At 37.2% G+C, this 72,089-nt stretch overlaps 5 protein-coding genes, 4 non-coding genes and 2 pseudogenes across 9 annotated transcripts in view; 5 read left to right on the forward strand and 6 right to left on the reverse strand.

Moving 5' to 3' along the window:
• Window positions 1–359, forward strand: part of LOC104417146 (probable LRR receptor-like serine/threonine-protein kinase At3g47570) — a 3,222-nt gene extending 2,863 nt beyond the window's left edge. The window contains exon 3 of the mRNA XM_010028464.3: window positions 1–359. This exon is cut by the window's left edge and continues 9 nt beyond it. The gene's annotated coding sequence lies outside the window, so the exon portion shown is untranslated.
• Window positions 360–1,472: 1,113 nt separating this feature from the next.
• Window positions 1,473–8,762, reverse strand: LOC104417147 (annotated as a pseudogene).
• On the reverse strand, window positions 3,992–4,062 carry LOC120287954. Its single transcript, XR_005546207.1, has one exon. It is a non-coding gene; the product is annotated as a small nucleolar RNA snoR60 (small nucleolar RNA).
• LOC120287953 lies at window positions 4,258–4,330 on the reverse strand. The gene has a single exon (XR_005546206.1). It is a non-coding gene; the product is annotated as a small nucleolar RNA snoR60 (small nucleolar RNA).
• Window positions 8,763–27,022: 18,260 nt separating the features above from the next.
• On the forward strand, window positions 27,023–30,128 carry LOC104417149 (probable LRR receptor-like serine/threonine-protein kinase At3g47570). Its single transcript, XM_039299937.1, has 3 exons — window positions 27,023–28,932; window positions 29,053–29,613; window positions 29,753–30,128. Exons 1-3 carry the CDS (start codon window positions 27,023–27,025, stop codon window positions 30,126–30,128), a joined length of 2,847 nt encoding a protein of 948 aa, XP_039155871.1.
• A 1,789-nt stretch (window positions 30,129–31,917) lies between these two features.
• On the reverse strand, window positions 31,918–36,082 carry LOC104414372 (annotated as a pseudogene).
• Window positions 33,414–33,482, reverse strand: LOC120287956. The gene has a single exon (XR_005546209.1). It is a non-coding gene; the product is annotated as a small nucleolar RNA snoR60 (small nucleolar RNA).
• Window positions 33,647–33,719, reverse strand: LOC120287952. The gene has a single exon (XR_005546205.1). It is a non-coding gene; the product is annotated as a small nucleolar RNA snoR60 (small nucleolar RNA).
• Window positions 36,083–38,132: 2,050 nt separating the features above from the next.
• LOC104414373 lies at window positions 38,133–41,023 on the forward strand. Its single transcript, XM_010025449.3, has 5 exons — window positions 38,133–38,316; window positions 38,444–38,564; window positions 39,158–39,461; window positions 40,473–40,592; window positions 40,771–41,023. The coding sequence occupies exons 1-5, from the start codon at window positions 38,237–38,239 to the stop codon at window positions 40,890–40,892; spliced, it is 747 nt and encodes a 248-aa protein (XP_010023751.1). The 5' UTR covers window positions 38,133–38,236; the 3' UTR covers window positions 40,893–41,023.
• Window positions 41,024–43,263: 2,240 nt separating this feature from the next.
• On the forward strand, window positions 43,264–51,284 carry LOC104414374 (protoheme IX farnesyltransferase, mitochondrial). The gene is made up of 7 exons (XM_010025450.3): window positions 43,264–43,806; window positions 44,821–44,950; window positions 46,938–47,075; window positions 47,215–47,348; window positions 49,282–49,407; window positions 49,769–49,872; window positions 50,564–51,284. The coding sequence occupies exons 1-7, from the start codon at window positions 43,409–43,411 to the stop codon at window positions 50,935–50,937; spliced, it is 1,404 nt and encodes a 467-aa protein (XP_010023752.2). The 5' UTR covers window positions 43,264–43,408; the 3' UTR covers window positions 50,938–51,284.
• A 19,990-nt stretch (window positions 51,285–71,274) lies between these two features.
• LOC104417152 overlaps window positions 71,275–72,089 on the forward strand; it is a 2,380-nt gene continuing 1,565 nt past the window's right edge. Inside the window, exon 1 of the mRNA XM_039299938.1 lies at window positions 71,275–71,544. Within this exon, the coding sequence (XP_039155872.1) occupies window positions 71,275–71,544 (270 nt within the window). The remainder of the gene's footprint in view (window positions 71,545–72,089) is intronic.

The raw sequence follows: 72,089 nt of genomic DNA on the forward strand, positions 1-72,089 counted from the left end.
ACTCAGGAGTGCTTGGCGTCGGTTTCTGCAATTTCAGTAGGTTTTTTTTTCCTCCTTCCATGCTTAGCCCTAGAAAAGGGCGGTGCACGCTATGTTAGTATAGTAGATCTAGGGAACGGCAACGGTTCTCCGATCCCTGCCACGGCTCAAAATGAGGACTCCATTTTGTTTTTTATTCAATGAAACTCTAGTTTCAGTCCCATCGCTGCAAGAGCTGCAAGCAGCTTTTTAAATTTGACGACGACTCGATGCATTCCTTCTTCCGGGAACCTTTTCATGTACAATGCATCCAGGGGCGGAGCAGGAATTAGAGAAGCAAATCACATAATCCTATCCGGCTCCCGAAATTGTATTTGTAACTGCGGTCACTATGAACAATTTATCCATGCAGACCAACTACTCTGTTACACGTGATATAAGTTCCAATTATTCTTGTGAACACGAAATCAGAGTGAGCTCTTACGTGAGCTGTGAAGTGCCTCAACTGAGAGTGTCATTAACTCTCTAGGCCGATGGTGTGGCAATATTTTGCAGCAATTTATTTGGCCCACTTACCAACTGAAAATCGTCGACATATGTTTTCAATCACATATGCATTCACAGCATCTTAAGGATACAATTGGTGATTGCTTATACAAGTAGGGATAGGAGGAGCTATCTCCTGGTTACTTGGCGCTCATTGCAATTTTTAGTAATTATTCCATTATATCATGAAATATCTAGTTGAATTTCAAGCTCATCCAGTTCGATTTTGCATATCTTTTAATCATGAACATGCGTAAAAATATGAGTATTTCATTAAAAAAAAGTTGGTAAAGAGCTTCTACAGTGCTTGGCATTTTATTTTCATTAGAAATTTTCCAATAAGAATTACCTTTAGCCATCTATAAGCAATTCATCTGGATGCAAGAGATAAAAATCTGCAAAAATTTAGTGGGTTGTGTATTGTGTTCCACTTTGTACAACCTGTAAGAATCTTTGAGCCTACTATGATCTATCAATCACACCATTTGCACAGAATAAGTCTTGACATGTTTAGCCTCATCTACACACCTTGTGAAACACTAATAATATTCCCATACCTGGTCATCCAATTTATTCTCGATTTGTTTTACACTGATCAATAAGTTCTTTATATATAGAAAATTATGAGTATCATTAGCCCTTTTGGAAAATTTTGATAAACATCCATTAATTTGAACTGTAAGTGTGGAGTTCATTCAATTAGATGTTGTCAAAGCAAAAAGATTAGAAGTTGATTATTCAAACGATGCAGTAAATTGTCGTTTCAGATCATTGGACATGAAAATTATCAACTGAATTACCGGCCTTAAGGTGAAAAAATCTGAACTCATATCATAATATCGGTCCATTACTAGAGCCCACCAGAACCTTGAATATATTGAAGTTCCAACTTACAATCTAATAAAGACATACATCGAGATTGAACAGATAAGGTGGCCTGGGACTTTTTATGATGCAGGAACAGCTTTCTGTTTCTTTGGCATGCGACAGCCACCGACAACACAAGCATGGTCTCGCTCAAAGGGCTCAAGAGTAACTTGCTCAAAAGGCTTGAACTACTCTGCCTGCAGCTTCTTCACTTCCCGGGAAAAAACTATGTCAGCTGGAACAGTAGAATCGATACAGTTTGCCTGCAAAAACAAGCACAACCAGAAGGTATTGATTTCCCGTCTCTTCTCATTGAACTAACATTTCCGGTGTTTCTTTTTCCCAATTGGATTGGTCTTGACCCTCCCTCATATATGATGAGATCATTTCTGATCTCACAGCTTATCCCCTATGTAACTTGCGCCAGCTACTTGTCTTCTAAGGACTTATAAAGTGAAAAAGAAAAGTGAATGGGACCAGCAGTCCTCTAATCCAACAAGCTACGTCTCAAGAAAAAGAACAAAGAAAAACCAAGTGCGCATCTGTCCACAGAGAGAGAGAGAGAGAGAGAGAGAGAGAGATACCTTAATTGAGATGACAAAGTGACCTCCAGCCTTGAGAAAATATGATGCATTTAGAGCCAATATTCTTGCCTGAAATGTAACCACATATCATTGAACATCACGGATTAACAAGAGACATCTTCTAGTAAAGCAATCTAAAGGTTATCCAAATAACAGAACAAAGACCTTGCATTTCTCCCCCTATGACGTATAACGAACACTTCCATACCCAAAGCTTAAGTCTAGTGTAATAAGTGCTTCAACAAGTCATGCAAGTGTTTTCATAGAAGGCGTTCAATTGATAAACAGTCAAACGCAGAGAGACTTCCATGAGTATTATCACAGCAACTTGAATAATATGTACAAACAGAAAGATCTTTCAGGTGATCAGAGAGACAGATCGCATGCATCCAACACCATTTCATAATAAGTCATGTCATTGCACGCGCTAGATCAAACCTAATAATAAGAGCACGAGCTATATGACAAGACATGTGAATTTATAATTTAGCATATGCTTGAGTAATTATTAAATTAAGATTCCCCAGCTCAAAGCCGTAAAGGCAACATAGGGTACGTTTGGGAATCACTTTTGGGGAAAGTCTTTAGGAAAATGCAAATACCTTTGAGTTAAAGGTGTTTTAATGCAACTGTGTTTGGTAAATTGTACTTTGAAAGCTCTTTGTGAAGTACTTTGAGCAAAATGGCGTTTGAGAAATTACATTTATAAAGGATCATTGTGGTAAAAAAAAAATTATCAAAAGAAAAATTAAAAAAAATTGACCAGCAAGGGCAGCGGTCGTCGGTGACCTCCGGCGACCTCCAGCAACCCCGGATCTGGGGCGGCGACGTCGCGCCACCCCCCGACGGTCGCCGGCGTCCCTCTAGCAGTCGCCGGCCCCTCGCAGTCAGATAGAACCAAACCTCCCCGAAGAAGATGAACAGTGTCGCATACAAGGGCAAGAACCAAAAAAACAAAAAACTCGTGAGGACAATTTTGCAATATATATATATATGAACAGTGCCCACGTGGGCATGCCAAAAAAGCCGAAAGCCCAAGGCAGGTCCTCACCTGCCTTGAGCTTTCGGCTTCACAAGGCTGGCATTTGGAGAAAACGGATTCAAAATTTTTTGCCAAACGGGCTGGCATTTGCCCAAGGATCTTTAGGCCTCCAAAGGGCTTTGGGAAGTGGTTCCCAAACGGAGCCATAATGTACACGACCATGCTATAATTTGGAGGGAAGGTTAGCCTTATCAACAAAGTTTGAAAGGGTAACCTAAATCATGAATTGGTCAAAAGGACAATTACATGAACAAGGACCTAACCAGACGCAAAAATTTGGGAAGCTGCACATTGCAGTCACTCATAGTGTAACGACCCGAGCCCCACTGTATAATATTGTCCGCTTTGGACACTGGGTCCTCACAGCTTTAAAACGCGTTATACAGATTAAAGAGACCCAAACCTTTATAAACTAGCCCGGGAGTGACCCAAGCCTTTATAAACTAGCCTAGGACTCCCCCCCTAAGCGATGTGGGACGGGAGACATGTCCTTGGCCTCACCCGCGTACTGCCAAGGCGATCTCAATCCATCCCTCCGTACTGCCCCGGGTCTGGGTCATCACATTCTCTCCCCCTTATGGCACAACATCCTCGTTGTGGCCCCCACATGCGGTCGGGAGTCGACTCTGATACCATTTGTAATGACCTGGGCCCCACTGTATAATATTGTCCGCTTTGGACACTAAGTCCTCACGGCTTTAAAACGCGTTATACAGATTAAAGTGACCAAAGCCTTTATAAACTAGCCCAGAACTCCCCTCATAATCGATGTGGGACGGAAGACATGTCCTTGGCCTCACCCGCGTACTGCTAAGACGATCTCAGTCCATCCCTCCGTACTGCCCCGGGTCTGGGTCATCACACATAGTGATGGTAAAACCTGATTTTCATGTACACTAGTTGAATGACAAACCTGATTTTCATAAATCCTCAAGCTTCATACAACAGAAACAATTTGACAGCCTATAAACCCTGCATCAAAAACTCGAGAATGCATCACCCAAACTATCTTGAAGGGGAATCCGAGTATTTGATCAAATGCACTGTAATTATCGAGCACAGGGAATAGGCATGGAATTTACTAGCTAGAAAGGCATGTGATAAACTTGTCTTTAAGGGAAAGAAAAGGAAAAAAAAATATTTAACTATATTCTCCAATCTCACAAAAGCAAACAAAATTAGATTAGAGAAAACAAATAAAAAATTAAAAAAATATATATAGAGTGAGCCAAGTAGATATGCATCAGAAAACTCGAGCTTGCATCACCCATGTTGCCTTGAAGGGAAATCCAAGTTAATTATTCATGTGCATAAGTTTCCCCCTTGGTGAAAACAAAAAACACAATCCAATTTTGGGGCAAAACGTTACGCTTAACATAGCAATAAAGAAAACTGTGTGGCACCCCTCAACATGGCCCCCGATATGCTAGGGTCGCCACATATTACTTACCTTTCACTTGACCTATTGAAAAGTCACTCTGATACCATTGAATTGTAGTGGGTCCATGCAGCCTAGGGGTTTACATCCTTTAGATCGGTCCCAACGCAGTTCAAATTAATGGAAACATACTCAACATCTCCTTAACCCGTACACAATCTAAATAATACGATGCAATACGCACCAACTACAACTTTTCACATATATATAAAAGCTAAAGCCGAACCACTTTTATTTACATACTAAGATGGATTTCACAAGTCGATGCTACAAAAGGCCAAGACTTTAAGGAAGCTCAGCTAAACCCAAAAAGAACCCGACTATACATCAGACATGTACATCTATCCATCAGCTAGTGTCGGCCATTCCAAAAAGTGTCAACCTCCACCAGTCACACGCTTCTATCACACCCATCCCGATGCATCGGCCGGTGGCGGCGGCAGCATCCCCATGATCCTCCCATCTCGACGAACATGGACAAATAAGAACTCCTGGACTATGGGGCCATCAGGTAGGCCCACATCGTACATAACCAAAACACGGACGTGGATAAACACCAGACCATGAACACCAACGCAAGGGTGCTCCGAGCACTCGACCTCAATATCAAACGATAATCCATAAAACGTACCACACGTGACAGGTGCTAGAGGCATCTCTCAATCTGAAATGTTAGTCCCTAAAGGGGTGAGTACAACCACTCAGCAGTAAATATCCACCAAACTATACAATGCAACAAGCAAGACAATCAATTCTTACATTTAAAAAAAAAAAAAAAAAAAAAAACAAGCAAGATAATCAAGATATCACAAGTATAGCACATATCATCCATACTATCAAGCATACATCACCATGCGGTCGTGCATATATCACCATACAGTTATGAATATCTCAAAATGCCATCATGCATATACCACCATGCAGTCATGCTTGTATTTCTATGAGGTTCATCCCATGTCATATGCACATACATACGCATGATTTATATCATTCATACAACCATGTATACATCCCTATGAGATCTATTCAAGCATTGATGATCGCATTTTCAATGTCAAATAGCATCAATTTACTTTCATAAGCAGATCATGCATCATGCCATATGCACACACCCATGCACATGATTCAATTTCCCGTTTTATCTTTCAAAAGGATCTCATCATTTTTCATCCAGGGACTAATGTTTGCATCCCTCATTTATCGCTTGCACCCAACCTAGCATCGCGAGGAGCCTCTGGGACAAACCTTCGAGCATCTAGCACAAACCTCCAGGCATCTCGCATCCCAACTAGTATCATGAGTAATCCCCTCCGGCACAAACCTCCAAGGCTTCCGGAATTATGTACCGACATACCACCAGGCATTCCCCTTGAAATTACATATCGTATACCACCGGGCATCTTGAAACTCCCGAGGACCTCCGGCATAAACCTCCGGGCATCTGGCACAAACCTCCGGGCATCCCGACACTCCCGGGGCATTGTCGGCTCACACCTCCGACGGTATCATTATTATCACAATTTATAATCACATATATGTCTCATTTTCAAAATGGCATTTGATGCAACAATATCAAAGGTCTAAACCAGCTTTTTGATGTCATATAATATGCCAAATGTCACCATATATGCAGTGCACATAACACCCACGATATCACATTTCATAAAGTAGTTCATCAGTTTTTGAACATAGAACCAATTTTCGGGTAAAACAGAATGCACCTCTTTAGTAAAAATTCATGGAAAATTAGTAAAAAATCTCAATAAATTCTGAAAATTTAACATGATTTAAAAAAGATCTAGAGGAAGATATTTTGTGAAGAACACCATATTAAAAAAGTTTCACATCAATCACATAGATCCACACATCACAGCAAAAGAAATTCCAGCACCACTATTGCACAGTTTTGGAAATAATTTCGATTAAGCCCTTAAATGAACTCATAGAATTCTGAGATTTTAATATGTTATATATGAGATTTATAGATAAAAGTCTCATGAAGAAATATAAGTCTAATTCCTTTTGGATTAAAATTTATAATTTTTATAAATCTCCCTAACTCTCGGTTCACTGTCCAGATTCATCCTCTTCAAAGAAAATAATTTTCCCCGATCAATACTTGTCCGTTTATTCTCAAATTTTAGTATGTTACTATTCAAGATGTCTTCTACAACTCTTATCAAGAACACGAGATCAAAATCGGACTGGATAATTTCACAAAATTCACAGAATCACAATAGACCAACATAACAGTTTCCAGATCTAGTTTCTTCAAAGGAAAATCATTTCACCAACCAATACTTATCTGTTTCATCTCAATTTTTATCATGTTAATCTTCAAGAAGTTCTCTACAACTTTCATCAAGAAGTCGAAGTGAGATTCCAATTAGAAGATTGCATGCAGCTCACAAAATCACAAAATGTCGAACTGTTTCTACATGCAGCAACTCACTTGGAACACTACCACCATTCATTCGAGTTTTCCAGCATTCAACATCACAGCTCAAGCATTTCCAACATTCAACATCACAACCACAGCAAGCAAAGGGTAGATCAATGGACTCTACTTGCCTCTAATACAAAGAGAATCACAGCAAACAAGAATGATGGGGCAAGGCGACTCGATGGCGGGACTAGGCGGCACGCACGGCAGCCGGTCTTCTTCTTCTTCTTCCTCTTTCTCTCTTTCTCTCCTTCTCTCGCATGACGTCTCTCTCTCTCTCTCTCTCTCTCTCTCTCTCGATAACCCCCTTCATCAATCCGCCCCTCCTCTTTTCTTTCCCCTTCATCATTAGCAATCATTTGATTTTGCATGACATCTTACACTTGGCTACAATGGACTAACATTTGGCAAGCTTCTCTTGCCACTTGGGGATTTGCATGCAAGTTGATGGGCCTCCCTTGGGCCGGGCCTCTCCCCCCTTCGGTCGATGGCAGCCCCCTCCCTTTGGGCTTCGCGGGCCAGGCCTTAGTGGCCGAACAGTGGGGCTGGTCTTTGGGCTTAAAATTTCGGCCCACTCTTTCTTTTAATAATCTATTCTAAATCCCCACTTCTATAAATACCTAATTGAAATTTCTAGGGCCATAAAACTTGCAACTTAAATCAATAAAATCCAACCTATAAAGTGCACTGCCAAGAATAAAGTTTTCCTATCAATTAATTATCCATCAAAAAGCTCGGCCCTAATTTTATTGCAAATCATGGGTCAAATGGCTACAATATAATTTGATGGTGCTTCCATCACCTATCCATGGCTCATAACACATCTAGGGGTTGACATGAAATTCTAGGATGCCACAAATTGTAGTTACAGGAGTATATGTAGATATATATAAGAAAAGTTAAATCACAAAACCTAGAAGTTAATCCCAAAATAACAAGTCATCCCCGTCCATACAAAACAAAGCCTCACGAATACGTGACGAAAGAAAAGATGAAACTAATCATGAAAATATCGCAAACAAAAATGAAGGCTGCAAAGAAATGCATTGATTTGCGTTATCAGAAATAAAATGTTGACAATTCAAGGAATCTGCTTTCAAAGGTCAAAAGGAAATAAATCTGCATTTACATAAAAGAAGAAAAATCCAAATAGAGAAAGCAGTTGCTACAAACATATAACAAAACCATGCAGTAAGTCAAGCAGAAATGAAGGTAGGATGGATGATAGAGGATTTTCTTTTCGGTGGTCCAGAGGCAAGATGAAGTCCTGGAACTAAACTTTGGCCTGGAAGATCTTCATAAGAATATATTCAGTTTCTTCATAGGCAAAGACGAGTCAATACCTGATCTGGCTGAGCAACATCCGAAAATATTACATCCACCATTCCAACCAACGTACGGTACTTGGCTGGATGTCTAGCATCTTCAATAATAGGAATAACATTTGCTCTCTTCTTAGCCATGTTGACTAAGTCCCTTCTGCTGCGATGCGAAAACTCGACTGCATACACCACTCCTGTCTGCCAAAAGGAACAGAAGAGAAAAAGTCGTCTAATGAAGTCATTTGGTAAAATAATCATTCTTTCAGAAAAAAAATGACCTACAGGACCAACAATGTCAGAAACATGAGATACTGTGGTCCCAGAAGCAGCTCCCAGATAGAGAACCCGAGCACCAGGTTTCTGAATTTGAAAATAATGAAACATGATCAGTGATATGGAAGAAGCTACGCATCTATGATACACCATAGAAAAAGGAAGAGAGATGCTCACAATCCATATCTCATCAACCCCACCAAGAATGGCAGCTGCCAGCTTTGATCGGAAGGGCACACTCTATATTCCACTTTACTTCCATCTTCATTCTAACAACAAAAAAATACAAAGAAATACAGCTTAGTTACATTTCTAGGTCATTAAAGAAAAGAACCTTTCAAATTTAACATAAGAATGACAGTCAAAGAATGTAAGGGAGGTCGAAAACATTATGCTCCTAAAACAGGAAGATTTAAACAGTAGACAATTGAATTTGTAGCAACAAAATTTACTAGTAGAAAACTTTTTATTTAATACCGCAGGCAAAGGGAACCTCACATAAATCAAAGAATCAACTCTAGCGCAGATCCCCCTTAACAAATAAAATTGGGGTAGTATAAGTATAGATAGCAGGGGAAAAAAAAGTTAGCATTCCCAAAGCATTCGTAAAATTCTAAAAAAAACCAGTTGATCCTAGATAAGCAAGTTGTTCCACCATTTTTATTTTTCAATTTCTATGTTGAGATGAATTGGGAGTTTATCAGTTCGAATATTTGAAAACCAATTAAAGCAGTGCAAAATGCCTAGCAATCACTAGCAACATGAATGAAAAAACATATTCACCACCTGCACAGAGATTCTCCTCATTGTAGACAGCCTCTCCATTTTTCTCAACATGAACTCGGAAGAACGAGACGAAGAATGGAAGAGGAGAGCGAGAGAGCGACGAGAGTCCACTGGAGTGGAGCCTTTGAGAATTTGCGGAGAGAATTGCAGGAGGAGGAACGGGCGGGAGAGAAAAATGAGGAGGAGAGAGAGTTTTGATTACGGGAGCGGGCCGAGCCGATACGTATCGGGCCCAAATAAGTGATGTGCAGCACCGAGGCTAGCTTCCAGTCCAATTTTGAAATGACTCTCAATCTTAGAAACGAGATATGGACACTCATATCGCGTCATTCTTCGACGAACAAGCCCCATTCTATCAGGAGTCTCTCATGATTTCATCGCTCGAATTTAACCGTCTCCCTCTCGGCCAGGGCAGAAACCGAGCATTTGAAGAAGCTCACCTGGCCGAGGAATGGAAGGAGCAATCGGCGACGGAAGAGAAGATTAAGCTAAGGGTCCTTGTTTCCTTGACAGACAAAAACACGACTCCAGTAGTAATCACTGAACGCAAAAATCACTGAAACGGCTCACGGATATAAGCTTTGGTCGGAGCTCCGAGATCCGACGATGAGCTCCGGCGAGGAACTCTTCTTCAGAAAAACTCTCCCTCTAAACCACCCAGCCATCCCTGTCTCTCCCTTTCAATCTCTGCTCAACGAAGAGAATCTTTCTCCAGAGAGGGCGCGGGGAAAAACCAAACGGCCAAGGGCTTGTGTTTCTATGTTAATAGGCCTTGATTGAAAATGTGGACACAAATTTCGTGGGTCCAATATGAGCTCATATGTCAATCCGCACTTCAGAGGCCTAATGGTTGAAGAGATTGGTCTTGGCTACGCTTAGGAATTGGGCTGAATGCATGACCTAATCAGGCTTTCTTTCTCTCATTTATTATTGTTTTTTATGCTATTCTTATATTTGAAGTAAAATAGATGCAGTTGGCAAAAACTCAAAATCGATAATTTTCCTTTATTTTGTGATACGTGAACGAAAACATTTTTTGGTGTTTGGATATCATTTACAAATTGATTTTAATCTCATGACGTTATCTCATGGAAAAAATATAATTTTTAAATAATCTTTTCTTTTCTTTTCTTTTTTTCTTCCTCTCTGCTGGTCATCAAGCCTCGGTGATGATTGATTACCGTTATCAAATGAAGGTTGTTACCACAATACCAATGACATAATACATACAACATCGATACAAACATGAACGTCCACTGATCTTTAGATTCGCTATTATTGTTTATGGAACAACCGTGTCAAGACATATCGCAATATTTACCAACTGGATCATACCATGGTCATCACAAAGTCTTCATTAATTGTCATGAACATCTACAAATATCATAATAAATATTAGGGTTTTTTTTTTTTTGGTAAAGAATAAATATTAGGGTTAATACCTTGAAAAACCCCAAACTGGTACACTTGTGACAAATTTACCCCAAACTATTTTTTTGACCATGAAAAACCCAAAACTGGTAAATTTGTGACAAATTTACCCCGACTGATTATAAAAAACCCTAAACTAGTACATTTATGACAAATTTACCCCAAACTAATTTATTCGACTACAAAAAACCCTAAACTGGTAAATTTGTAATAAATATACCCTATGCTAAATTGGATTAATACCACAAAAAAATCATAAAAATTGTAAACTATGACAAACGGAACGTAAAATCCTAAATTGGTATACTGGTTAACTGCCACGTGTCATTTAATTTAATAATTTGAGAATAAAATTTAACGAAAACTAACATAGGGTAAATTTGTCACAAGTGTACCGGTTTGGGATAAATTTGTCAAAAGTATACCAGTTTGGGGTTTTTGGTGGTCAAAAAAATAGTTTGAGGTAAATTTGTCACAAGTGTACCAGTTTAGGGTTTTTTAGGGTATTATCCCATATTATAAATTAGAATAGTTCGGAAATTATCAAAATCACTTGATGATATTTCCTCAATATTTTCAAGGTACTTTGATTTTTTGTCATGATATTATATATGTGCGTGTGTATACACACATAGTGCATTTCTCGTGTGTGGGGACTATTGAATTATATCTTCGTGGATGGTAGAGAACGAGTTGATTTAAGAGGATGACTTCATAATTTATTGATCGCTTTACTCTCGTGCTTATTTTTCTTCAATTCTTGGATGTTTTCTTATGGTTTTATCAAGTACTTCTAGGACTTACATAAGCATTTATGGTAATTAACCTAAATTTCTTCGAATTTTTCAGTTTTCTTTTATTACGTAACCTTCTAACAGGCAATGGGTCGTTGAAACACCTAACACGGGTGTTGATTAATCTCCCCTACAAAAAGGAGAAGGAGAACTCCGATCGGTGACGAGAATCCCACTTTGGGAGGATAGGAAATATCTATATGTTTTTTGTAGGAAAATACACGCTTTGGATTCATTTGAATGGATTCTTGATTTCTTCAGGACATAAATGTCAGTTAAAGATTATTGGATCATCTTCTTTGTAAATTATCACTCCAATTTGTCTAATGAGATAATTTTTATTTTAGGATCGACATATTGCGCCATTTGTATCTAAATTTACAAATTGATATTCTACCTTGAATCAATGACATATATTCATGTTTTATAAATTCATATGCTTTAATCAATTGACTATACTAAAGTTTTATCCTAACTCCGTCATTGTCCAGATAGATGGAGTCATGTGAAATCCTTTTAAGAAAGGAACTTTTTCAAAATTTCCTTTTAAAAGCTTTCTTTTTAAAAAGTTCTTTTTTTTCTCTTTAAGAGGTTTCTTTTTAAAAAGTTAAAAGAGTGTTATTTTTCTTGCCTTTTTATCTCAGAACTAGAATTTTGCCATGATATACGGAGTGGGCTAGCTCATAAAGTTGGCATGCACGACTGAGATTTGACTTTGAAAGACCTCCTAAACAAATATATTCTCCATCGAAGCATGCATATGCAAATTACAACAAAATCTATTTATGCTTTTGAAAATTTCTTATCTTCGACTTTCTTACGTTCCTCAGGTTTTCAACTCAAGTAACATAAAGCCTCTCAGCTTGTCTTTCCTCGTGTTTGCGTCCTCATTTCGTCTCTTTTTCAAAAGTAATGGGATTTGCAGCATGGTAATGAGTTTAAGAACAATTGGTGTGATCTGGTTACTAAGCAAGACTATTTTGATAGCCCAGTTACTTCTATCTGTCAACAAGACTCATATCAAGCAGGGGAAATAAGTTGGCAGACCCGCAAAACTGGCAGAACCATCACTTCTATACCCTAATAATAGTAGAAGCACAGTTGGAACTAAAATGAGAAGAAGCTTCAATCATTACACTATCAAATTTAACCTTGATAACTTATTTTATTCAATCAAGAAGAACCTGCTAACTATAAAGTTGATGCTAGTAAATAACATTGGATAACTATTTTTGTCTCGTTAATATAATTCTCCGTCACTTTTATTAATATAAGTTTAATTTATTTTCCTTCCAAAGCAAACTACTGTCCCTGGTTCTCTGAAAATCGATACCTCTTCTACAGCTGGTGCGTGGGATTTCGAATGTTTCTTTCTCCTTCGTTCTTTACGCTCTAAGCCAGTCTCGCTCATTTTCCGGACTTCATTTCGAATCTAATTTCTCCATAAAAGGGGGTTTAGCAGGAAGATAGTTCCGCATTTTGCGGTTGACTGGCTGTGCACAACCGATTTCTAAATTTAAAAGTTTAGCACTCTTTGGAAACCGTTGGATTCTCTATGCTTCTCCACCTTGGTCCTTTGGATATGTGAGTCCATTAGGCTTTCATCTTCTCTATTTTCATGCCCTTCGTCTTTTTATTTCCTTCGTTATTTTCCTTTTCCAAACATAATTCGTATAACCACGTGTCCACAATCTCGTCTCTCGTGATCTCATTCGACCTTCCATTTCCCCGTTATCAAACTCAAGCCCGTGAAATGCATCCAAAATCGTATCACAAATTGTGCAAGTTTCATAAACGCTAATTAATAGGATTGGGGACTATTGTCAAAATAATCTCTAGGGAAATATAAATCTCAATTTTTTGTTGCCGAAGTAGAGACAGTAGGACACAGAAAGTGGACAAAGGTATATGAGGTTGATAGAATCTAGCACGCTAATAACAAAAGTCTAGAGTATGGATGGCTTTTACTGTTGCGAAATCTTACTTAAACCACTTTCGCGGACCCCTAGTGGGAAAAACCTATAATGATGAAGGGAAAATACTAATTCCCTCTTTTACCACTTTTCATCTTCTATTTTTTAAAAATGTTAATCCATGAGAAATCCTAAAATAGTATACCTATGACAAATTTATCCAAAAACTAATCTTTTACTATAAAAAAATCCAAAACTAGGACATTTATGACAAATTTACTCTCCGTTGATTTCCTTAAATGTTACCATCAAATTATTGAGTTAAATGACATGTGATGGTGGATATACCAGTTTGGAATTTTATCCTCTATTTATCATAAGTATATCAGGTTGTAATTTTTTGTTATATTAATTCAATTTAACAAAAATAATATAGAGTAAATTTTTATAAATGTACCGATTTTTGGTTCTTGATGGTCAAAAAATTAATTTAAGATAAATTTATTATATATGTATCAATTTTGTTTTTTTTTTTTGTAGTATTAATCAATTTTAAAATATCATTAAAAAATTTCCACCTTTTTAAGAAAACACGGAGCACGGAAATGCTAGCCCCCGATAAGCCCCCTACCCACAAAGTTCACTACTCTCCACGAACCACCTCCCACCACCATTGGACATCGCCTGCTAACCTTTGGACACCGCCAATGGCTTTTGAGCTCTGTCATCACTCCCACCGCCACCCTTGACCACACCTCCCACTCCGATCTATGATTTTTTGCTTTCTGGGCTCCGTCTTTCTTTCTCTCTTAACTCTCTCACTCTCTTTTTTGCAACCCGACACCCACGTTGAGCTTGTTGACTAGTGTGCCGTGCAAATTGGCATCCGCAAGGAAAAATTAGTGGCAAAAGTAATGGTGCTTTTTGATATTTTCCCAATAAAAAATTGGAGTACCAGTCCCTAATTGGATGCCCAATAACAATTAGGAAAATCAAGCCTACTTTCTTTCTATCTCAAATATTTATGCCAATGTAAGCAAATTCTGCATCACATATGAGAGGAAGAAAGAATATATCTTGTGTAGCATAGCACTACAATTGGTACGGCGAAATGAAATAGAATGAAACAAGAGAATGAATGAACGGAATAAGTAAATGCAATTCTTGTGTTTGTTTGTTGCAAAGGAACGAAGAGGAGAAAATTTGATGATATCTTTTCAAGTGTCACGGAAGATTTTGGGATGGAAAAGATAGTATCAAAATGTCTAAAATGTCCTCAAATATTATAATGTGTAAGGAAAAATCAAGATTACACTAGAAATATTTGTGTAAAATTATTTTGTTTATATTTTGCCGAGGAATGGAATGGCATTCTGGGAATAGGCACTCCTAGTTTGAGCATTCCAACCTTTTTCTAAGAAACAAGCAAAATAAACAAAATTGATTTCTAAAACTTTAATAAAATGTAATTAAGTTATAAAACTTATCACAAAAATGCACTTTTGTGATAAGTTTTAGGATGCAATTGAGCTTTCAAAAAGTACAATCAAATCCAAAAACTTGTCAAATTGGTTCAATCATATCCTTCCATTGATAATATTTTTTAAAAGTTTTAGAACTCATTTGTACTTTCGTAATAATTGCAATTTCGTAACAAGTTGTAGGACGTAATTACACTTTTATGACAAGTTTTAGAACTTGTTTGCTCTTTTTAAAATTTTTAGGATTCAATTGCACTTTCGTAACAAGTTCTAAAACTTCTAGTGTATCCCTAACAATTCGATTCCAAGTCAATACCTTTTTATTACGCATCCTCTAAGTTCTTTCTTGACCCAAATGTTAAAAGTAGAAATAGTCAATTTGGAAAGGTAGGGTTTGTAGTCTTTGCAGGTGCCTTTTGAGGCAGAATTTTGCAATTTCCAACCCCATGTATTCATTCTTGATCGATCGTGTTGTTAGGGAAATCCCTTATGATGTTTTGAAGATGACAAAATAAATCAAAGGCTACTAACATGTTTAATGGTTAAGTAATAGACCATGCAGATGATAGAACATGTAAATGATATTATCAAAGTCAAAAGACGGCCAGAAGACTGAACGTAACATATGTCCAAAGTATATTTTGAAGATTTCCAGACTTCTGTGTCAAAGTCTAAAGACGCGGACTCAAGACTCAAAGTCGAAGACGCAGACTTTAGTGTCAAAGTCTTTTTACATCGAAGTCTGTCAACTCGACTAATTCCAGATTGAACGTGATTGATGAACCGGAAGACAAATTCTAAGCTGAAGCGAACCGAAGACAGACTCTATCTTGAAGCCGAACCGGGTACTGGACCTTAAAGCTAAATCTGTTCGAAGCAGATATGTACGGACCCATTGTAAAGTCTCTGAGACTCGGATTGTAAAGTCTATTGCTCTCAGACTTTACATCCAGATTCGATAATTCGTAACTTAAGCCTAATCATACAACGACTAGTGATCTGGTTTGGATTCCACATCAAGATTGATTTGATTGATTCAATCTAATTGATTGACGATTGGATCTTGAAGACAAGAACTTTCTACACGAAGAAGCTTTACTTATGGAAACCAAGATTTCGTTTGTATGGGCGATCGGAATCAATTTGGGATTTTACCTTTGTCACTCAACGGCTACCAAATCTTCTAGATACAGAGTTGTCCAATGGGTATATTGGAAGACGATTCTCCGGGATGCTGTCCAACGGTTAGTTTGAAAGTGGAGGAGTATTTAAGGAGATGAAGGACCGATGAGAAAGTAAGAGACAGAGCGTAGAATTTATAATTCCAAAGTCTGAGTGACTTTCAATCATATACTTGTCTCTTGAGAGCTTAAACGTTTGTAATCGTGAGAGAAATACCAAAAGAGTGACTTAGTGAGATAGTGTGATCTACTACTAAGTGTTTGCACTCGAAGTTGTAATCTCTTGTTGATTGCATAGTGGAATCCAGCCAAGAAGGCTGTTATCGTGGGAGAGTGGACGTAGGCTTGGATTAAGCCGAACCACTATAAATCTTGTGTTCTTATTCTCTTCCCTAACTCATTTATTTTGTTCATACTAGCACTCTCAATTGGTATCAGAGCCAAGTGCTCGGTTTATAAAAGTGTTTTTACTTTTGAGCTAAAGATTCTTTATGGCTAGTATGTTGGCACCAGGACTTATGGAAGGGCAAAGCAACACAAGGCTACCATATTTCGATGGAAGAAAATACAAGCAGAATGGCCAGAAAAGAACAATAAAAGAAGATGATGAGCAAGGGAATTTATGCTTGATGGCACATTCAGAATCTGAGTCCGACTCAAACACAGACTCAGAATCAAAGTTTGACTTAGACACAGACTCAGAATCCAATGAGGAAATCGAGAAAATAAAGGAAAAGAAGAAGTTGGTAAGGAATGTTTTTGGGCACATAATTCTCATTATGCTTGAAATTCGATATATCATTGATTTATTCAGATTTTATAATTATCATATTTTGTTTTATTGAAGAAAGAATCGCATGATTTGTTTTTGTGATTCGAAATTTAATTTGTTACGTGTGATCATTTTTGATATCATGCTTAAGAGGCAAATGAATTTATTTGGTTTGATTTTATACTCTCAGATTTGATTTAATACGTGTGATTATTTGAGATAATTCAAATTATTTTGTCTAAATTTATGCTCTCAAATTGTCATATTTTGCAAAGTAAAAATCTGATTCTACGTGATACTAATTTTGCAAGATATTTTTTTTTCTGAGATACTCAAAGATTTTATTCTCTCTATTTTTATCGTACTATGACTAAGTGAGAATTTATTTTTCAAAATATCATTGTGCATAATATTCTTTCTTTGAATACTTTGTTATGATGAATTAAGAAAGAATATTTGTTTATGGAGATTATATATTTTGCTCTAACGTCAAGGAAGGATCCAAATTGATGGATACCAAAAAGGGAAATGAGTTGATTGCAAGAAATTCAATAAGGCAAGAATGATTACAAATCTACGCAGATTTTGGTGCAATCATAAAATATCTCCTGCGACAATTGCAACAATTGTTTCTATTCGTAAATATTGTCATGATCACAGGGGGAGAAATCAAATCCAAAAGAAAATGAAAAGAATCGTGATCACCTCAAAAAGGCAACAAATTGAGGGGGAGCTTTGATCAATTATGAAAAAAAAAAAATCTTTTTGGATTGATCGTGATCTTATTGTGAATGGAAGGAAAGGTAAATGTGTCAGAATTTATTCTACAAAATCTGGTTAGTGCATATTTTATTACATTTTGTCATTAACAAATCTCTTACTGATATTATCATTTTATTATGATAAAAATGGTACGTGCAAGTTATGATGCATTCGTGATTTTCATTGGATATTTGCTTATATATATATATATATGATCGAAGTGAGCTATATTGCATATCTTTAATATTCATCTTTAATATTCGATTTATAAAGGCTGATTTTGGAAATTATGCCAGACACATTTGTTATCATTTTATATTCTCTACGTGAATCTATTGTTATCGCTTTTTGATTATGACAAAAAGGGGGAGAATATATGAATATGCATATGTGCTGATTGGTTGATATTATTTATTGCATAATATTGAACTGCGATTATTTTTCTATATATTCTTATGCTCAATCTATTTGTTATCTTCTGATATCCTTTGATTTAAAAGTATGTTTACAAATCTGCATATTCAGAGATTGTTTTGTCATCATCAAAAAGGGGGAGATTGTTAGGGAAATCCCTTATGATGTTTTGAAGATGACAAAATAAATCAAAGGCTACTAACATGTTTAATGGTTAAGTAATAGACCATACAGATGATAGAACATGTAAATGATATTATCAAAGTCAAAAGACGGCCAGAAGACTGAACGTAACATATGTCCAAAGTATATTTTGAAGATTTCTAGACTTCTGTGTCAAAGTCTAAAGACTGCCAGACTCAAGACTCAAAGTTGAAGACTGAGACTCAAGACTCAAAGTCTGAAGACTGCCAGACTTTAGTGTCAAAGTCTGTTTTACATCAGAAGTCTGTCAACTCTGACTAATTCCAGACTGAACGTGATTGATGAACCAGAAGACAGATTCTAAGCTGAAGCTGAACCAGAAGACAGACTCTATGCTGAAGCTGAACTAGGTACAGACCTTAAAGCTAAATCTGTTCAGAAGCAGATATGTACAGACCCAGATTGTAAAGTCTACAGACTCAGATTGTAAAGTCTATTGCTCTCAGACTTTACATCCAGATTCGATAATTCGTAACTCAAGCCTAATCATACAACGGCTAGTGATCTGGTTTGGATTCCACATCAAGATTGATTTGATTGATTCAATCTAATTGATTGACGATTGGATCTTGAAGACAAGAACTTTCTACACGAAGAAGTTTTACTTATGGAAACCAAGATTTCGTTTGTATGGGCGATCGGAATCAATTTGAGATTTTACCTTTGTCACTCAACGGCTACCAAATCTTCTAGATACAGAGCTGTCCAATGGGTATATTGGAAGACGATTCTCCGGGATGCTGTCCAACGGTTAGTTTGGAAGTGGAGGAGTATTTAAGGAGATGAAGGACCGATGAGCAAGTAAGAGACAGAGCGTAGAATTTATAATTCCAAAGTCTGAGCGACTTTCGATCATATACTTGTCTCTTGAGAGCTTAAATGTTTGTAATCGTGAGAGAAATACCAAAAGAGTGACTTAGTGAGATAGTGTGATCTACTACTAAGTGTTTGCACTCGAAGTTATAATCTCTTGTTGATTGCATAGTGGAATCCAGCCAAGAAGGCTGTTATCGTGGGAGAGTGGACGTAGGCTTGGATTAAGCCGAACCACTATAAATCTTGTGTTCTTATTCTCTTCCCTAACTCATTTATTTTGTTCATACTAGCACTCTTCACGTGTTTTCATTTGAGAAAATACTTTTTGCAATTTTTCTTTTCAATTACTCTTTTATCATTTGAAGATAATTCTCAAGATATCAATAGATGTTATTTTGTCAACTGCCTTCGTTTTCAAATGAAATTGACAATAGAAGGTATAATTATTTACCTATTGTGCAAGTGTGTCCACCCCGTCCTGAGTGGATTAGAAAGAAATGTTCTATCCACAATTGTGATTGACTTGATTAATATGTGAATTAGGTCCATATAAGCATTTGCTCAGAAAGTACCGGAGAGAAAAGAGCACCAGAAGCCTTCCCATGCTGAGTCAAAATTTGTCATCGATTGTTGACTTAAGTCAACGAGTCTTCTTTTGTTTAAAACTATTGCTTGCTACGCCCAGTAAAGTGATTCGCTCTAGAATTGGGGAAAGTAAAGGGGTTGAATTGTTGGCGTACGTTGGGGGAAATGAGAATTGGATAAATTCCATATTTAATCCCTTAATTAACGTAAATTTCTAATAAGTACTTAAACTTTTAACTTGTCTAGTCAAAGTATTGAATTTGCACGAACCGTTTAATTAAGTTTCTACTTCTCCAAATCCAATTAGTTGGAGCTAAAGCATTCGTCGAAACCGGCAAGAGTTTTGACGTATAATATGGAATCCTCCAAATTTTCAAGGTACTTTAATATTCTTTTATGAATTTTTTACATATATATAGCACATTTAGTTCATATGACAACAACTTAATTCTATTTTTGTGAATAGTAGGATACAAGTTGATTTTAAAGGATGACTTCATAATTGATTAATGGATTTACTCATGTCCTGATTTTTCTTCATTTCTTGGATGATTTTGTTCTGATTTCTCAAGTACCTACAAGACTTGCTTAAGCATTTATTGTATTCGACTTAAATTTATGTGTTCTTTTTTGTATTTTATCATATAACCAATTTACTAAACAGACAATGGGGTCAAAGCACCCAACAGAGGTGTTGACCAATTTCGCGACTATCTTGTCTATAAGATGCAATAAAGGGAGGGAGAACTCCGATCTGTGATGAAAATCCCATCTTCGAAAGGTGGGGACTCTGCATGGCGACGGCCACCGCCAATGGGAGGGAAAATCTTCACACTTTTGCAAGGGAAATGTACACACTTTGGATTCATTTGTATGGTCTTATTCTTGATTTCTTCAGGTCAAAAATGTCAGTAAAAGATTAATGGATCATCGTCTCTAGAATTCATCATCCAAATTGGTCTATAGAGATCATATTTGTCCACAGAGATCATATTTGTCCACAAACGTACTGGGATTATAGGACCGACATATTGCGCCATTAGTAATTAACTTTGCAAATTGATATTCTATCTTGAAACAATAACATACTCATATTTATAAATTCCTATACTTTGATCAGTTGATTGCGAAAACGCTTTATCCTAACTCCATCATTGTCAGATCAAGTGAAATCATTATAAAGTTTAATAGGGAACATTTTTGGAAAGGGTTCTATTTAAAAAGTTAAAGGGGGTTCTTTTTCTTGCCTTTTCATTCCCATACTATAACTTTGCCATGATATATGGGGTGGGATGGCTCATGAACTTGGCGTGCACGTCTGAGATTCGACTTACAAAGACCTCTTAAGCAAATATATTCTCCATGGGAATATCAAGTCTAGCAACTACTGTCCTTGACGATGCCTCACACTCTGGTAACTGATTTTTTGCTTTTTGTGCTTTGTCTTTCTTTCTCTCTAACTCTCTCCCTCTCTTTTTTGCAGCCCAACGCCCACGTCGAGCTTGTTGACCAGTGTAACATGCAAATTGGCATCAACAATGATAATTTAGGAGGCAATGCGATAACTTAAAAAAAAGAAAAAAAGATGATGTTTAATTGGTAATAGTAGCAAAAGTAATGGTGGTTTTTCATATTTTTCCCAATAAAAAAATGTGGAGTACCAGTCACTAATTGGATGCACAATAACAATTAGGAAAATCACTCCCTTTCTATCTCAAATTTATTTATGCCAATATGAACATCACACATGAGAGAAAGACAATATATATATTGTGTAGCATAGCACAACAATTGGTATGACGAAATGAAATAGAATGAAACAAGAGAATGAATGAAACGGAATAATTAAATGCTATTCTTCTATTTGTTTGTTGCGAAGGAACGAAGAGGAGAAAATTTGATGATATCTTTTCAAGTGCCTAGAAGATTTTGGGATGTAAAGGATAGTATCAAAATGTCTAAAATGTCTTAAAATATTATAATATCTAAGGGAAAAAATCAAGATTACACTTGAAATATTTGTGTAAATTATTTTGTTTACATTTTGCCGAGGAATGGAATGGCCATTCTATGAATGAGCTTTGTTAGTTTAATAGTCTTTGACCTAAAACATCAATAATAGCTTGATGTAAGTCAAATTCTTAAATGAGTGGGCCTCACAACATTTTATAATTATTTGTTATTTGATTTATTTTTTTTAGAAAAAATATTATTCTTACAATAGATTAAAGACTGTCACCCAATCATATCTCTCTAGGAATAGGCACTTTTAATCTAAGCATTCCACCCTTTTTTCTAAGAGACAAGCAAAAGAAATGGAATTGCATGCGAAACAACAATTGCTTTCCAAGTCAATTCCTTTTAACTATGCACCCTCTATTTTTTATTTTTTTTACCCAAATGTAGAAAGTAGAGACGGTTGGTTTGGAAAGGTAAGGGTTTGTAGTCTTTGTGGGTGCCTTTTGAAGTGGAACTTTTCACTTTCAAACCCATGTTTTGATTCTCAATCTATTGTGTTTCCATCAGAGAAGATAGTTATAGCAATTATTTTTTATTATTCTTTTATCATTTGAAGACAATTCTCAAGATATTTATAGATGTTTTTTTGTCTAATGCTTCTGTTTTCAAATGAAATTGACAAGAGAAAGTATAATTACTCAACTTTTACATGGGTATATCTGTCCTGTTTTGAGTGGATGAGAAAGAAATATTCTATCCACTATCGTGAGTGACTCGATTCATAAGTAAATCTGGTCCATATAAGCATTAGCTTAGATAGGGACCGAGAGAAAAGAGCACCATAAGCCCTCCCATGCTGAGTCAAGGTCAGTCATTGATAGCTTTTTCTTTTTTTATATTTTTTGGTCCGTAGTCATTGATAGTTGACTTGACAATCGATGAGCCTTCTTTTGGTAGTAACCAAAAAAAAAGAAAGAAAAATTGCCGGCTGTTGGGCCCAGTAAAGTGACTCGCTTTATAATTGGAAAAACAAAAACGATGAAATCAGAAAAAAGAAGTAAAAGGGTCAAATTCTTGGCGTACGTCGGTGGAAATGACATTTGAACAAAATAGAATTTGCAGGGATTGTCCATTTTTAATTTCTGAATTAACGCAAATTTCTCATCATGTACTTAAACTTTTAACTTGTCTAGCCAACTTATTGAATTTGCAGGGATTGTCCAATCAAGTTCTTTTATGAATATAGAATCCCCTAAATTTTGGCAATAGTTGGAGCTATGGTGGGAATTGGCAATAGTTTCAACGTAGAATATAGAATCCTCTAAATTTTCAAGATATTTTAATATTCTTTTATGAATTTTTTACATATATATATAGCACTTCGGATTGAATTTTGTTTTTGTAAACAGTAGAAGCTGAGTTGATTTTAAAGGATGACTTCATAATTTCTTATTGGCTTTACTCATGCCTTGATTTTTCTTCATTTCTTGGATGGTTTTGTTATAAGTATTTATGGTATTTGATCTAAATTTCTGTGATTTTTTTGGCATTTTATTATAATATAACCTAATAACAAAGACACCCGATGCAAGTGTTGACTATTCCTAAGATTGCGTTGTCTTAAAATTGATTTTTTAAATTTGACAATTGAACTCATGGTACTTCTATTAATGCAGGCAAACTTATTACCATCTTTTGCACATTCTTGAGATTCATTAATGAAAAATAAAAGCATATGAAGTGATATGCCCTTGGTGCAATTACATTGTCAGCAGTTATGAATAGGCAAAAAAAGTTATCGACAGAAGTCATTAATCAGAAGTTGCAACACCTAAAATTACATGAAAGATTGTGTATTCTACTATTCTTACTAGATTATGTTCTTTTGTTTGCATACTCCATTTAAAGCTTGCTGTTTATGAGTTAGTGATTTTTTTTTCTGCAGGGTTTCACAAATGCAATAAAAAGGCCAGTTCGAATTCGAGATTTTTTGCTGTGACTAGCCAGGGTACTCCGAAGCTCCACGGAGGTGCAGCTCTCATGGCACAGTGGGACAAGCATCTACACATCACTCTTTTCATGCATCTGCGAATCATAGCCCGATAACTTACATTATGTAGTGTAAAATATACTTGATCTTTGCGCAAAAGCCGAGATAGGTATATGATGTGTAAAATATACTTCTATTGGATTATTCCTGCTTGTTTCAGCTAAAGTCTTTGACATGGCTCCCTTGTGTGATTTAAATTCTGAAAATGGAGATCTCTATAGAATTCAAAGGGTTTGGAAATGCCATGTTAGCTAAAAGGTAGAATGAGCTTTTTGAGTGACAGCTACTAGAGAAACATATAGAGGCATACACTTGTTACTACAAATGGCTATTAGAGGAATGAGTTTCAAGAACCAGTCATAGAACATTGGTCTGATCTTTGCATTTAAGCAAGACTATTGTGATAACCCAATACCTTCTATCAATAAGATTCACATTAAGTAGAGGAAATTAGTTTGAAGATCCGCAAAACTTGTAGAATTGCCATTTTTGTACCCTAATATGAATAGAAGCGCAGGTAGATGGGTGGAACAATAAAATGAAGCTGAGATATTTCATGCTTCTGTTTTACCTCCCACCATTATTGTTTCTCTTGGTTTTTGGAACTAAAATGAGAAGAAGCTCCAATCCCTTGACATTACTCCATCAAATTTAACCTCCATGACCTATTTTATTCAGTCAAGAACCTTAAGGAAAGAAGGCTCATCAAAATAATTGATAGTGGAAAATCATTTTCGTCCCATCAAAATTGTTCTTCTGTTATTTTCAATTTCATCCTCTAAACGTGATCACGTTCCTAAACAAATTACGGTCAATTACTCTTTTGAAAATGATGTGTGAGAGCCAGTCTTTTTGACCTCTTTCTATAGTCTATTTATTAAAATATTACTTTGCTTATCACGACAAAATCCCACGTCCCTCCAGAAAACATTAAGCACATAAATTACGCTAGCCTCATTGAGTCCCAACCCACAAAGTTTTATTCCTCTCTACCAACCACCACCTGCCACCGTTGGATGCCACCCTGCATTCTCTGGACAACACCAATGGTTATCGAGCTCCGTCATCACTCTTCCCACGCCTCCCACTCCGATCTCTGATTATTCGCTTTCTGTGCTCTTTCTTTTTCTCCAATTCTCTCCCTCTCTTTCTTGCAGCCCAACGCAGACGTTGAGCTTGACAACTATGACATGCCAATTGGCATCCACAATGAAAAATAAGGAGGCAAGGTAATAATTTAGCAAAAAAGGTGTTTATCGGTAATTGCGGCAAAAGTAACAGTTGCTGATTGGATGCAGAACAACTTTTAGGTACGTTAAGTTTACTCCCTTTCCATCACAAAGTTATTGATTTCGATGTGGACAGATTATGCATCACATCATGTGCAGCATAACACTACATTTAGTATGATGAAATAAAATGGAATAAAAGAAGGAATGAAATAAAGTAGGTACTTCAATTCATGTGTTTGTTTGTTATGAAAGAACGAAGAGGGGAGACTTTCATAATATCTTTTCCAGTGTTTGGAAAATTCCTACTCAATTCCTTTTTGCTATGCATGATATAAGTCTTTTCTTCATCCCAACGTAGACAACATAAATAGATAGATTGGAAAGATAGGGTTTGTGGCCTTTGAAGATGCCTTTTGAGACGGAACTTTGCACTTTCAAAGCTCATGTTCTCATTTAAACTATTTTGAAAATCTCAATAGAAGTTTCTTGCCTAATGCTTTTGTTTTTGAATAAAATTGAAAAATGGACAACATAATAGTCACCTGTTGCCCAGGTGTGCTCGTTCCCTCTTGGGTGGATGAGAAAGAAATGTTCTATCAAGAACTGTGATTGAGTCAATTCATCGTGAATTAGGTTGATAAAAGTATTCGCTAAAAAAGTGGCCGGCAGTTTCCCATGCAGAGTCGAGGTCGGTTGACTTGACAGCTAATGAGTCTTCCCTTTAGTTGAAAACAACCGCTTGTCGCGCCCAAAAAAGAGAGTCGCTTTAGAAACAGGGAAAGCAAAAGGGTCAAATACTTGGTGGGTTCGTGGTTGGACATGAGATTTGGATAAATTCCATTTTCAATCCCTGAACTAACCAAATTTCTAATCGAATACTTGAACTTTTAATTATTCAATCAAATTATTGAATTTTCATTAGTTTTTTTAATCAAAAGCTTCCGCTGCTCCAAATTTGATTTGTTGGAGTTGAGGTGTTCATCAAACGGTATGATTTTTCTACATGCAATGTGGAATCCTTTTGATTTTCAAGGTATTTTAATTTTTTGTCACGATATTTTATGTACATATAGTGCATTTCCAGTGTGACGACTATTAAATTCTGTTTTGTGGATAATAGAATAAGAGTTGATTTTAGAGGATGACTTCATAATTTATTAATGGCTTTATTCATGTGCTTTTTTTTTAATGTTTTGTTTACATTTATCGAATACCTATAGGAATTGCTTAAGCATTTTTGGTACTTAACTTAAATTTCTTTGATTTTTTTCAGTTTTTTATTACATAACCTAGTAACCGGCAATGGGGTCAAAACACCCAAAACGGGTGATGACTAATCTCCCGATTGTTTTGTGTTATAAACTACACTAAGGGGAAGAAGAGCCTTGATCTATGACAAGGATCCCACCTTCGGAGAATAGGGAATGTCTGTACGTTTTGTGTGGAGAAATATACACACTTTGGATATGTTTGTATGGCCCTATTCTTGATTTCTTCAAGACATAAATGTCAATTAAAGATTAGTGGATCATCTTCTTTGTAAATTATTGCCCATATTGGTCTATGGAGATCATTTTTTTCCACAAACATACTGGGATTATTAGGACCCACATATTGCGCCATTTGCAAATTCTTCTAACATATTCATGTATAAATTCCTATGCATTAATCAATTGATTGCACTAAAACTTTATTCTAACTCCGCCATTGTCCAAATGGATCGGGTCAGATAAGATCGTTACATAAAACATTATAATATGGTTTGTCAAAGTTAAAAAGGAAACCTTTTAAAAAAGAGGGGTATTTTTCTTGCCTTTTTACCTAATACTAGAACTTTGCTATGATATATGGAGAGGAATGGCTCAAGAACTTGGCGTGCACGGCTGAGATTTGACTAGCAAAGACCTCCTCAACAAATATATTCTCCATCAGAGCATGTACGTTCGAATTGCAACAAAACCTATTCATGCTTCCAAAAATTCCTTCTCTTCAATTTTCTTACATTCTTCATGTATCAATTAAGATTTCACCTCTAGTAATATGAAGCCTCTCAACTTGTCTTGTCTTGAGTTCTCATCATCATGCCGTCTATTTTTCACTTGTGTAGTGCTTTTGCCATGCATTAGCCAAGTCTTTTCAGCTAACAATATGACGGACAAGCTTGCATTGCTTGCATTCAAGGCTACAATAACTGAGGACCCTTTTGAGGCGCTCAATTCATGGAACCATACGACCAACCACAGTCGGTGGCATGGTGTCACGTGCGGTTGCCTACACCGTAGAGTCACGGGACTCAACCTACCAGACTTGAAGCTTTCCGGATCCATCTCCCCTCACATTGGAAATTTGAGCTTCTTGAGAATCTTGATACTCAGCAACAATAGTTTCCATCACAAAATCCCACAAGAAGTCAGCCATTTGCACCGTCTACGTAACTTGATATTATCCAACAACACATTGGACGGTGAAATCCCGAGAAACTTGTCGAGTTGTGCTCGCCTTATACAGCTTGCCCTTGCTCACAACCGGCTAATTGGAGAAATTCCCATCGAGTGCATTTTTTCAGTGAAGCTTCGGTATCTTTCGTTAGGTAACAACTATCTAACGGGAACTATTCCTTCATCCATCGGAAACATGTCATTGTTAGAGGCTCTTAGTCTAACTTGGAATGAAGTGGGTGGGAAGATACCCCAAGCTCTAGGAAAATTAACTAAACTCAAACGGCTTCATTTAACACAAAATAGGTTGTCAGGCACAATTCCTCCATCTATCTTCAATCTTTCTTCCATGCAGCTATTCGAGATCTCTGGAAACCAAATAGGAGGGAATCTTCCAACCAATATAGGCTTTACTCTTCCAAACATCGAGATTTTCACCATTTCCTTTAACCAATTCACTGGAGCGATTCCGCGGTCAATGTCTAATGCAACCACTTTAAGATGGTTACAAACCAGTAGGAACAAACTCTCGGGGAAAATGCCTCCTTTGGACCACTTAAACAATCTCCAACTATTGCTTGTCTCGTCTAATTATTTGGGGAACGGAGGATACAATGATTTGACTTTCTTTTGCTCGTTGACTAACGCCACCACTCTACGGTTTTTGGACATGCAAGACAACAGCTTTGGCGGGACGTTGCCTGAATGCATCGGTAATTTCTCCATTACTCTCTTAGAATTGTGGTTAGGCGATAATCTATTGTTTGGCACAATTCCTAGAACGGTCGGAAATCTCGTCAACTTGGGAAGGCTTCTTTTGCACCACAACAGGTTTTCAGGTACCCTCCCATCCATGTTGGGAAATCTTCATAACCTAGTGGAAATGAAATTATCTTATAACAAGTTTTCCGGAGCAATTCCGTCTTCATTAGGAAACCTAGTAAAACTGGCACGACTCTATCTCGATCACAATAACTTTCATGGCTACATTCCTTCACGTCTATTAGAGTGCCGAAGTTTGGTAGAACTTGATCTATCCTGTAACAACTTAAATGGAACCATACCTCCAAAACTCATAGGCCTCTCATCACTATCTATACTTCTAAACTTGTCTCGAAACCATCTCACCGGTGTTCTACCTGAAGAAGTTGGGAAATTGAATATTTTGGCTCAATTGGATGTCTCTAGAAACATGTTAGACGGCGACATTCCAGCTAGTCTTGGCAGTTGTGTTGGATTGGAAGTGCTCAAAATGCAGGAGAATTCTTTTCGAGACTCCATTCCTCCATCTATTAGTATGTTGAGGAATATCAAGGAGATAGATCTTTCACACAACAATTTATCCGGTCAAATTCCAGAGTTTTTCGATGCATTTCACTTCTTGGAGATCCTGAATCTGTCGTACAATAACTTTGAAGGCACATTACCAACTATAGGAATCTTTAATAATGTGAGCACTACTTTTGTCTCTGGAAATGACAAGCTTTGTGCAAGAATGCCGGAATTTCATCTGCCGAAATGTAGCTCTAAAAAGTCAAGCCAAAAACCAATCGCTAAGTGGAAGCTCACCATCTTGATTCTTTTCGGGGTTCTTGGAATAGCTCTCGTTCTTGCTCTCATGTACTTTCATTGGTTGAAGAAGAAGAAAAGAACAAAACCAGTTTCAAATTCCAAAGATGATTCATCATTGAGTCTATCTTATGGAACTCTCCTTAAAGCAACCAACGGGTTTTCTTCAAGTAACTTGATCGGGGTCGGTGGTTTTGGATCTGTTTACAAGGGAGTCCTCGAGGAGAATGGAAATGTCATTGCTATAAAGGTGCTTAATTTGATGCTTCATGGTGCGGTGAAGAGCTTCATAACCGAGTGCGAGGCTTTAAGAAATGTCCGACACCGTAATCTTTTGAAAGTCCTAACGGTATGCTCGAGCACTGATTACAGGGGCAATGAGTTTAAGGCCTTGGTTTATGAGTTCATGGTCAATGGCAACCTAGAAGATTGGCTACATCCAAGCCCATCACCAACTAATGTAGATGGGAATGCGCAGAAATTGAGTCTCATCCAGAGGATAAATATTTCCATCGATGTTGCTTCAGCATTAGATTATCTCCATAACCACCTGCAAAGTCCTGTTATCCATTGTGATTTGAAGCCAAGCAACGTGTTGCTAGATGCTGAAATGATTGGACATGTTGGAGACTTTGGTTTGGCAAAGGTCGTGATTGAATCTACCGATGACACTAAAGCGAGAATGAGCTCTACTGGTGTAAGAGGAACTGTCGGCTATGCTGCTCCAGGTGAGTCTCCTCTCCTTTATCCCCTAAAGGCAAACGGACACATTACATTCAATGAAAACGCAGTAAGGGTTTGCATGCTATTTCCATCTGCCTCGACTGGTTCTGCTGTCATTATTTATCTTTTATTTGCAATTCGAATGAAGCGCGGAATATGGAATGGAGAGTGTGGCTTCAAGAGAAGGCGATGTTTATAGTTATGGCATTCTCTTGCTTGAGATGTTCACAGGCGTGAGTCCAACAAACGAAATGTTCAGAGAAAATTTTAACCTTCATAAGTTCGTCAAGGAAACCTTGCCTAAACAACACCTAGAGATTACTGATCCTCTTCTACTTCAAGAAATGGGGGGCTATATGGGCACCCGCAGAGGTGATGCAGCTCGTGAATGTCTGGAGATGGTCTATAGAGTCGGGGTTGCTTGCTCAGTCCAAGCACGCAGAGAGCGGATGAACATTGCGAAAGTCGCAGCTCAGTTACATTTTATCAAGGATAAACTTCATGCAGCTGGTTTCCAAGGATAGGTAATATACAAGATCAATGGCTTTTCTGCTTTTTATTTTCCCTTCGGCAACCGGATCATTGCCATGTATGCAACGAGGAGCATGCATTCATGTGCCTTCTTGTGTGAACAAACTCGAAAATGCACCCACGATTCCTCAATTTTCCGGTTTTGTGTGAATCAAAAAGGAAGACTACCAACTGAATTACATGAATGCAAATTACAGAATTAGAGAATTCATCCTGTAGAATCATTGTTAGAACTCTAAGGGCAGCATGAGGAAATTCTCATGATCAAAGCAGATGAGAGGCCAACCATGGACCCCCATCCCTTGAATATATTCGGCATATGCATTTGCAATTTCACCAAATTCTGATGGCTTTAGATCATATATGTAGATTTTTTTAGAGTATGCTTTTAATAGACAAAATATCAACTTTTCCGAATGAATGAATGAATCTACATGTCTCTTCCAGGTTATATGAACTCAGGAGTGCTTGGCGTCGGTTTCTGCAATTTCAGTAGGTTTTTTTTCCTCCTTCCATGCTTAGCCCTAGAAAAGGGCGGTGCACGCCATGTTAGTATAGAAGATCTAGGGAACGGCAACGGTTCTCCGATCCCTGCCACGGCTCAAAATGAGGACTCAATTTGTTTGTTATTCAATGAAACTCGAGTTTCAGCCCAATCGCTGCAAGAACTTCAAGTAGCTTTTTAAATTTGACAACGACTCGATGCATTCCTTCTTCCGTGAACCTTTTCATGTACAATGCATCCAGGGGCGGAGCAGGAATTAGAGAAGCAAATCACACAATCCTATCCAGCTCCCGAAATTGTATTTGTAAGTGCAGTCACTGTGAACAATTTATCCATGCAGAGTACTTTGTTACATGTAATATAAGTTCCAATTATTCTTTTGAACATGAAATCAGAGTGTGACTCTTACGTGAGCTGTGAAGTGCCTCAATTGAGAGTGTCATAACTCTCTAGGCCAATGGTGTGGCAATAATTTGCAGCAATTTAGTTGGCCACTTACCGACTGAAAATTATTGACATATGTCTTCAATCACATATGCATTCACAGCATTTTGAGGATACAATTGGTGATTGCTTATACAAGTAGGGATAGGAAGGAGCTATCTCCTAGCTACTTGGCACTCGTTAGAATTTTTAGTAATTATTCTGTTATATTATGAAATATCTAATCAAATTGCAAGCTCGCCAGTTCAATTTTGCGTATTTTTTTATCACGAACATGCGTAAAAATATGAGTATTTTACTAAAAACAATTCGTAAAGAACTTTCATGGCGCTTGGCATTGTCTTTTCATTAGAAATTTTCCAATAAGAATTACTTTTTGCCATCTATAAACAATTTATTTGGATGGAAAAGATAAAAATCTACTAAAATTTAGTGGGTTGTGTATTGCGTTCCATTCTGTACAACCTCAAATTAATTATCACTGAGCCTATCATGATCTATTAATCACACGATTTGCACAAAATAAGTCCAGAAGTGTTTAGCCTCATCTACACACCTTGTGAAACTCAAATAATATAACCATACCTGGTCATCCCCTGCAATCTCGATTTGATTTGCACTGATCAATAAGTTCTTTATATATAGAAAATTATGAGTATCATTAGTCCTTTTGGAAAATTTTGATAAGCATCTGTTATTTTGAAATTCAAGTGTGGAGTTTATTCAATTAGATGTAGTCAGAGCAAAAATATTAGAAGTTGATCATTCAAACAATGCAGTAAATTGTCGTTTCAGATAATTGGACATGAAAAATATCAACTGAATTACTGGCCTTGAGGTGAAAAAATCTAAACTCATTTCAGAATATTGGTCCATTACAAGAGCCTACCAGAACCTTGAATATATTGAAGTTCCAACTTCCAAATTAATGAAGACATACATCAAGATTGAACAGCCAAGGTGGCCTGGGACTCTTTACGATGCAGAAGCAGCTTTCTGTTTCTTTGGCATGCGATAGCCACCGACAACACAAGCATGGTCTCGCTCAAAGGGCTCCAGAGTAACTTACTCAAAAGGCTTGAACTGCTCTGCCTGCAGCTTCTTCACTTCCTGGGAAAACACTATCTCGGCTGGAACAGTAGAATTGATACAGTTTGCCTGCAAAAACAAGCACAACCTTCTTCATTTCCCATCTCTTCTCATTGAAGTAACATTTCCAGTTTTCTTTTTCCCAAGTGGATTGGTCTTCACCATCCCTCAAATATGATGAGAGCATTTCTGATGTCACAGCTTATCTCCTACGCTTGTAAAAACTTGAGCCAGCTACTTGTCTTAATTTCTAAGGACTTAATAGAGTGAAAAAGAAAAATAAGTGTGACCAGTAGTCCTCCAATCCAACCAGCTACATCTCAAGAAAAAGAATAAAGAAAAACCAAGTGCACAGCCACACACAGAGAGAGACAGAGAGACAGAGAGACAGAGACAGAGAGAGACAGAGAGAGATACCTTAATTGAGATGACAAAGTCACCTCCAGCCTTGAGAAAATATGATGCATTTAGAGCCAAAATTCTTGCCTGAGATGTAACCACATATCATTGAGCATCGCAGATTAATGAGAGACAGCTTCTAGTAAAGCACTTTAAACAGGTAGAAAGGTTATCCAAATAACAGAATAAAGACCTTGCATTTCTCCCTCTATGACGTATAACAAACCCTTCAATACCCAAAGCTTAAGTCTAGTGTAAAAAGTGCTTCAACGAGTCATGCAAGTGTTTTCATAGTAGGTGTTCAATTGATAAACAGTCAAACGCAGAGAGACTTCCATGAGTATTATCACAGCAACTTAAATAATATGTACAAACAGAAAGATCTTTCAAGTGATCAGAGAGACAGATCGCGTGCATCCAACACCATTTCATAATAAGTCATGTCATTGCATGCACTAGATCAAACCTAATAATAAGAGCAGGAGCAATCTGACAAGACATGTGAATTTATAATTTAGCATATGCTTGAGTCATTATTAAATTAAGATTCCCAGCTCAAAGCCGTAAAGGCAACATAATGTACATGACCGTGCTACAATCTGGAGGGCAGGTTCGCCTTATCAACAAAGTTCGAAATGGTAACCTAAATCAGGAATTGGTCAAAAGGACAATTACATGAACAAGGACCTAACCAGACGCAAAGATTTGGGAAGCGGCACATTGCAGTCACTCATAGTAATGCTAAAACCTGATTTTCATGTACACCAGTTGAATGACAAACCTGATTTTCTAAAATCCTTACACTTCATACAACAGAAACAATTTGAAAGGCTGTAAACCCTGCATCAGAAACTCGAGAATGCATCACCAACTGTCTTGAAGGAGAATCCAAGTATTCCATCAAATGCATTGTAATAATCGAGCGCAGGGAATAGGCATGGCATTTACTGTAAACTTATCTTTAAGAGGAAAAAAAGGAAAAAAAAAAGATTTAACTACATTCTTGAATCTCACAAAGTGAACCAAATTAAAATTAGAGAAAACAAAAAAATTATGGAGTGAACCGAGTAGATATGCATCAGAAAACTTGAGCTTGCATCACCCATGCTGTCTTGAAGGGGAATCCGAGTTAATTCTTCATGTGCTTAAGTTTCCCTCTTGGTGAAAACAAAAAACACAATCCACTTCTGGGGCAAAACGTCACGCTCAACATAGCAATGAAGAAAGATGTAGTTACAGGAGTATATATAGATATATATACACATATATAAGAAAAGTTAAATCACAAACGAATAAGTTAATCCCCAAATAACAAGTCATCCCATCCATACAAAACAAAGCCTCACCAATACATGACGAAAGAAAATAAATCCATGGCATGAAAATGAAAGCACACAAAGATGAAACTGATCATGAAATATCGCGAATAAAAATGAAGGCTGCAAAGAAATGCATTGATTTGCGTAATCAGAAATAAAAAGTGGAAAATTCATGGAATCTGCTTCCAAAGGATCAAAAGGAAATAAGTCTGCATTTACATAAACGAAGAAAAATCCAAATAGAGAAAGAATTTGCCACAAACATATAACAAAACCATGCCATAAGTCAAGCAGAAATGAAGGTAGGATGGATGATAGAGGATTTTTTTTTTCAGTGGTCCAGAGGCAAGATGAAGTCCTGGACCTAAACTTTGGCCAGGAAGACCTTCATAAGAATACGTTCAGTTTCTTCATAGGCAAAGATGAGTCAATACCTAATCTGGCTGAGCAACATCTGAAAATATTACATCCACCATTCCAACCAACATACGGTACTTGGCTGGATGTCTGGCATCTTCAATAATAGGAATAACATTCGTTCTCTTCTTAGCCATGTTGACTAAGTCCCTTCCGTTGCGATGCGAAAACTCAACCGCATACACCACTCCTGTCTGCCAAAAGTAACAAAAGACAAAAAGTCAGTCGTCTAATGAAGTCATTTGGTAAAATAATCATTCTTCCAGAAAAAAAATGACCTACAGGACCAACAATGTCAGAAACATGAGATACTGTGGTCCCAGAAGCAGCTCCCAGATAGAGAACCCGAACACCAGGTTTCTGAATTTGAAAATAATGAAACATGATCAGTGATATGGAAGAAGCTATGCATCTATGATACACCAGAGAAATAGGAAGAGAGATACTCACAATCCATATTTCATCAACCCCACCAAGAATGGCAGCTGCCAGCTTTGATCGGAAGGGGTTCCACACTCTATATTCCACTTTACTTCCATCTTCATTCTAACAACAGAAAAAACACAAAGAAATACAGCTTAGTTACATTTCTAGGTCAATGAAGAAAAGAACCTTTCAAATTTAACATAAGATACAGTCCGAGAATGTAAGGGAGGTTGACAACATTATGCTCCTAAAATAGGAAGATTTAAACATTAGAAGATTGCATTTGTAGCAACAAAATTTACTAGTAGAAAACTCTTTACTTAATACCACTGGCAAAAGGAACCTCACATACATCAAAGAATCAACTTTAATGCAGATCCCCCTTAACAAATCAAATTCGGGTAGTATAAGTATAGATAGCAGGGGAAAAAAAGAAAGTTAGCATTCCTAGAAGCATTAGTAAAAGTTAAAAGAAAAAAGAAAACGATTAAATCAGTGCAAAATACCTAGCACTCACTAGCAAGATGAATGAAAAAACATATTCAACTGCACAGAGATTCTCTTCTCTTCGTAGACAGCCTCTCCAGGGACCATATTCTTTGTAACAAGAGCATCTTCTTTGCCCTTAGCAATGAACACCCCTCGTGTTTATGAGGCTCCACCACAACTTTGCTTCCACCTTTCATTCCGCCTCTACCACCACCGCGTCCTCTTCCATTGCGGCCACCACCACGTCCACCACCACGCCCTCTCATGGCACTGCCTCTGTCACCACCGCCTCTCCCTCTTCCTCTCCCTCCATCACCCCTTCCACCCCTAATTCCACCACCACCACCACGACCTGCGAACGACCAAATGAGACCATTTCGTCAAACAAAAAATAGGCGCTTCAACACCATGTTAATGTCTCCGAGTAGAGCGCAAAAATAGCAGAGACGGCAGCATAAAATCATTCACCATCAACAGAATGTCTACAAAAAAGAACCCCAGCTCATCCCCAGAGCAGAAAACAACGACCCCGCACTTTTCTTCCACTACCAAGAATCACAGAACGCAAGCATTATCTGTACACCACGAATTTCTACAGCAGCAATCCATAATCTAAACTTAGTATCGTCCTCGGTTGCAAAAACAGCTCATAGACAGACACGTGATTTTCAAACGCAGCCAGCCAGCCAAAGCTAAGCTCCTCTGCACCCTCCCATTTCCCGCACAGTCGCAGCAAGAAGGGACATGGCGAAGGCTTACCTCTCTGAGGTGGCCTCATCTTGGGGATGGCTTGCGAGGCTAAGGAGAGCTGCTGGTATCAGCTGAGAGCTCGATCGACTGACCAAGAGAGTCAAGCTGCAGATTAGGCAAAGAGGAGATTTTATTCCAGGACGGCGGGCTATTTTCACATGTGTAATTAAATTCACCCATTTTTAATTGACTTCCCCAATTCAATCCCAATTTAAAGTGACTGTCCAAATTCATTTACTGCCCTCTTTTTTAGTTTTTTTTTTTTTTTTTTATGTTAAAATTTAGTTTTCGTAATAAATAATACAACATGTTTTGTTTTTTCTTTATCGTGGATATCTCATTTATGTTAAATGCACTATTTTTTCTTTATTATTTTTAGATTTTACTTATGTGCAAGTTAGCTTTGTTGTAAAGAGAAAATTCCGAGAAATCTACTTTTATTATGTGCTATCTAGCAAATTTATATATTAACTGTAAGGTAAAACTTAGGAAGATTTTAATTATCATAAATAATTTTTTAACATAATAATATGTTTATAAACTTTCATTTTGTCATGCATAATGCTATTAAATTAGTTTTTTTATCGATTGTCTTTTATATATACACATAATGAGATGATCGGACCTCTTGAAAGATTTTCCAAAATAAAAATATAGTTATTCGCCAATGTGAAACTTTAATACATGAAATTATATTAAATCAAAGTTTTGCACAAAATAAGTTTTTTTTTTTAAGTGAAAATGAAATTTTCTTCATTTTGGATGATTCAAATTGATATCATTTATGGAGTTTTATGCGAAAAATGTTAAGATGCCTTTAATATGTATGACCTTTTCCCATTGAATTTTTAATGTACTTCTAGATATTCTTATAATGTTTTGCACGTTGTTTAAAATGCTTTGCCAATAGTAATGAAAAAATACAACTTTCTTAATATTGTAAATAAATAAAAAAACTTGATTTTTTGATCGATGAAATTAAAGAAATAAAACAAAATACTTTTTTGTCTAAAAAATATACACTCGAAAATGTGAGCTCCTAGGGTAGAAAGATGAAGAAGAGTAAATAATTTGTGATAAGAACAAGGAAAAAAAAAACATCAAAGCCCCATATTATATCAACTGTGACTCGTTCACTCTAAAAAGATTTTGCGATATAAAATATACTAAACTTTACCTACTATGACATATCTATCTTAAAATTTTTATTGTGACATCAAAAATCTCAAATTTGTATATATGTAACACATTTACCCTCTATGAATATTTGATTTGATGGTTTTTTTTTTTTAGCAAAAAACAACATTGTTTTTTTGTTTTTGTTTTTAATAGTCGTGTAAGCACCATTGTCAACAAATTTTGCCTTTTGTTGTCCATGAAGGCAAATTTTTTATGATGATCATTAACGGATTATTGACATATGGTGAATGTGTTACACCAATACATGTTTTGGATATTAGGAATAAATTCTTTTAGGACAGATGTGTTATAGTGGTCCTAATTTGAGGTTTTTGAAGGCTTTTTCCTAAAAACAATGATAAAGAAGAGACTAGTTTCTATTTTCTAAATGGCAATATGTTTAAATTTGATTCAAAATCATAGAAGGAAAATAACTAGGCTAAAGACAATTATGCAAATATAATATGAAAAAAATTAAGGCGGATTTTGTCTATATGATAAAAAAGGGGTGGGATATAATCATATAGCTTTATTCCATGAAAATTTTTATTCAATTTCATCTCACCCTTAACATGGGATTTTTTAATCCATATTTTATCCTTATTAATTTGGTTTTAACCTATCTTGGGCGGGAATCAAACATCAATGATTTTCCTATCCTTATTTTTATCTTGATCACCAAATATAGCTCACTGAATATTTCGATAGCGAGAGTTTATAAAAATCCTCCACGTGTTAAAGCTAAAATTTTCTAATTACATGTATTATCTTTTTATCAGAAATAATCCCATAAGAGTTTCCTTTTGCCGTCCGACAACAATTAATTTGGATGCGTAAAAAAGAAAAATCTGAAAAAATTTAGTTGGTTGTGTATTTTCGTTCCACTCTACACAACCTCAAATCGATTATCGTCGAGCCCATCATTCTTCGATCGGTAGGCCCAATAGCATTGAAATTACCCTCTTCCAATTCCTCATTTTGAACTGATGGCGCCATAAAACCTGAGCGCGAACGGAAAGCCAAGAACGGAGCTCAAAGGCAGAGAAACATCGAAATTACCGAAGAATTCTAGTCCAAAGCGCAAATGAGCTCCAAAGATTCTGCATTGCAAGTGTTCGGGCAGCGTTCGATCAAGTCGTCGGCCCTCTTTCGTTCTTCGAACCCGTAAGATTAGCCCATCATGTACCTACCTTTCTTTCTCGATCCTTCGAAATTGCTAGCCTGCTGATGTTAATGGATGTCTCTGGGTGTCCCCTTTTCTGGGTTCTTTCTTGATGGGTCGAGGGATCAGAGGCAAGGACGCCAAGGAGGATGCGAGCGGAGACCAGAAAGCGGGCTGGACGCGCGTCTCTCTGTCTGAGTTTCTTGATCGGAAACTGCAGAGAACCTCATCTCCGCCGGGCACGGTTCAGGTACAGTCTGTCCGCGACCTTGTGTTTGGCTGCCGAGAAAGTGAAGGAAAATCTTGAAATCCTGTCGTTTTCTACTAGGCTGCCAGGTTTTGGGGAAGCCCTATTGGGAGTGATGAATCAATTGTCTAGGACTGTCATTACCATCTCTGTGTGGACATTGCAGATACTCCCTTTGTCTCCCCGACAGATAAAGAGTCACAAGAACCCAAGTTCGTTTTGACTGAGCTGCTTGTAGAAACCAATCAAACCACCTTGCGATAATCTAGTCTCTCTTTTTAGGTGTGTTAGAGGGTTCTTTTTCCTTTTCTTTGTTTCCTTCAAGTTCTGTGTCTAATTTGCAGGGGAAATGCATGCATGCCTAGTCCGGGACAGTTTCTTCTTTGAAATAGCTCAAGTTATTCATGAGAAATTACCAAACAAGAATAACATGCGGTGTTTGTCTGGATATGAATTGTTCTCCCACTCATTTTAGTCGGGTCATTTTGACTTTGGGCTAGACCCATTTAGTTCAAATGCATGCTCCTTTCCAGCTGATCATTTTCAGTAGCCTGAATAATGAATTGATTGAGAGAGGGAAGCTCTTTCCTTGGCAGGGCAAGGTAAAGCCTTTTTCGACACTCCTGGGCGCTAGAAACGTGAGCGAGTTGGGCAATTCGCAAGACTGCAAAAAGAAAGCATTGGCAGAAAATAAGTGCAGTGTCGATAATGCTTTATTTGAGCAGTTCAAGCTTACATGTAAAGAAAGTGGAGAAGATTGTAATGTCTTTGAGCAGTTCAAGCTTACATGTGAAGAAAGTGGAGAAGATCGCAAAGTTGCAACCAGCTCCAGTAAGGTCGGAGACTCTGCAGAAGTTGATGAAGGGAGGGAGTCCAGAAAGAGACGGAACCCTTTTGGAGGTTGGTGCTTTAATCTCAGTTCTCACCCTATAAACCTCGGTACTGTCAATCGTTCTCACTTTGTTTTTGGGTGATCTGATGCAACAAATGATAGCAAAAGATTGGTCCTTTACCTCTACAATTGGCTTTTCAAGCATGAGTCTAGTCTAGCATTAAGGCCTCCGCCTTTATCTATAGGATTAATAACTTATAAAATCACCGTCACTTTAGTTTTTATTATTCATCAGCAGCCATGTGAAATAAGCTCTGCTGATTGAATTTGAAGATAAATAATTTCAGAGGGCATTGAAAGATAGTGATTAGGCAATTCTATGACTGGTTAGATAAAAGTAACCCACCACCTATCTGAGATTACAATCAAACCAAAAACTCTTTCTGGGCACGTGCTGAAAATGATGGGCGTTTAAGCCCTGTGTTTCCTCAGTTGTCGACAGATAGGGCTCCTCTACACAGGGAAAAAGTATGATGCAAAACCTTGAATGGAGCATGAAAGCTACATAATTAGCTTAAACGACACATCATAGTCATGGGGGTCACTAGAACATTCCTGGAAGAGCAACACCAGAGCTTCATCCTGGTTTTTCAGTGGTTTCACATCCATGATCGCCAATTGTTAGTGGCCTGGTTGATCCGATCTTCAACAGGCAAGTGAATTCTGAATTTACGACAACGGTGTTTGCCCAGTGTGCTAGCTATAAATATCATGCCAATCTACTAAGCTTTTGAAATCATAAGATACAACTTCAACGATATGGCCATTGGATTTTTGAACCTAATGTGGTAAACTTCACACTTCTTTTCCCTCTTTCATGGCCAGACGGTACTTCCTGGAAACAAGACATTGCTTGGTGAATGACCCAGATGAATATTTGAAAACATGATGCAATGAACGTTGCAAGCAAGCCTTACCTTAGTACACATGATGACTTCTTAGAATGCCCTGATCCTATCTGTGTATGCTTCTTACTGGTGGAAATATAAGCATAACTTACTCTGCGTATTACTTGCAAGGTGGAATTGTCTCTCCTCTGAAGCGAGTCGTAGTTCTGGGACAAGCTCCAAATCCCGAGCAGCGAAGGAAGGCAGAGAATATTAGCCTGAACGAGAAAAGAAGGCCTCTCTATAACCACTGTAAGTCTCTAAACTCTCCTACCAATGAAGAAAGCATCAAAACCATGTCATCTCCAGATGGTTCTACTTCTCTGAAGTTCTATTTCATGGAATTGAAATTTTTCTCCAGCGAAATGGGGAAGTTTGGCCATGACTAACTTGTTCAGGCAAATTTTTGCTTCATGTTCTCTCCTACCAGATGCAAATGGTGGAGGCTTTTGGGACAGTGGCATGGAGGGCTTTGAGACTGAGGAGGTTGGGGAGAGTGAAGTATGGGAAGGGGTAGGATCTACCACATTAGGTGGCATAGATTGGCACTGAAGTGAAAGCTGATGTTTTGATCATGTTAATATGCAATGCCTTCAGTTCTCTTTCTTTTTCATTCTTTATGTCAAGATTTATCCTTCATTAGCATTATCAAGGATGCTGGTTAAAGTCCTTTTTTGGCTAAATTCTTCAAGCATTTTTTTCTCTCACCAGTCGCCATCACCAAGGCAGGGTTTATTTATTTTCTAATAATGGGGTGTTCGAGAACTTTTTAGCATCCCAATTAATTCTCGTCCGGTGCAGGTCTCATCCGGTCAAAAGTAAGTTTCACGTTTTCAAGATTTAAGAATGAGGGGATTGTAAGACTAAAAATGGTGGTATAATTGTTTAGACACCACTTAACATGAGAACCATTCATCTGGGGAACAAATCATAATTGGATGAATATTAAATGGAAATAGACATTTTTATGCCATAGTTTAAGAACTTTTGTTTGTTATTTAATGTTGTCCGTGAGTTTTTTTAATTAATTTTAGTTCCTGAACATTTCAAATTGAGTTTAATGTCATCTCCTAATTAAGCGCAGCATCATGTCCTGTGTTTTTTTTCTTTCCCCACACGGCTATAGAGTAGCATCGAGGCCTCTTGATTTTTTTTTGGTAATTTTTCTCTTCCATTTATTGCGCGTACACGTCCTCCACCACCCACTCACAATCGCAAGCCGCAATCTTCCACAACCATCGTCCAGCCCCGCAGTTCACCACCGCCACCACCGGATCGTCCATCAATCTCCCATTCGCGCCCTCTCCCTCTCTGTTAAGACCACTAGCTCCGTCAAATGTCGGTCGGGGAGCTTGCGATTGCCATGCCTTTTGGAGGCCGGGCTTGGTGGCGGTGATGGGTTTTGAGTGTCGGGCCGAGCGATGCGGCAATGGGCGGTGGTGCTGAAGACGCAGAGGTTTCTTAATGCGGGATGAGTTTTTATAAAAAAAAAATAATGTATTGTGTCGAAAATGAAGAATGAGTATGAACACATGGAATATGCCAACTTGAACGCTAAATCGCACATGGCACACTATCGTGTTAGGTCGGATATCAGCAATTTTCGTTAGTTTATTTAATGGGGGATGATATTGAATCAATTCTAAAAAGTTTATGCACTAAGTTGAATAAAAAAAAAATTAGAGAATGTATTGGACATCGAACAAAGATCAGGACTATATGAAATTAATAATAATTCATGAGAGATTGATGGGGACAACTTACCTCATCAATTACAGTTTAAATTGAATCTTTCCAATTGCTCCTTCAATATATATATATATATTTTGAAAGACGAGTGAACAAACTTGGGGATGTTAAGTGCATAGTAAAAGTGAAGTTGATAAAGAATTCACGAAACCTTATGATTTCTTGATATCAAGTGGGACAATACGTGAAATAAGGGTGTGTGAAAGAATCAAGAACCATCCAGAGGCAACTGAATTGGCCCAACCCAGAATCGACGGTTCTCATAGGGATCGGTCCAGTTCTCAATTTCAATTTACTAGAATCAGCGAAAACTGATCCGATTTCCAATTTTAGAAGTGGAACCACTTATCTGTCTACCCAGACCGATATATATATAAAGAAATTATGACTCAATTATTTAATTATTTTTTAGTTTTTCAACCAATATATGTGTATATATATTTAGTTAGTATTGAATATTATTGACTAATTGTCTTTCGAGTGTAATAAGATTAACCCCTAATTTTTGTTCATTCTAATAATTCATTTACTTGCTTTCTTAGTCAAAACAAAATAAATAAACGAACTTGTGGCCTATGGTGAGGGCTACTGTTGGATAAGGAATTATAGTAGCTTTCTACGTGCCTGGGGTGGCTTCAAAACCACTATAGGACAAGTAGAGCTCTGCTCAAGCCTATCAACTAACTCCTTGCTCTGTTCCCCTAGTTGCCAAGAACACAACCATTCTTGGCCACTACCACGGATATAGCGCAAGTAGCATGGAAACCACTGCCAAATTACCCCCTCCAACCACCACCACCACCACCGGCAGAAGCTCTCAATGCCTTGTCTCTATAATTAGCAATGGTGTGCTTAAGGGCGGACGACTTCATATTGTAAAAACTTCAAATACTACCCCAAAGAACAAGTAAAGGTGTAAGAACATCTTGTGATGGTGGCGATCCGGTTTGACCACCGACGAGGATTCGAACGTTCCTCCCTAAGCTCATGGGAAGCAGTAGTCGTCGCTACGTCGCACTGATGGCATTTCCGTCTTATACGGCACGAAGAAAGATCTAACACGGATAAGAAGGAATGGCAATTCCTCAATCAGGAAAAAAAAAAAGAGAGGCCACGCCTGCGAGCGGAGACGGTGCGTTTCGACTCTTTTTTGGGCCGGCAGTTCGTAGAGCATCTTAAACGCCGTCGTTTCCCCTGTTCGGGGGGAGGCGGCAGAAGAACCTCTTCCCCCGGTCACCACGCGGCTTCCAAAGTGGACTCGAGCGCCGCGTGCTGATCTCCGGCTCCTCCTCCTCGCCGCCGCCGCCGCCGCCGCCACCATGTGGAGGAGCTCCCTGGGCTTCTCTTCCGCGAGAAGGCTCCTCTCCTCATCGCCGTCACCGTCGCCGTCAACCCATCACTCGTCATTCTACTGCGTCGCCACTCGACGACCGCTCCAGTCCCTCTCCGGATCGCCCTCGTCCCCCTCCGCGGCGGCGCCGCCTCCGTCGCATCCGAATTCGTCGGTTCCAGCGAATTCGGGGGTAGGGTTCATCGGCGGGGCGGATGGGGTCAGGGCTTTTGCCTCCTCCTCCTCTTCTCCCGCTACCGTCACCGCCGCCGCCGCCGCCGCCGCCTTCGACGTCTCTTCGCTCGCTTCCTTGAGAGCGAGGGAGGCGGTGGATGTGGCTCGTCACTACGGACGGTGCTACTGGGAGCTGTCGAAGGCTCGCCTCAGGTAAAGCGTCCTTTGGCCCTTTCTGGGTTTAAATTCGGGGATATTCCGATCTAGATTTGTTGTTCTGATTGATTGAGTGAAGATGTTCTTGGCTCGCGGTTCGACTGTTGGGTTTTCGAAATTTGGTAGCTTGAACGACTTGCTGGGGTTGCCATTGACTTGATGACAGCTCTGGGTGGTTCTCTCCATTGCCTTTGGCTGCTAGCTTCGACTATGACGAAAACCACCGCACAGTTCTTGTGGACAAAAACTGTGGTCTTTATGCTTTGCTTTGATGTTTCGAGATTTGTGATCTGTTATGCGGGATCATATGTTACAAGCTACTTCTGTGGATCACATAAGGATTTATGTATGCTTGAGAATGCACTAAATTTGATTTACCATTGTCATGGGGGCCTATGAATTTTTCTTAATTAGGAGGCCGCTCAAATTATGGTGAAATCTTTCGCAATAGACATTTCAATCTATTTCCGCACTCATTGCCGTATCATCTCAGAATCTTCATTAATTTGTTTGGACCTCTTTATGTAAACTGCAATGCTTGTGTTGAAAATGGTTACAAAGACGATCCTGCATGTATTAGCTCAGCTGGTGACCTGACAATTTGCCTTTGTGGATTTTTCATTAGTAACAGCTACATATATGCTCATCTCGTCAGTCTATATTTAGAGTCCTTCACCAGATATGTTTGGAATCATCCAAACTACTTCACAGAGCGTACACTGTTCCTTAAGAAATGGTTCCACTTTAGTTGTATCTATATCATATCAAACTTTTGTGTTTGCCAACCAATTCATAAGGTAGTGCTTGGATGCTTATTCCCTTGGACAGTTCTCAAAGCATTTGATTCACCCTGATAGAGCAGGTAGGGGATTCCTGGCGACACAGAAAGAACCTCGTCACTAGTTACATTTGATTGATACCTTCCTATACATGCTAAATGGGGTTAGTTAGTTTAGAGTATAGAATCGTTGTGCACAGAACTAAAATCTTTCTCTCTCTCTCTCTCTCTAGTTTGTTAGTTGTTGCTACCTCTGGAACTGGGTTTGTTCTTGGGAGCGGAAGTGTGGTTGACATTCCAGGGCTTTGTTGGACGTGTGGTGGCACCATGATGGTTGCAGCTGCTGCAAACTCCTTGAATCAGGTAGGTATTTCAATAGAATTCTCATTGCTGTCATAATTGGCTATCTGCGATTTTGGTGAACGGTTGAGTGGATAATTTTTCTGGTTAACTGATGATCTAGTATGGGGTGTTCATGTTGCATCTCTTCTTAGACAAGAGTGTGTCCCTGAAAGTGGACATTTTGCATTTCATTAAAGCTTCATATTGTTGTGTATAATGAGATTATAGGTTATGTCTGTAGTTTAATGAGAGTTCTTGTTTCATCCTACGGTCTCTCATGTGTAAGTAAACCTTGGGGTAATGGAAAAGGTTCAACAAGACTAAAACCTATTTAGAAAAATAATTCGATCATACTCCAAAAAGTCCTATCAAAGATCCAAGCATGTCGCATGTATCATTTGACCTGAAATTACTCACCACGAGACTTTCCCTTCATTGCTAGTCTCTTAACGCATCACTGTTTCTTGTAACTGAGCCATTCATGAATGTAAACGTGTAGATCATTAGAATTTGACTTTCATTTAACTAATCAAAATATTCAAATCGACATGTTGGATCATCTATCATTTTTATAATACTTTGTGAGATTAATTTATTTTTGTTTTCAAATTTTTGGAGGAAAGTAAGTAGTAGGTTAAAGCACTTGTTTATGCTTTGGCAAACATGCCTTTGAATAGGAACAGAAGAGTAGTGGGTTTGTACTAGGACTCAGAATTAACTCCTAGAAAAGGGCAACTCACAGGTTATCTTGCATTTGCTTTTTCTGGGTTTCTTTCTAGCTGAACGACCTTTTTAACTGATATGAAGAACCCAAAAGATTGCCTCATGTGAGATGCCTGCAGCTTTACTGAAGGTCTTGAGTTTACAAAGGCCGCACAGCCACCAATGAAACTGTTCAGAAAAGAAGGAACGAAAAGAAGCAGAACTGCATCATGAGCACTATTTGCATTATTTGAGTTCTGTGGAAGAATAGTCCTCAGAGACAAATATTAGGGACCTGGACTATTGCAGTCAAAGAGATGCGAATTGTAACCACTGGGCTTTAAAAGCGTAGACTCTAATGATTGATTTTATGTGCGACCAATCTGGTCATATATCATTTACTTCCTTGTCACTCTGCCGATTGGTTGGAATTTTTTTTTTTTTTTTTAAGGGAGATAGGAAGAAAGTTAGGAAGGTTATATGAGTATCCTATCATTTTTAATTGAGCAAATGCATCTACAAGGATTGCTTTAGCATTGATATGGTGGTTCAACCTATTTAATTATCAAATCCAAGTTGGGTTCAGAATCCTAATCAGCTATATCATTAGGACATAAGGTTTTAGGTATATAGTAAATATCACACTCAATTGGAATTTTTTTAACTAATCAACTGAATCAGTTATTTCAATCAAATTGACTGGTAACCAAAATTCAACAATTTCTCTTTTGATTTCTATTGACATCCCCAATTAGAATCATTTCATATTGTACTTAATTTGTCCACTATTTGATTTGCACCGTGCCATTCATGGATATTTTTATTCCAACAGCCCTCTTTTAATAGCAAGTGGTCTTTAGTGCCAATCAAGAAGGAAAGTAGTTGTCTTTTAAAAAGAAGATGAAGTTCAGTTGTCTGTCCCTGATTAATTTCAGTTTATCGACTACTTTCCACTTTAAGTCAATATTAGGTTTTAAATTGTTATGAACTTAACAAGAGGATGAGGGAGGGATGGAGTCAAAAATTGACAATCCCTCTTGGGAGAGTAGTGTTTCTTTGATTGAGAGAGAGAGAGGGATTGGCAGCTTCACTCACCTGCGAAGAGAGTACCTGTGCACTATGTTCTGGTTCACTGAGTTGGAAGATAGAGTTGGGCTGACAATGTATAAAATGAAGGAGATAGATAGTTTGGTACTATTGACAGCCTAATTAGTTCTCTATTGGGGTTCCTTTCTTTTGATGTGATGTGTATAATAGTGTAATCCGTCAGAAGAAAGTTTCTAATTCTATATGCCTTGTTAATCAGGTCTTTGAGATAAAGAATGATGCTAAAATGAAGAGAACAAAGCAAAGACCTTTACCTTCGGGGAGGATATCTGTACCTCATGCAGTTGCTTGGGCATCTTCTGCTGGTGTAGTTGGGACTGCATTATTGGCATATAAGGTGACCAAATTAATTACCTAATAGCACTAAAAACATTACTTTAGACTCGGCAGTCAGAATATTGTGCATCTCTTTCACTTTGACATTTCATTATGCTTGGAGGACTAATTTGACTGTCCTGTTGACAAGGCTGTTTCAGACAAATGCATTGGCTGCAGGGTTTGCTGCTTCCAATCTTATTCTTTATGCTTTTGTATACACACCACTGAAGCAGATTCACCCTGTAAATACTTGGGTTGGAGCTATTGTTGGTGCCATTCCACCCCTTCTTGGGTAATTTTATCTCTGAAGTCTCTTTGCCTTATCTATGCGATTTTGTTGATTTGCTTACAGTGTTTTCCTTAATAAGTTTAAAAGTTATTCTAATCTTGAAGCATGAAATCTAAAGATTTTCACCTAAAGGGATCTCCATGCTGTGTGGCCCATGGTGGTCATAGCCATAGGAAACTCCCTATGTGATTGGAGCTTGAATCTTGATCTCAGTTGGACTTAGAGCTGATTCTTGACTTTTGGTTGTAATCAATGTTTTTGAGAATCCGGATTGGACCAGTCCATCCAACAAAGGCAGGTCCGGATGCCTGAATTTGTAGCTTTAAAAAACTGGATCATGCTGGAGTTGACCTGGTTCAATCTGGGTCAAGCAGGGCAGTTGCATCAGGTAGTGGACTCACTGGCGAAGCTAAAGAAAAAGTCAGCTCTGAGGTTATTTTTACTGAGACGTCAATGTTGAAGCTTCTATGCACGTACCTTTTTGGCCATGTGTTCCTTTGACCATGAAAGAAACTAATTTTATTGTATTTATTCTGAAAAAACACACTGGGAGTGGACAAAATGGAGTCAGGAGTGATTTAACCAATGGATTTGACACTCTTTGGGGCAGGTTCATATCCTCTGCCTTAGTCAGCTTCCACCTCATTTGTATTCAGAGCTTGAGAAAAGTAAATGATAAGTGCAACCCTTTCACAAAAACCTACAGATGGGTCCATACTGTGACTTCCGCACCCTGTGATCTTTGCTTAAATCATTATGAGCCCTCTATATTTGACTTTGACCTCCATGAAACTGTTTGTTGCAATGTATAAACTTGTAAAGTGGGGTGGTATGGAAAGGAAACTAGAAAGAGTGACAGTACAAAAGGTTTTCGAAAGTAAAAAGTTGAAGTCTTTTTACTAATGAATGGTGAGAGGGAGGAAGAGAATGCACCCAGGGGGGTTGGTCAAACAGGGCTATTTCTTCCAGTTATTTGGACATTTCGATTAAGATTCGATAGACAAGCATGTAAGTTGTGCTTCAGATGGTGTTAACTAATGGGCCATTTCACTGTCTTGTTTGTGTAGCCAAACTGAAACTGTGATTACAGTATTAGCCATCGAAAGGTTTTGAAGCCTAATTTGACCAATACCGCTAAGCTTCGAACTTCATAATTTTCGAACTTCATAGTTTTAGAAGTTAAGTGCATAGCAGCATAAAATTGCAGTTTGAATTATCTTCGGTGTCCTTCATATGAGAAGAAGATAACCTAAACCTAATGCAAATAACTACACAGGGGCATAATGTTGCACCTAGATTTATCTTATGTCCAAAAGAATGAATTATCGGTATATATTTGGGCAGGAGGACAGGGAGCAGACTCGAGCCTGAGATGAATTGGGAGTCTGGAATGTTGGAATTTCTGGATTGTGTGAGGGCTATATTATATTTGACACATAATATATAACTTTAGCGTGAGTAAGTCTGATTCCTGATTGTGGAGAGATTTGTGATTTTTACTTTGGAGGATAGCCCAATGATTATGAGATGGATTTGACAGTGACAAAGAAATCATGTGCTGCCATTGGTGATTGGCTATTGGTGTGTCTTGAAGAGATAAGATGACTAGTATTTTTAACCAATAACATTTGGTCAGATATTATTTCTGTAATCACCTAAACGATCACCTTCTCATTGAATTCTCGTCCAAAACGAAAGAAAAATCATCAATGACTTCTTGATCAATAATTAAACTACTTTAAGGTGGATACTCAATGGTTCCTCTTCAGTTTTTGAGTGGTGGTTAAAGTAAACACTTAGTGGCGCCTCTTCAGTTGTTCTATAATGATGAAACTTTTGATTCTCTAAGTATCGTTTGCAGCTATTTTGTATATTCTTATGTTTTTGCATAGATATCAGATTATGCATTAAAGCTTTTGATTTTTTGGCATTTCAGTTGGGTTGCAGCTTCTGGTGAAATTTCTCTTAACTCGATGATTCTCCCTGCTGCTCTCTATTTCTGGCAAATACCCCATTTCATGGCTCTGGCACACTTGTGTCGCAATGATTATGCTGCTGGAGGGTATGTCCATATTTCTGATAAATATTTGTGTGAAAATCTGCAGTCATTCGACAATCGACATAAACTTTCTTGTCAGCATGATCTTTTCAGTGCTTTAAGATTGTTGAGGTCGTGAGAACTTTGTTTTCAAACTTGTATTTCTAGCCTTTCTGGATACTGGAAAACACCATTCGACCCAAAAAAAGAAAAAAAAAAAAGAAAAAAGAAAAAAAAGAAAAGAAAATGGGATACTGCAAAACATCTTCATTTTAGGTCTTCTTGTAATTCTCTGCTTTACAGATGAGTATTGGGTCTAGGTACTTGTTGATGAAAAGCTTAATGTCTTTGCTGGCTTACTATCTCCTTCCTTCTCGCACGTTAGGTTTAAAATGCTATCCCTTGGTGATGCTTTGGGCCAGAGAACTTCTTTAGTAGCTTTAAGGAACTGCCTCTATATGGTACCTTTGGGATATTTAGCCTATGACTGTAAGTCCCTCATACCTTAAACTTTTATACTTCTGTATGAAATTTTCAATTTTAGTTAAATTCTGTTAGATTGACTAAGATATATGCCTTTCTCAAGTTGGCCTTTGCTGCAATGTATTGACCTTTTATTGGACCTTTTGTTTTATATCTAAGGTTTCCACTAAATAGGTGGTGGATGGGAACATATTTTCTTTTTAACTTTATCAACTTGTCCAGCTCAAGCTTATATTTATGTAAAAAATAAAACAGAATTCTGAGTTTTATGTGCTCCTTAACCCCCTTCCTTTCTAGAAAGAAATGGAAAACCTTCTCAGCTTCTTTTCAGATGCAATAGTTCTCTTGTTTTCTTTCCTCTGCTTGGGTTTCACGAAACTTTCTTATTACTATTTACTTGACTAAAGATGTCTTTCTACCTCTTAATTTAACAGCGATTATGAATTGTGATCTGGACAAATTTGCGTGCTATTCTATGTGAATTGGCTGGACTAAATTGCTTATAATTAGGTGCATAAATGTTAGGTGGATTTACAGGATGTGTCATTTAAAATCTATATATCTTTTCTTCAATCTCTTTGAGGTGTTTTCTTTCTTAAGAGCTTTCTCAGTTTCCTTTAGACTCTTGTGCATCTACCTGGAAGGAAATTTACTATTCTTACAGCTCAGGTGCTGGCAACTTAATTTCTTTCTGCAGGGGGTTTGGCAACCGGGTGGTTCTGTCTAGAATCAACAGTCCTTACGCTCGCTATAAGTGCTACAGCATTTTCATTCTACCGGGACCGTACCATGCAGAAGGCAAGAAGAATGTTCCATGCGAGCCTCTTGTATCTTCCTGTATTTATGTCTGGCCTTATTTTTCACCGTCTCTTGGATAGTCATCAAGATCTCTCACGAAGCCACTCACTTAAATATAATGAGCTCTCATCTTCTCTGGAAACTCCGTTAGAAGAAAATGGTTCTTCCAAGAGAAAAAAGGGTTTCAGGACACAAGCACAACCGCCGGTTGCATACGCATCTTATGCGCCCTTTCCTTTTCTACCTGCTCCTTCTTATGCTGGCCCTCACTGAACCCGAGTCTTCCAATTTTCAAGTTTTTGCAGAAAATCCTTGCTGTTAGTTTTGCAGATTTTGTCATGGAAATGCACCAGTATACATGTCAATAATGTCGGGTTTGGATGAAGTACAAAATGGATAGAGGCTGTTGATCATTTTAGTGGTGAGGGTGTTCACTTTCTATTGTTGAATAATAGTAATGGACTTGTGAATTGGATTACCGACTGGTTTTCATTCGACGGAGAGGAATGTACATTCCACCCTGGAATTTGGGGTGAGTAATTCAGACGATAAGCTATACATTGTAACATTTGGCAACTCTTTCATGCTAGCCTACTGGCCTCTTTGGCGTCATCTGTTGAGTTCGATCATGCTGTGCATACTTCTTTTGGATTTTCTCGCATTGGGTATCTATCTTATGTTTTATCGAGAAAAAAAGGTAAGCCAAAAGTAGAAGCAGAAAAAGAAATTGTTAAGACGAGAGAACTCAACAGAAAAGGAATAAAAGAAAAGGAGATGATGTAATTCACTACAACAGCCAAAAGTAGACCGTGATCGCAATTGCAGGTTAACAATAGCTTCAAGCGATCTTTCTCAAAGAAATTTAATCAGTCTCCATCTCAACATGGCACTCTATTATCATACTCATGGCCTTGAAAGTCCAATATTAGATCACGAGTGCCTCCTCAACTCCAAATTTGATTGCAGCCATTTTGCCTTATCAGATGGCTAACCGTGTACAGGATCATCCCGTTTATCTTAGTCTCCCAGGTGCTGAAGGAGCATTTATATATATATATATGTCGAGCCAAATTTAACAAAAAAGAAAAGACGACTATCAAGTCCAACCACTCCTGCTTTTACGACAATCATGATGATGCAGCCAATTCCTAATCTATAAGAGGATAAGCGCCCAACAGAGAAGATCCTTCACTCATTTGATCAACAAGGCTCGCTGCACTATTTGTTTCAAGAATGCAGAAGCTGGACATTGTTTTTGTAATCCAAATTGCTAATGTGACAACTGTCTGCACTCCTTCATAAGGAAGCAAAAGAAGTGTTCTCCTGTACATAAGCTTTCAGAAGATATGAAGATGTGATGTGTCCATTGGTCCTCTTGGAGAAGATGGTGATAAATACTAATATTTAGTCTCGTCCCGAATGGTATAAGGCATAAAGCCACTTACATCTCAACCTTTGTCCACATCACCCTCACCACCTCCGTCAAGACGCGGACTTCCCATCTCTAAGCTGAATCTATCTTGATGGCTCAACCTCCAGCGACATAAATGAATTAGGCAAGTCAGAAAAAACTTCAGAAGAAAAACTGCTTGCAATTTCATGACGAGAGGAGATGGCCCTGAGATTTTTATCCAGAAGATATTGATTCGGTGGCATCTGATCCAGATCCAACTCCAAAGCCAGTTATTATTGCCTCAATGTCTCAAACAACTTTCAATCTTGATAATTTTCCACATCACAAATGGCTGGACCTGTCTCCTAGAGTTTTCCGTATGCTTACCACCAGCTTTAACAGCGGAACTCTCAAGAGTCTGTTTCCTGTTTTACCGGAAGTCTTAAGAGACTGGTGGAGTTCTATATCCGAGCAGAGACAAACAGTGTTCCTTGTACTAACAAGATTTTGCTCGAACTATTCACATACTGCGCCAATTAATTATTGGAAGTCCCGAGGACCTCGAGGAACTCAAACGAAGAGAGTTCCAGAGGAAATGCTGTTCTTTCTAAAGCAGAGAGCTTGATTGCCATGTCCAAGAAATTGTCGAACTGTTCTATGCTAATGGGGCCGGCTGGACTCTAAAATCTGTCTCCCTGTCATCTATCCCTCATTAATTGTTCAAAATTGTAGAAAGATCATTCTATAGTAGCTGGTAGAAAAAAGCAAAGAGGCTGAATATTTAATTGCAGGGCACATGACGGTAGAGATTGTTGGAAATGGATTTTAGAAAAAGAAGAAGAATCGATACTCGAACGATCGAATACAAAAAACAAAACGTGGAAACAGGCCCGGGAAACATGTAACACCGATCGAAAGGCATATTACGAATACGAACATACCTTATTTGCCATAGATTAAGTACTTGTTGCAATCTTAGATGAATTGAAGCCCTTGTAATTCTGTTCTTTGAGAGAGTTCATTATTTATCAAAGAGAAAAAACGTATTGTTTTGTTTTTTGCAGTTCACTATAACAGTTAATTTTTACTGAAATAATAACTGCTCTTTCTCTCTCATGAGCTCTTCCTTTATAGATTGGGTTTGGCCCAACATGGGCGAACAGGCCTGACTTGGTCCATCAAATAAAAAAACCCATCATTTCTCACTCGCAAACTCTTTGTTTACCTTTCTGCAACATTTATATCAGTAATTAATCTGTGCAACTAGCATATTTCAAAAGCTCATTGTCATATATTTGTTAGGAATATATAGCAGCTTAAAATGGACGTTATGTTTTCGAGTAGATATAGTACACATTATCCTAGATCGATCGATTGATCACATTTATATTTCTTTCGATCTTTTTAATAATGACATATTATATTCACAATTTATGATTATCCAAAAAATAATCATAATTGGTGGACCGGTGAATACAAAACTAGAATGTGATATTCTAAAATCAATCTTCTTTTTTACTTGAAACTCTCAATTTTAGTTCTACTTGCTTTTATAAAAATGTCCCATTAGATTGAATCAATTCATGATCATTGGTAACATTCTACAATGACAAACATTAAATAGAGATCTTGAGTACAAGTAAGAGTCATGAGGGTACATAATTGAGGAACTCTTTTTTTTAAGAGTCTCACACGGCATAAAAGTTAAGATCAAAACTTTGTCACTCTTATTAGTCATGTTATTCATACGTAGTAAGAAATACGTATTACAGTATTAACTCTTTTCTTATGGAGTGTATGTTTTCAATTTCCATACCGTACAAATAATAGTTTAGACATACTTAATGTCTAACTTGAGTTCACATATTTATTCTTTCACATAATCCATCAAAACTCACATCTTGTATCAAAGACAAATAAAGTGAAATATGTGTTGTTTTACTTTTGGACATAATAAATATTATATCATCATCTTAACACTTAGTTAAGGTGACATCTATGTTTTAAGCTTGAGCTCTCGATTATCACCTAAATAATAAGTTTAAAAACATTATAATCTCTATTTATCATACAGTAAATAAATGTGATTACCTATGTGAGTAAGCTAATCTCTTATTTGTCCGACATACCTTCTTAATTTTGTAATGCACTAAGCATTAAGACGCATAAATGCCAAACAAAAAAACTCATATGCATTAATAATAAAATATAATTTCATTAAATGTGAACATTTATGAAAATTACAATATTTAATACATCAGTTTTTATGCAGTCCTAAGTTTTTACGCAGTCCTAGAGATTTTACATGATCATAGAATACATTTTTAGGTATTGACTTCATCATAGGATTTGCTATCATTTTATGCATAGATATGTACTGTAAGTTTACATTCTTTCATGCAAATCATATCATTGACAAAGTTATACTTGGTAATTATATATTTGGTCTTGTCATGATATTTCAAATCCTTGGTATACACTATTATTGCTTGACTATTACAGTTAACTAGCAATGAGTTTATAGCATTCTTAGTAATACTTAAATCATCCAAAAATCTCTTAAGCCAAACACCCTATTGAACAGCTGCTGATAATGCCACGAACTCGGCTTTCGTTGTAGACAATGCTATATATGTTTGTTTCTTATTGCTCCAGTATACGACGCTATTATTCAATAATAAAACAAATTTAAAGGTAGATTTCTTTCATCTAAATCTCATTCTCAATCGGTATTTGAATAGCTTTCAAGTCGCAGATCATTTTCTTGATAACTCAACGAATAATCAGCAATTCTTTTAGATATCTTAGTATTCTTTTGTCGGCTTTCCAATGTGCTTAACTTGGATTGGATTTGTATCTACATACCATTCCAACTGCAAAATATAGGTCAAGTCTTGTACACATTATTGTTGACACCTAATTTTTGCCCAAATTATTGCATATATGTTATCTAGGTATTTAAAATGGAAGATGTTTTCCCTAAAAAAAAAAAAAAAAAAATTTTAAAAAAAAAGAAGATAAAGATAAAAAAATTAAAAAAAGATTAAAAAGAAAAGAAAAGAAAAAAAGTTGGGGCCAATGATCTAAATGTGACTAGCCAAGCCCAGGAGGTCAGATTGGAATTCAAATGGCAAGTTGGGGCCAAAATGCAATTTCCAAAAGTCGAGGGACCAATTCGTAAATTTTGCAAAATTTGCGCCCAAGCCCTTAAATCATCATCTTGGTCATCAATTAAGTTGAAATTGAATTTGGGCCAAGCAGAATCAATCAAATTGAGCCAAAAAGGACCTAATTGCATTGAATTTGGCATTTTCGGGCAAGAAAATGGCCAACTTTGAGGTACTTTCTTGTAAAATTGGGTGGAGATAATTGCGAAAAATGGTCAAGATATTAAATTACTATACATGAGCTTTCTAATTGATAAAAAAACGCAGCCAAATTAGTGGATTAAAGCACTCAAATCAGCAGCCAAAACTCAGTCCACGAGTTGGTCTTAATCCGGAGTTGCTGAGTAAGCAATTTGGTGGCCCCACCATATCCTGCTCAGCTGCCCAACCAGCCCGATATTTGCACGTGATGGAAGAACGTATATACTAGTGCAAGTGGACGAAAATTGGTCGGAGATAAGCTTCTGACAGCACCGGAAAATCGCAGCAAAACCTGCACACTCAACAGCTGCAGAAGTTAAAAAAATTGGCTTAAGTCAGAAGAGTAGGTGAAGTAGCCCTGTTGACAGGCTTGGTAGGTGGGCAAAAGGCTGACCAAAAATCCCTTTAATTCGGGGGATAAGGTCACGGAAGCAAGGTATTTCGAGAGAGAAGAGAGAGGAGACGAGAGGGAGAGAAGAGAGCTCGGAATCGTCCCCCAAAGAGGCCCTCAGAAGCAACTCCAGAAGAGCAAACCCAGAAATTCCAGATCAACCTTCTGAGAGAAAAGTGAGATTTGCGCAAACTTGCAGCCAAAATTAGCCAAAACCTTAAACTAAAGAGTGAAACTTCACTCAAAGATCTTTCCATCCATAGGTCTCACGTCCAAGATGGAGATCGGGAAGGCCTCCTAAAGCCCCCCGAAACAGTGCCCTCCTGTCGGGCCAAGAAAGTCCGAAATTTTTTCTAAGTGTCGAGACTGGTTGGTCACGAGTGAGGAAAGCCAGTGTTTTTGAGAAATTTGAGAGATAAATGAGGAAAATATTGACTTTTAGCCCAAACTAGAATACATATAGTTTGGCGTGGTGTCAATTTTTCCAGATAAATACGTCTTGAATTCTAATGTTAGAGCTCAACGAAAACCTTCGTTCTCAGTTCGTTTTTTTGCAGATCTCATTTCCAGTTGAAGAAGCCTACTTCCACAGGCCCCCGAGGATAATTTGTCGGTTTCATCAGCCAAGAACCACTTGAAAAAAAAACTAGGAAGCAAGGTAAGCACCCTAGATGTATTTATTTTCGAGTTTGAGCATTTTTTGATCATGAAAATCAAGAGGAAAACCAGCCCGGAAAACTGATTTCTGAGGTTGAAATTTTTCTAAGTGTTTGAAATCTCTTTCAAGAGTGTTGCATGTGTGCTTCTTGGAGAGGTCGTTTTGATGTTGTTCGGTGGGTCATTCTCTGTGATGTTTATTGAATTTGAAAGATCATGTTACCTACTTTCCCTCGGATCAAGTAATGTTTCCTTTAGATCTCGTATGCGATGAGTGTCGGGGCTTGAATATGGGCATGTAACCTGTTTGTTTGACTTGGGTTCAAACCCAGATTTGCAAAATCAGTTCAAACCCGTGTATTTGAGGATGATTTTAGCTTGGTTCTAGTGTGTTTTTAGCTATGATTTCTATCTAATCTTGTTCTTTGCATGTGCTAGTATAATCTTAATACTTTAGTTTCACATGAGATTGCTTATGAGTGGAGATTGAAGGCTGCAAACATGGCTCGAAGAGGCTATTGGGGCTAGTTTAATGCACGCCAAGTGTTCGACAAAATGCCAAAACTAAGCTTCGATCTTGAAACGGTCGATTTGAGCTTGATTATTGTGATATTCATGTGCTGTGTTACTCCATGTTAGCATAGATCGGTTTAAGGAATTATTATTATTATTTTTTAAATAATAATTAAAAAAGAAAAATATGAAAATTTCAAAAATATCAAAAAAATGTTAGATAGCATCAAATTATGATATAAATGACATATATGAAATTTTCCTAATTTTAAAAGGTCATTTTCCTAATTTAATGCTATTTTGGTATTTTATAACCATTTTTGTAAATAATCCATCTTGCGTAGATTAAAACTATTTAAAGTAATTTCATGCACATAGAGCAATTTTATGGATATTTGAATTCTATTTTGCTCATGGGGGTCCTGTCCCGGGCGTGATAACAAGGCCATGTAATATTATTTGCCCGACTTGTATCGGGTTTATATTTTCCGCATTTATTTTCAAGTCATTTCAATTTCTTGGATGTTTACTTACGCGCTGCTTTTCATTAATTTGAGTGTAAATTTCTCTTCTAAATTATGTTAGGATTAGTCTAGACATTAAAAGAAAAGAAAAACTACAAAAACATTTGCATGGACACTTAGTGGTTTCATAAAGATTATAATTGGTAATCAAGATTGTGTGGCCATTTAGATAAACATTTTTCTAAGTTAGTGGTACCGCAAGGGCGTTAATAGAAACATTGGCGTAAACAAGTCCCCATTCCTAGAAATCTCTGGTTGCGTAGGAATCAAGACAACACTCTCGTGTCTTGATTGGTTTCTAGCCGACCCCAATAGACTAGTGGCGACTCCTAGAATTACATAGGTTGTTAAGAATTAAAATTCAAAATCCAATGTTGCGCGAGGTATGGGCTTGGGAGAGCCCGCGCCTAATGTAGGGCTATCGGTCCGCCTCTTTAGGCAAATACCCCTAAACCCTCTTCCTTTTTCCCCGAACGGAAAAAAAGAGGTCGTGACAGCATTATAACATACATTAAGCTTCCCACAACACTGACATAAGAAACGCATTGCATTTGTTCCTTATCTTGTGGAGTTTTTAGATACAATTGATGGCTTAATCATTCACCTTTTGCAATTGGAATATCTATGGATTTGCAGTCTTGCATACATAATCGTTCAAGAATCTTGTTTATATAGGTCTTTGCGAAAGAGATAAGATTTCAAAGTGATATCTTTGAATGATCCTTTGAAATCTTAACTCTAAGAATATATGCAGTCTTACTTATATCTTTCATCTCAAAGTTAGAAGACAACCAATTCTTAACAATATTAACAAATTCCATAATCATAAACATATAATGATATGATCACAAGTTGATCTTTGGATCTTTTGATATGTACACAATGATCCTTATCAATCATTGTAAAATCATATGCTGTTATGGTATTATGAAAACATATATACCATAATCTTGATGACTGTTTAAGGCCATATATTGATCTCAAAAGTTGACATACTTTTTAAAATGAAATCAACAGATTGTTCCATATAATTTTCTTTTTCTAATTCTCCATTGAGAAAAAACAGTTTTGACATCCATTTGATGTAGTCCAAGATCTATATTAGCCATTAATGCCAGAATAAGGTGAATTGAAGTAAATCTCACTATAGATGAAAAAGTTTCCTCATAATTAATTCTTTTCTATTGATTATACCCCTTTGTCACAAGGCGAGCCTTATATTTCTATTGAACCATCAACTTTATGTTTTATTTTGAGAACTTACTTGTTCCTAATAGCTTTACGTCATTTGGGAAGATCAACCGGTTCTTAAAAATGATTTGACTTTATTGACTCAATTTCCTCTTCCATTGCAAGCATCATTTTTTCTTTATTAGGGCATTTTAAAGCCTCATTTACATTCCTTGGCTCATCTTCATCTTGTTGAGCGACTATGAAAGTTTGCCCTTCTATGTCAAAATGTCAACGAGGAATACTTTTGCGACTTGTTCGCCGTACGGGAGATTGTACACTTTGCATACGCTCATATTCGAATTAGATAATGACAATATTGTCTTATTAGGTGATTGTAATTGAGATTAAGTCGAATTTAATTCCTCACCTCTTACATTACTCCCACTTGAACGAATTCCATTAAGTTCATTATCTTGATCCAAGGTTTCAAATAAGGAGTAGTTCTCACCTATATCGTCATTCTTAGGAAATACATTATATAAGAATGAGACATTCTGTGATTCAAATTCAATTATACTCTCACTTTCTTGCTCACCTATAAACACATATCCTTTCGAGTGTTTTGAATATCTTATGAAAATACTCTTCATATATCTAGGACCCAATTTCTCATATTTGTGAGAGGGTTTGTGAGTATAGATGGCACAACCCCACGGTTTAAGAAAACATAAGTCGAGTTTTTTATCTGTTCATAATTTATACAGAGTGTAAGTAACTAATTTAGAAGGCGCATGTTTGAGTATATAGGCAGCAATTAATTAAACATCACCCTAAAAAGTGATAGGTAAGTTAGCATATGCCATCGTGAACTTAATCATTTTTAACAGAGTTCTATTTCTCTTTTTTGTAATGCCATTTTGTTGAGGAGTGTGAGGGATAGACAATTGTCTTTGTATTCCTTTTTCATCACAAAAATTTCTGAACTTATTAAATAGATATTCTTGACCTCGATCGGACCTTAATGCTTTTATTTTCTTATCTTATTTATTTTCTACTAAGTTCATAAACTTTTTGAAATAACACAATACTTCAGATTTATGAGAAATCAAATAAATATATTCGAATGGAGTATAATCATTTATAAATGTGATGAAATAAAACAACCCCATACATTCTTCTTACATTCATTGGACCACAAATGTCAACATGGATTAAATGCGAAGGAAATTAAACTCTTGTACATTTTCTAAATGGTTTCTTTGTAGTTTCCCCTACTAGGCAATACTCACATATGGACAAATCGATTATTTTCAATATTGCCTAATAGACACTCTTTGGCTAATCTATTTATTCATTGTTGGCAAATATGACTAAGTCTAGCATGCCATACATTCACATCATTATCATATGAATCAGAAGACGTGAAGAGGGAATAACAAACATTGATAATACTATAGTCAATATCCAATACAATAAGACCATCCAGAAAATAATCACAACTATAGTAGTTTGTATTCAAATGCAAATCTACACAATTATTATGAAAGTTTAAATTGAAACAAAGTTTAACCAATATTAACACAAACACTAAATTCTGACAAATCTCCGGAACATATAGTGCGTCCACCATGCATAATTAATTGACATGTGCCAATGCCTTTAATTTTTGCTCTAGAGTTGTTCTCTACATAAATCCACTTTATTCTAGTCGGTACTCGTCAGAATTCCATAAAGTTTCGCTACGTGATTTGTTGCCCCCAAATCTACAGTCTATAAAGGATTAAATTCAATGAACAATACATAACTTGATACATAAGCAAAATTCTTAAGAATACAATGGGTGTTTACCTTCTTTGGCTCGCCATGGTGGCGAGCATAATGACGTCTTTTGCTGTAGTTGTAACACTTTACCCTCGACATTGCCTTCACTCAATGACACTTTCTTCTCTCATGTTGATTAACTCTTGACTTTTTTCTCGAAGAGCTCGCTCCCTTGCCTTTCCACCTTTTGAACGAATCAGGACACTTGCGCTTAGAGGTCAAAGCTTCTTGTGAGTTAGAACCAGCATATATATATATATATCAATTTCCGGCTTAACTGCTCGGAGGTGGTTCTCTTCTAGCTTAAGGTGGTGCACTGCATGCTCAAATGTTTTGATATTCTCATTATGGGTTAGGTGCACCTTCATATGCTCCAAACTTTAAGGCAATGAATGGATTACTGCTTGTACTTGCTACTTGTCAATAAGAATGTGACCAGCATCTTTTAGCTCATTGATCATGTTTGATGTCTTTCTTAGATGTTGTTTCTTGGGATGACCATAAAGCTTTTTGTAGGAGTCAAATCTTATAGTGAGCTATCTTAGTTTGGTCATTGATGTATGACTAAATCTTGCTACCAATGCTTCTGACATTTCTTTGGTATTCTCAAAACGCTTGAACTCTCGCATGGTATCATTCTCCATGCTACTTAGCAACGTGATGCGAGCAAGTGAGTTTTTTCTTTACCATGTAGCAAATTTTTCCTTATCTCTTTTGTATTGTGCAGTGTTCCCATCTTCAGGCTCTTCCATAATCAGGTTAAGAGCTTCTAGTGCCTCTTGCTCTTTTAGCACATATTGGATTTTCATATGCCATATTTCATAGTTATCACATTCAGCTTCTCTCTTTTGTTTAACTCAGCGACTATGTCTTAGTTGCCAAAACCATTGGTTCCAAACATATCTAACACACAAGTGTCATGGGCCGATCGATTGGAATTAAGACCGTGTGGCAACTTAGGCTCTTTTAGATTGACTTGGATTGTTGGGATGCTTAAGCCAAGCCTTGCTTGATTGATCGCACACTTGCTCACTCACCCGGATCGTAGAGAGAGAGTTTCTAGAGAGAGAAGCTCTAGAAAGAAAGGAGCCTTTGCATTGCTGAATGGTTGGATGGTTACAAATGAGAGGGAGGGCACCCCTTCTTATACAAGAGGCCCTCGGATTACAACCATTGATCGGCTTTTCATCAGGCATACGAGATCATACCGCCAAACCTACCAACTACCGACACTAATGATAGGAGAGTTTTAGACTTCGGCTCAATTACTGTATCGCCCGCTCTTGGAACGTTCCGAAAGTCTTCTTGTTGGGAATCCTAGCGATCGCAGGAGGCTTCCTCGGAAAGGCACGGCCCTTTAGCTACAGAAACCTCTTGGCAGTGACATTTTCCCCAACTCATTCGAGTGACGCCCTCGTCGCTCACGGCTCAAAGGGTAGTCTTCTTGGCATGAACGCGAGCTCTCTTCTCTCGGTTCCGCTTGGTTCGGAGTAGCTCGAACTATGGATCACATGCTTCCAACTTCGGCTTGGGCATGGCACTAAACAAGCACTCGACCTCGGGGAAGGGTACTTGGATTGGCATGTCGCGAGTTGGAGTAGGAGGATCCAACTCTTCCTTCGGCTTCTGCATGGACGGTGGCTTGTTCATGTGCTTCTTGGCCTTCAAGCTCTTGTCGAGGTGTTGGGATCGTGGCGATGCTCTTTGTGTCGGTCACTTGTTTCATCATGGGGATCATTGCCGAGCATTTTGGATCGAGGATCATGATGCACTTTGCTATTGCTTTGCATAATCCATAAATATGAAATAACAACTCACTATACAACGCCCTAACAACGTATCCAATAATCACATAAATAATTCTCCCCGTGAGACCACAATTCGAGCAGGAGTGTTTAGTGCTCCCACGTTATACACTAGCAATTTTTTACACACAAAAATGGCCTAAAATAATCCCACGTGATCACCCATTGATTATTTATCCACCAAAATAATCATACGATAACCTTATTCCCTTATTATCAATGTAAACACATAAAACTTGACATTTCACCGTGGTACTTCATGAATCAACCCTATTATGCCTTTTGAAGTTTTTTTTTTTTTTCAAAAATACTTTAGAACAAAAGTTACTAAATTATATCCTCATGGCAGTCACCCCTCAATTCCACACAATATCACACCATGGGTTTACTTATCAACATAACTTATCACTTTTCAAAATAAGATATCACAAGTACTTGTCAATTTTCAAGATAAGCTATCACAAGCATCTATCACTTCTTGATATAAGCTATCACTAATAATTATCGCATTTCAAGATAAGCTATCACAAGCACATATCAATTTTCAAGATAAGCTATCATAAGCATTTATCACTCTTCAAGATAAGCTATCACAAGTGCCTTTCAAGATAACCTATCACCTAATCCATCTATCTCTTAATCTAACTATCATTAACATTAATCATAACCCTAATCCCAAGTGTAACTACTATCTTAATTAATTAAGGAAGTCACTCATGGGACCAACTTTCAAGTTTCGACGGCGAGCAGCGGCAATGACAATGGCGTGTGGCCGGTGATGGACTATGGCAGTGGCGTGCGGCACGGCAAGCATGAGACAACGGTGAGGTGCATTGTACACAGAGAGAGAGAGAGAGAGAGAGAGAGAGAGAGAGAGAGAGAGAGAGAGAGAGAGAGAGAGGGAGGGAGGGAGGGGAGTTTCTCTTCCAAGTTTTCTCAAAGTCTTAATGAGCTTAGTACAAAAATCTCTAAATTACTCTTGGCGAGAGAGAGCTTGAGGTTGAGAGTGTTTGAGAGAGGGAGAGTGCTGAGAGTGAGAGAATGAGAGTTGAGGGAAATGGTGAAAGAATGAGTGAGAGAAAGGAGTTTCTCTTCCAAGTTTGCTCAAAGTCTTAATAAGCTTAGTACAAAAATCTCTAAATTATTCTTGGCCAAATCCTTTGAATGACCACCAAGAGCTCTTGAAATCTTCTTATCAATTCTTCATTTAATGCTAGATTTCAAGCATGTGCTCTATTTGGAAATAAGCTAAGGAAGTTAGCTAGGTTGGTCTCTTCCTTTTCCCTTCTTCAAATAGGCGCCTGCCCCTCCATGAAAGACAACAATCCTTGTCTTATTAATCCAACAAGCTTCTAGAAGGGGTAATTTAGGGATTTAATTAAACTATAGTATGAAACATTATTCATGCACATAGTTAATTAATGTACAAACTTCCAAAAGACCAAGTGTGGGCTTAGTTCTTCTTAATGGGCCCACTCAGGCCGTCAATGATGGGTGTGAGGCCCATTGGGCCTGTCTGTGGATTGGGCTTTTGTAGCTCCTCGTTTGTGGCCCGTTTTCACTTTTCCAAAAATTCACGGTTCGCTGAAGTAAAATTGAATTTTTGTCCTCAAGTAATCATCCCTTATTTTTCTATGATTTGTCGATTACCATTGTAATTCTATTCCTTAGATATAAGTCAAATTGAGGATGTCACAAATATTATCTTACATTTATGATGTTTTGCACACGTAAAACAAATCAATTTGCTAATGTAATATTTCCAAAAATAATTTAAAGTTATCCACCTATATTGTGTATGATTCTGAAAAGTAGAATCTGTCCTAACCCCGTGCATAAAATCATGCATAAATGTTGTCGTGACACAGTTTAGAATTTGATAAAGAAATCGAAATATTAAATTTTAATAGCTTACGGTGTTTTGCAAAACGTCATGGATACTTAAATAATATAAGTTTTATTAGATTATATATAGGCCGAGGGAATTTCCTAAACCCTAAGCCCCAAATCCTACAAGAGTTAGGAGTAAATTTTTTTCAAATGTTGCACGTAAGTTATCGTTAAGGGACTGCATGGTAACATTTCTCATTTTTTGTTATTTTGTTCTTTTGCACCTCGGAATAGTAAAAGAATAGAAATTCGTTTAGTAGTATCAATTAATTTTTCTATTCTCCGGAATAGAAAAGTGGCCAATGAATAGATTTGAAATAGAAATAAGAAGTAGAAAAAATGATTTCTTGTCCCCGAGAATAATTTCTAAAATAAGAAGTAGAAAAAAGAACATAAATTCGTTTGGTAACATCAATTTCTTTTTTTTTTTCTTTTTTTTTCTTTCCTTGCCACCTACCGCTTGGCAACCGGCTAAAGGAGGAAGAAGAAGAGATTTTTTAAAAAAATTAAAAGAAATTTCACATCACAAAAAAACTACAAACTTTCTTGGGTCGGGGGAGGGGGAATTGGACATAAGCATGTATCTGCTCCATATTTAACTATTGCATGTCCAGAAACTTGCAGGCCCTGATCATATGCAATTTGCATGCTCATGGCACCAAAACAAAAAGATTGGTAAAATGGTAATAAAATTGAGCAAAATATTATGAAACTTTTGACAAGGACAATAGAGTCGAAAAATAAATTACTAACATCTTCTATTGTCAAGTTTACGAGTGTCTCGTGCCTCGGCGGTACCTATCAAACATATTTAACACAAGGTTCAATTTTAAAATTTTTATTGAAAACATAATCTTTTGCATGTTGACCATTCAATTTTGTAGGTGATGTGAATTGAGACTAACTTTGCTTTCGAACTTTGAGAACTCTCATATATGATTGACTTTTTTTATTTGTGTGTCTCTATCATGCGATTTATTCAATAGATTAAATGCATTATTTATTTAAAAAAAAGGAGGGGCTAATGTCACATTATCCCCTTGATGGTGCCATATCATCACCGTAGATGCATTGTTTGTATGCATATATTTCTAGGGCACAAAGATATAATGGTACTATACGTGGTTGACTCAGATAAGAGCACATACTATACGTGGTTGACTTATAACGCAATGATTTGAAATTTATGTATTCTTCTTAATATATCAAACCATATAATATGTCATAAATTCACTATGCATCCTTTCGATTTTGATGATACATACCTCGAGCTCCTCATAGTTTATCTCTCTCGCCACTCTCTTCAAAACCATAATCCCATGCCATCATTACCAAAACCTTAATTTTAAATCCCATAATTTATGTGCACTTTCCACCCTCCAGCCAGTATTGGTAGCATCCAGGTCACCTTGGCATTGCCGTCGTCAACAGCCATAGCCGCGAGTCCTTATTTCTAAAATTAAGTCGATTAATAATTGTGATAGAGGTTTAATTATGGAGTGCGTCTGTGAGGAAATTTGAATTGATTAGTTTGAAATTAGTAATATTCATTAATATCAATCATTCAACAAACATGGGAAAAGTACAATTGTACTCGGCAATTAGCAAAGCACATTCTTGTCAAACAGATTTTTAGAGGGAAATTCACATGCCTGAAAATGTTTTTTTAGATGCAAATATTTATGCTTCCATTTTAGTTATATAAAGACACATAAGCTTTAGAAAAATGATCTAGAGGCATATAAATTATAGCTAAATGTCATAATTAGAGTCATTTCCCTCACTAAAGACATTTCTTATTCTATTTGACTCTACAAACTTTTGAGACCGAAATCTCTCTTTTTCAGAAGCAAATATTGTTTACTACAGAAATCATTATTGTTGTAGTGTGTAAGTTTTGGTCTAATCAAATCTCACTTCCTAAAAATGATAAAAAACCACCAACTTTTACCCAAGAGAGAAAAATATCCTAACTTTTCAAGCAATCTAAAAAGAAAGAAATCGCAGTCTTTTATTTAATGGACAAAAATATCCACCGATACAATTGATGTGGTGAATGAAGAGGTTAACTTCAGAGAAAAAAAAAAAAGAATGAAGAGGTTAACTAGACTAGACTACACCTTAGCTCGAGCTAAAAAGACACTGTAGGCGCATCAACAAAAGCCCAAAGACATTGTTTATCTAAATCTTAGTCACTTATGATTCTTCTTGATTAGGACTTATTTGCTTCACATACATTCCTTGAAATCGATGCGCCTCTTTGTCCTATTAATTTGTTTCTTTAAAATGTTATTTTTATTCATATCATGTGTCACATCATCTTGCTTGGACCAAAAATTTAATTGTGAGTTTTTATTCCATGAATAAAAAGTTGGCGGAAATTGTTTGGCCATTTGAAAAATCCATGGTATTTTTGTTCTATATGTCGAAACTTGTTTGGCCACAATTTGATATACCGATAAATAACTTTTCAAACTTTAATTATGGACGGCAAACCTCCATGATCCAATTGGATGCATGGCTTGCGGAAGGTGGGGGCAGGGGGGAGTTGGACATGAGCATATGCTTAATCCATATTTAATTGTTGCACATACAAAAATCTGCAGGCCCTAATCATATGCAATATGTTTTCTCATGGTACCATAAAAAGAGATTGGTGAAATGGTTAGATAATTGAGCAAAGTATTCCGAAACTTTCGATAGGGACAATAGAGTTGAAAAAAAAAAAAAATATTTTCTGTGGTCTAGTCTACGAGTGCCTTGTGCCTAGGTGGTGCTTATCAAGCATATTTAATGAAGGAAGGTTTGATTTTTAAAATTATTTGAAACATACTATTGTGCATGTCAATCATTCAATTTTGTAGGTGATGTGAATTGAGACTAACTTTGCTTTGAACATTAAGAACTCTCGTATATGATTGACTTCTTTATTCACGTGTTACTATCATGCGATTTATTTAATAGACAAAATGCATTTTTTCTTTTAAAAAAAGGAGATGCTAATGTCTATCTTTCAAAAGCAAATATTGTTTACTACCAGAGTCATTATTATTGTAGTGTGTAAGTTTTGGTCTAATTAAATCTCACTAACTAAAAATGAAAAAAAAAAAAAACAATCAACTTTTCTCAAGAGACAAAAATTGGCTAACTTTTCAAGTGATCCATAAAGAAAGAAATCGTAGGCTTTTATTTGATGGACAAAAGTATCCACCGATGCAACTGATGTGGTAAATGGCGAGGTTAACTAGACTAATGGGTACAAAAATAGACCTTAGCTTGAGCTAAAAGACACTATGAGCACATTAGCAAAAGCTCGAAGACATCGTTTATCTAAACCTTAGTCACTTATGATTCTTCTTAATTAGGACTTATTTGCTTCACATACATTTCTTGAGATCAATGCATCTCTTTTCCCTACTAATTTGTTTATTTAATGTTTGGTTATTTGAAAAGTCAATGGTCTTTTTATTCTACATGCCGAAAGTTGTTTGGCCATAATTTGATATACCGATAAATAACTTTTTAAACTTTAATTATGGATGGAAAACCTCAACAATTCAAATGGATGCATTGCTTGGGGAAGGGGGGAGTTGGACATGAGCATGTGCTTACTCCATATTTAACTCTTGCACATGTAGAAACATGCAAGCCCTAATCATATGCAATTTGCTTCTTCATGGCACCATAACAAAAAGATTGGTGAAATGGTTAGTTAGATAATTGAGAAAAGTATTCCGAAACTTTCGATATGGACAATAGAGTCGAAAAATAAATAATTAATATTTTCCATGGTCAAGTCTACAAGTGCCTCGTGCCTCGGCAGTACCTGTCAAGCATTTTTTTACGAAGGAAGGTTTAATTTTAAAAAATTCATGGAAAACATACTCTTGTGCATGTTGACCATTCAATTTTGTAGGTGATGTGAATTGAGACTAACTTTGCTTTGAACTTTGAGAACTCTCTTGTATGATTGACTTCTTTATTCATGTGTTACCGTCATGGGATTTATTCAATAGATAAAATGCATATTTTTTTTTAAAGGAGGGGCTAATGTCTTATTATCCCTTTGATTGTGTCATTTCATTGTCTTAGATGCATTGTCTCTATGCATATATTTGTAGGGCACATAGATATAACGGTACTTGTAAAATAGGATCAAACTTCAAATAATTGATTCCGATAAGAGCACATATCATATGCGGTTGGCTTATAACGTAATGATTTGAAATTTGTGTATTCTCCTTAGTATATCGGGCCATATAAAATTTCATAAATTAGTTATACATCCTTTCGATTGTGACGATATGTTACTTTGAGCTCCATTAGGTCTAAGGTTCTCATATTTTGTCGCTCTCACCGCTCTCTTTGAAACCATGATCCAATGCCATCATCACCAAAACCTTAATTTTAAATCCCCTAATTTATGCGCACTTTCCACCCTTTAGCCACCAACGGTAGCATCCACCTCACCTTGGCGCTGCCGACCTCAACCACCATAGCCACAAGTCCATATTTCTAAATTAAGTCGATTCATAATTTTGTAAGAGATAGAGGTTTAATTGTGGAGCGCGTCTACAAGAAATTTGAATTGATTAGTTTGAAATTGGTAATATTCATTTACCTCCAAACATCAATCATTCAACAAACATGGGAAAAGTACAATCGTACTCAGTAATTAGCAAAGAACATTATGGTCAAACAGATCTTTAGAGGGAAATTCACATGCTTAAAAATGTTATTTTAGAGGCAAATACTTATGCTTCTATTTTAGTTATATAAGACACATGTTTTAGAAAAATGATCCAGAGGCGCATAAATGATAGCTAAAGGTCATAATTAGAGGAATCATTGACCTCACTAAAGACATTTTGAAATGGCAATATCTATTTTAGGGACAAATATCTGATTTTTTTTTTTGTCAGTCCTACTCTATTCCTACTCTACACTCACTCTCAGACTTTTGTCCTGCCTTTTGCAAGGCGTGGGAGTCGAAACCCACTTCTGAAACTTATGCGTCCCCACCCCCATCCCCCCCTGAGAATGTGGGGATTTGAACCCCTCAGCTCCCCCTTCCATGTTGGAAGGGTGGCTTCAAAAGCCAATACATAAGTCATTATTGTTGTAGTGTGTAAGTTATGGTTTAATCAATCTCACTTCCTAAAAAAAAAAAAAAAAAACCAACTTTTACTTGAAAGACAAAAATACCCTAACTTTTCAAATGATCCAAAAAGAAAGAAATCGTAGACTTTTATTTGATGGACAAAAATATCCATTGATACAACTGACATGGCAAATGACGAGGCTAATTAGACTAATGTGTACAAAAGTACACCTCAGCTATACCTAAAAACACACCATGGGCATGATCGTAAAAGCCCCAAGACATCATTTATCTAAGCTGTCGTCATCAATGACTCTTCTTGATTAGGACTTACTTGCCTCACATAGTTTTATTGAGATTTTTTTTTTTGGTCGAAAAGTTTTATTGAGATTGATCAGCTCTTTTTCTAACTATTTTTATTTTTCTAAAAAGTCATTTTTATTCACGTCATGTGTCACAGCATCTTGCTTGGATAGAAAATTTAATGATGAGTTTTTATCCCTAGAATAAAAGGTTGGTGGAAATTGTGTGGTCATTAGAAAAATCAATGGTATATTTATTCTACATGCTGAAAGCTGTTAGGTCACAATTTGATATACCAATAAATAACTTTTTTTTTTAACTTTAATTATGGACGGCAAACCCTCCATGATCTAGATGGATACATGGCTGGGAGGTCAGACATGAGCATGCACCTACTCCACAATCTAACTGTTGCACGTGCAGAAACTTGCAGCCATTGATCATGTGCAATTTGCTTGCTCACGGCACCATAGCAAAAAGGATTGGTACAATGGTTAAATACCCGGAAAAGTATTCAGAAACTTTCCACAAGGGAAATAGAGTCAAAAAAATAAATAATTAGTATTTTCTGTGGTCAAGTTTATGAGTGTCGAGTGCCTTGACGGTACTATCAAGCATATTTGGCAAAGGAAGGTTTGATTTTGAAAATTTCATATGGTGAGAAAAGTCGGTACCACTGAGAATTATCCGTGGAACCAAAAGGAGTGTGAAGGGGTTGTTGCGCCGCGAGCCTTGAGCCTTCGCAACTTATTGTAATAGTTTCAAAAGACTCATTAATTAAAACTATGTCAAGGCTAGGGAATCCGACCAAAAACACCGCTCTTCTAGCCAACTCCTTGAATTTGACATTAAGGAAGGACTATTCTTCCCGTTTCATTTTTTAATAATTCTAAATTACTTACTCCTTTTTGTTCCATGCACATATCGACCGAAAAATCATTTAATTCACTTTTTAACAAATGAAATAATTTTCCCCGGTTCCATTCTTATGAAGATTTATTATGCATTATTCTTCCTACTTGAAATTAAAAGAGTTAATATCACGGAAAATCTCAAATTGATACATCCACGATAAATTTTTCTCAAACTAATCTTTGGGTCACCATAAACCCCCAATTGACACTCTTTTAAAAAATTCATCCAAAACTAATTTTTGAGCTCACTAAAAACCCCAAACCGATATACTAGTGACGTATTTATCCTCTATAAACTCCCATCAAATTTTACCATGACTTTGTTGAGTTGAATAACATCCGGCAACAACTTTATTAACATGGCAAGTTCAAGTGAAAATTCATATTAGTTCGAGGTAAATTTATCATAGTTTTACCAATATGAGGTTTTTGATGACACAAAAATTTGTTAGAGTAAGTTTGTCATAGATGTATTAAATTAAAATTTTTCATGGTACTAATCTGAATTAAAAAGATAAGCATGTTTAGAAGGCGAAAAACATAATTTTCTTTTCTATCCCCATCGTTGCTCCTCGTTGGCTTTTTGCGAATATAGTAAGTGAAATAAGCAGCTCCTCTCGTCTCTGGATGTTCGAGGCGTGTCAGACTATAAATACCGAAGGTGGGGAGGGGGGATTACAATAGAGACGAGCGGGCGACCAGGTGTAGCCGAAGAGAGAAACGACAGGCCCTCGCAGGAAGCTACTCAAAGGCCATTATGGATCGTGGCACGAGCAGCTCTTTTTGTCGCGCTTGTCCCTGGCGTCTCTCCTCCTTCAAGATATCCCTCTCCCCGTCGCCAATCATTCCCATTTTACTTCTCTTCCTCCTTGTCCCTTCTCCTTTCTTTTGTCACGTTCGTTCGTTGAAAACTGCTGACTCCCGCGCCACGAATCGGACTGTCCAGCCCGAGGATGAGTTGCAAAAGCTGAAGATGATAAGGGCTCGTCTCAAGGACATCAACAAGCCTCCTGTCAAAATAATTCAGGCAAACCCACTTTTACAATATTTAAATAATAAACCACGTCTTCATCTAACAGTTGAAGTTTTTAAAATAATTTGCACTGGTCCCCCAAATCTCGTATGATATCATAATTGAAGATTTTGAATTCAAATCTTATCAAATTCTATTTGCCTCTCCAATTAAATTTTCATATTTAGTACTAGGCAAAAGACCATAGTAAACATGATGGGGAGTATTAGAATATTTAAATAATAAATTACTGATTTATTTAATGGCTTTTAGAATACTCAACTATGATCTCATAAAATCTCATATCTAACTTTCTCTTTTTGCTTTTGAGAAAGAGAACCGCTCTGTTTTTAGTGACCTTGGACACCAAACGGTCCACATCATCATGAGAAAAGAAAAATAACTTGTACCATCGCACCTGAATCCATCGATCGCATGCCGCACTAGTCATATAACTAATATCATCCGCTAAACTACATTTTCTTTGCCAACTGACGTTGATTTTCCCCTCATTCTTGTCCCTCTGTTTCTGTTTTTTGTTTTTTTTTTTTTCCTGTTTG

This window comes from Eucalyptus grandis, chromosome 8 (genome assembly GCF_016545825.1).
Source record: "Eucalyptus grandis isolate ANBG69807.140 chromosome 8, ASM1654582v1, whole genome shotgun sequence".
NCBI lineage: Eukaryota > Viridiplantae > Streptophyta > Magnoliopsida > Myrtales > Myrtaceae > Eucalyptus > Eucalyptus grandis.

Excerpts from the sequence above, each read along its gene's own strand:
- LOC104417149 (XM_039299937.1), top strand. The coding sequence starts at position 27,023 with ATGACGGACAAGCTTGCATTGCTTGCATTCAAGGCTACAATAACTGAG. Across the intron at positions 28,933-29,052 it reads GCTCTCGTTCTTGCTCTCAT|TAACTTGATCGGGGTCGGTG; the intron begins GTACTTTCATTG and ends GTTTTCTTCAAG. Across the intron at positions 29,614-29,752 it reads GGCTATGCTGCTCCAGGTGA|CGCGGAATATGGAATGGAGA; the intron begins GTCTCCTCTCCT and ends ATTCGAATGAAG.
- LOC104414373 (XM_010025449.3), top strand. The coding sequence starts at position 38,237 with ATGAGCTCCAAAGATTCTGCATTGCAAGTGTTCGGGCAGCGTTCGATC. Across the intron at positions 38,317-38,443 it reads CTCTTTCGTTCTTCGAACCC|AGGCAAGGACGCCAAGGAGG; the intron begins GTAAGATTAGCC and ends TCGAGGGATCAG. Across the intron at positions 38,565-39,157 it reads CTCCGCCGGGCACGGTTCAG|GGCAAGGTAAAGCCTTTTTC; the intron begins GTACAGTCTGTC and ends TTTCCTTGGCAG.
- LOC104414374 (XM_010025450.3), top strand. The coding sequence starts at position 43,409 with ATGTGGAGGAGCTCCCTGGGCTTCTCTTCCGCGAGAAGGCTCCTCTCC. Across the intron at positions 44,951-46,937 it reads CTGCAAACTCCTTGAATCAG|GTCTTTGAGATAAAGAATGA; the intron begins GTAGGTATTTCA and ends CTTGTTAATCAG. Across the intron at positions 49,408-49,768 it reads AATGATTATGCTGCTGGAGG|GTTTAAAATGCTATCCCTTG; the intron begins GTATGTCCATAT and ends CTCGCACGTTAG.